Source organism: Macrosteles quadrilineatus, unplaced genomic scaffold (assembly GCF_028750875.1).
Source record: "Macrosteles quadrilineatus isolate MER2022 unplaced genomic scaffold, UCM_ALF_1.0 Scaffold_3__2_contigs__length_128488019, whole genome shotgun sequence".
NCBI lineage: Eukaryota > Metazoa > Arthropoda > Insecta > Hemiptera > Cicadellidae > Macrosteles > Macrosteles quadrilineatus.
The window spans coordinates 888,817-952,528 of NW_026542596.1; the positions used below are offsets into that span (position 1 = coordinate 888,817).

At 34.5% G+C, this 63,712-nt stretch overlaps 1 protein-coding gene across 1 annotated transcript; it reads right to left on the bottom strand.

Annotated features, from left to right (window-relative positions):
* Positions 1 to 22,594: 22,594 nt before the first annotated feature.
* Positions 22,595 to 56,794, bottom strand: LOC128988408 (basic salivary proline-rich protein 1-like). The gene is made up of 3 exons (XM_054409663.1): positions 56,789 to 56,794; positions 23,939 to 24,112; positions 22,595 to 23,875 (listed from the first exon to the last, which is right to left on the bottom strand). The coding sequence occupies exons 1-3, from the start codon at positions 56,792 to 56,794 to the stop codon at positions 22,595 to 22,597; spliced, it is 1,461 nt and encodes a 486-aa protein (XP_054265638.1).
* Between the last annotated feature and the right edge of the window lie 6,918 nt (positions 56,795 to 63,712).

The window sequence follows — 63,712 nt, forward strand, 5'->3', positions numbered from 1 at the left end:
TTACATGTTTTCCGTTGGTTTGATGCGACACAGAGACAGTTAACATGTGACGAGACAAGACTGTGTCAACAATAATTAACTACGCGTTCCAGTCGACGAGCCGGGATATGTATATGTGCTAGCACTTGATGCAAGATTGTAGCTAAATATACCCACGTAGCATATAAAAAATAGTTGTATAATACTCATTACTTAAAAATCTACTCAATAATTATCGCTATAATTAGTGTTTTTATGGTAATTTGTAAACACTCATAGCATCAATCATCAACTTAAATAACATGAATTTTGTTTGTACTCTTTTACAATTATACAAATGCAAACATCCTGTAACAGTTATCTGTAACAACATTTAACTAATTTAGTAAAACAGCCCAAACGTTAAATTTAGTTTACAATACATCATAATATAATACAAAATGTACAATCTGGGACAAAATATGGGAATTTTACTGACAATATTCCCAACATCACTTGTTTCACATCCCTGATCAACTAAACACCAATTTCAAGAGGATGATATCCTTAAAAGCCATCTTATGAATGCTTAGGTTCCTCGTAATATCGTAATATACAAAGCTCAATACTGTACAGCAGGTTTTCAAAAAGACAATTTACATTTTATTGCCATTTATATTAACCAAACAATATTTTATAACATGTATCAAATTTATGTTAGTGATCATTATAAGTGTAAAGACAAAACTTGCAAAATATTAGTGAATTATCCTTATAGGGAATAGACTATTACCGTTGTACAGTAGTTATGATCGTAAGACCGATGGTAAGACCTTGACCCGGGACCTACGTTTTCACTAACCAGCACTAACCACCTCCTCAACAGCGTCAACCGTAGATCGCCCCATCCTGAATCCATACTAGGTCTCCCGCAGCGACCACGGCTGAATTCAGTCGGGAACGGATCAACTTCTCGAGGACTTTGCCAGCCGTATCCAACATACACAGAGGTCTGTAAGAGGATGGCAGGTCTGGGTCTCCCTTCCCCTTCCCAACAAGCACAAGCCTAGCTGTTTTCCAGCACGAGGGGAATACACTGAGTTATCATAATTTTTGGCACAATATTTGTCGAACCCTCATTAAGGTCTTTTTCGCCTGGCCTGCACAACTAAAAAACTTTATATTGAATCATTAGAAAAACAAGTGAAATGAGAATGAGTTGTAGATTGTTCCGGTTTATTGGTAAGGAAAAGCTTTAACATGACGCCTCATTTATTCAAGCGGATTAAGTATTGAGCAAGTTACGGCATACTGTCATAAAGAGTGACCCCGAATGAATTGTATAGGTACATCTAGTAGAGATGTTATGGATTTGTGACTGTTGCAAATCTAACGAAGGTGTGAAAAGTTAAAGAGTGAGAACATCGGCTGATAAATGATCGTCTGACATTATCTTGCTTCGATTGATTTGGAAAGGAGCTCCAAGAAGCTAGAAGTGAACTTTTATTAACAGTTTCTGCTATCAATCTCTATTTTAAATAGATCTTCGATTCTATTGATTTGTATAAACACCATTATATTATACTGACAGGTTTTCTGTTACACAATAGTTAGTTAAAATCCAAGTACTAAAAGAATACAGGAAACAAAAGGGGCTTACATTTATAGAATCCATTGACTAGTGCTAAATCTCTGCACAGAATATTAGTTAACTAATTATCATTGGACCCCAAAGGAGAAAATGTACAACTGACTCCTTATTTAGTAGGTACTTAAATAATTTGATTGCTCCAAATAATAACTCCACAGCTAGTAATAATTTTATTAATGTCAGGAATGCTAACAATATAACGAGGCAGTGGAAAGCAATGGAGTGAGAACGTCGGCTCATAAGTGAGCCGTCTGATATTATCTTGTTTCAATTGATTTGGAAAATCGCTCTAAGAAGTTAACTTTTGTCTCAAACTCTTTCTGCTTTCGTTTCCTCTAATCATATAAATTTCCGATTCTAGTGATTGATATAAAAACGGGTTTCTATCGCACACAAATAATTAGTATTATAAAAAAACAAATTGATCCAAAACTGCACAAATAACAAGGGACTGAAACCGCAAAACTATTAAAGTAAAACAATTGTATGTTCATAGTAAATTTTGATATATTTTAAAGCCCCGTTAGAATTTAAATAAAATTAGAAATCTGGTAGTTTATTTTGCCTGCAGATTTTTCTGCATGGCAACTATTTTATTCCACCTCTTTGGTATTAATTGTAACTAACTGTAATTTATAAGCCTACTAACTATTTCATCAATTAACTTTTCTCAAAACATTATTATTCCTGTCAACGGCACATCTCAGGATTAGTTGCATATACATCATTTAACGGAACATAACGATGCTGAAAGCCTAATGTGTTTTATGTTTCTGCATTAAACAGTGAATGTATTAGCTTTATACCAGTTTCCTCTCTGTATGCAAATGCAAGGTACATCATTAGTGTTGTTGCATAAAGTGTTGTAATGTTATCTTCAATAAACAAATTTTTATAAGGTAAATACTTAATCATAAAATTTCAGCCAAATTATAAATATTTATAAGTCGATTAGAGACAAATATTTTAAAATGATTTTAAAAGCTTCGTATTTTATGATTTAATTTTTAAGTCTGCTTAACTAATTATAAAACAGTTTCCATACTTTTCGAGATTGTTATTTATTTATCATTATTACTTTTATAATTGAAGTAAATACATCAATTGTTAGGCAAATTAAAGACATACTAACTCTAATTAAAGACATACTAACGTATAATAATAAAGACATACCATCTTTTATTGAAGTTAAACCAAACTCTACATATTACCATAGTATTTGAAGTTATGATCGTTATTAACTTAATAATCACATTAACTTATTTATGCGCTTTATTTAATTAGTTTTACTAAAGAATTGAACCGGCTTAAACTTAAAATATCACCATGTGGTTTTACGTTAGTAGTTATCAGGGGTCAGAGGTACAATAATAAGAAGATATTTTCATGAAAAAAATTACTATCATGTTAACTTAAACATAATATTACTAATTAAACTAATGACTTAAAATTTATTATTAGTTTCACTCAATCAGAACACTTTTTTCCTCTGCTGTAGGGTATCATTTTCTTCTGCCATCTTGTTCTTCATGTAACTTACCCTGAAAAAATTTACTTTTGACATTACACGCTTACCTTTACCATTAAATGTAGACATGTATAATTGACACATTTAGCGCCTACTATTCATATCTAGCTATGAAAAGTATCGTTTAATCAAATGTTTCAATTCTAGATAAACCTATGGGTCAGTGATAGCTGCAGTGTATAGTTTGTCTTAAATATTCTATACAGATTTCTATGAAAAGTATTGATTAATTAAATGTTTGAATACTGTGAGCAGTTACGCATACAGTAGACTCTTGATAATTCAAAATTGGTGGGTCAAGCAAATAAATTTTAACTATCAAGAGTCTCAAATTATCAAAATGTTTGATTTGTATACAAAAGTTTTTTAAAAGTTAAATTTTTTTCTGTCCAAGTATTCCTTAAGTTGTCTGTAGGACGGCCGGTTTTGGTGTCAAAACCGGTTGCCCTAAAGACGAAACTTGGCTACTTGGACAGAATAAAAATACAGTAACTTAAACTCTTGTATAAAATTTGTGAAGTAGTCCGGAGGGCAATACAAAAATTATGTTTGATTTATCGAAATATAAATAAACCACTCAAATAACAACAAGTTCATTTTTTAAACACTGTTGTAGGCCTACATTTAAGATGCAGAACGTAACAATTTAAACAGGATATTTCGGTTACTCCACAACAAAAAAATGCTTATTTTTTAGTTAGTAAAAAATCAGTTATTTTTTTTTTGCCCCCTTGCTCTTGAATTACTTTATCAAATGCACTATATAAGACAAAGAATTCGTCAAACACTCAAATTGTCTGTAGGCTAATTTGATGTTTAAGTGCCGTACAATAGTGTATTGTAGGCATACTTTAATGTGTAATTGTATAAAATAGTAGGCTAAACACGACTGCTGCTTCCGCCTGACGAACGACTGCTGCTCCCATCTGACGAACGACTGCTGCTCCGACTTGAAGAACGACTGCTACTTCCGCCTGACGAACGACTGCTGCTCCCATCTGACGAAAGGCTGCTGATCCGACTTGAAGAACGACTGCTGCTCCGACTTGACGAAAGACTGCTGCTCCAACTTGAAGAACGACTGCTGCTCCCATCTGACGAAAGACTGCTGCTCCGACTTGAAGAACAACTGCTGCTCCGACTTGAAGAACGACTGCTGCTCCCATCTGACGAAAGACTGCTGCTCCGACTTGAAGAACAACTGCTGCTCCGACTTGAAGAACGACTGCTGCTCCCATCTGACGAAAGACTGCTGCTCCGACTTGAAGAACAACTGCTGCTCCGACTTGAAGAACGACTGCTGCTCCCACCTGACAAACGACAAACCAAACTGCACAACAATGTTGATATACTTCTTATTGTATTTTTTTCATCTACCATTGTGCTGTTTATTTGTAAATGTTTGAAAATGGTATTCTTAGTGAGAATAATTTAATAAACCATAAATGGTTAAAGTTGTATTTCGCGTGTACGCTCGATAACGATAACTAATTTCATGTGATGTTATCTTGTTCGTGTTGGTTTTTCTCATTATTTTGTCGCACATTTCCACAAGTTAAGATTGTTTGGTGCGTGCGTGCTTGGGTGTGTGTCAATAATTACACAATGTTTAGAAATGTTCGACAAAACACACATCAGTCTTTAATGAAACAGTTACATAACAGTACAAATATTTGACAAAACTGAAACTCAAATTAAGCTTTGAAAAACTTAAGTAAACCAAATAAGTATGTGTCTGTATTACAAGATGTTATAGAAATAGAAGGCTGTTGTATAAATAGAATAAGAGTTACCACGCTCAGTATATATTTACTTATTGAATAGACTATAATTATTTTCATTTCATTAGAATTGATTTAAGTCATACACATGAATACGTTTTGTACATTTGTTTAATGTTTTAGGTTGTGTGTATAAAACTACTGTCGATTCGGTGTGATTAGGATCTAGGACTTATGCTACTTAACGTTATAACACAACATAAATGTGATGTTTTTCCCGTTTTCCTGCTAAAGCTGACACTCTAGTTTGGATTAATATTTTTATACGTAAACTACAGTTTGCGTTTTTGTGCAATTTGTATATTAATTTTAAAATGTGACTTATTTATGAGTTTACTTCATATTATTCAAAGAAATTACAAAGCAATTTCCATATAGGATGGCATAATCACATTATCTAGATCCTGTCCATTGAAGTGGATGATTGAGATGCTGCAAGGAATAACGTAATAACGGATACCACTTATAGTCTTTTCACATTTATCGTGTTGTTGTAGGTAGTGCTGAAAACATAATTTAATCACGCAGTTAAATCACAGTTAAATGAGTTTTTAATTACAATACATATTGGTAAGTTCTTTAAGCTTTTCAGCAAGTAAAATTTACAAGTATTTTCAAAATGAAATAAAAAATCAATAACAAATCTATGTTAAATATCTAAGGGATTGGACAAATGACATAATTAAGTATTACAGAATATAAGTGAATATCCCAAAGTATTCCAGTCATATTAGATAAAAATTACCTCTATCTGAAAATTATTCCCTTAAAGGGACTTTGCATATGTATAGTACCAGAACCCAGTAACAACATAATAAAAACAACATTCGTACATGCTGTGCTACGGCCATCATCTTGGAAAATTGGAAAAACTCAGAATGCATACAATGTTCGAAAACCCACCTCGCAATGTGGACAGTGTGAAATACCTACGTCGCGGAGTTAGCATTTTATTCGGACATTTGCCGAAGCGAAATGCCCAGACCGCGTTGTGGGTGAACCGATTTACTCAAATGCCTTGAGTAAACGAAATAGAAAACGAGTAATACGAAATTTCTTCAGCGATTGATCAAATATAAAATACCCATATTAAGGTGTGAACAAAATTAACTGTCCCCGTCGGATTGGGCGTATTTCTATTATGTCCAAAGCCGAATTCTCGTTCTCACAGTGTCCTGTGTCCATAATGTAGACCTAAATAGAGAGCAGTTAGCATACGTTTGTGCACTCTTTGCTCAAGAAAATCTGCTATATATACAACATAGGAAAAGTATAAAACTTTCTTAAACATCAAGACACAAAAAATTTCCAGAACACGGAAAGGAAATTAATCCTAGTTTCAGTCGGAGACAACGAGATGGTCAGCATTCCTGATATTGACCGGGGATTCTTTGTACTAAACATGGAGTTCTGGAGAAATATTTCTTAAGAAACCAATTCCAGGTGACGCCGAATAAATGTATTGGCATTGAGGATGTACATGATAAGCAACGAAACTTACGCAAAGAAACAATGATGTCATTCGGGTCCAAGCAAGGTTTTATCAGGTGTGGTTGCAAGAGGATCTCTCAAGGTAAATGGTGAAAATATATAAGGTTAAACATAAAATTCAATTATTCTATATGACATTGCAACACATACTAAGCCAACAAGTAAATTACAAAAGTAACAAGAACTGTTAAATAGTTGCAGTTTTAAGGTTGCTCCATAGCAGAAAAAATATTATTGTGTGTGTATTATTATTATAGGCTTTTTTACAAAATTTCCCAACAGCTTTTTGGCGTTTGCGTAAACTATAAATACCCACTTCCCGACGAGGACAATTACTTTTGCTCATATCGCGTTGTGGGTATTTTGGCTTTGCTCAATCGCCGAAAAACGTTTTGATCTCGACATTTGAGTAAACTAGTTTACCCACAACGCGGTCTGGGCATTTCGCTTTGTCCAGTGTCCGAAAAAATGCTCACTCCGCGACGTGGGTATTTCACAATGTCCACATCGAGAAGTGGGTAAAAATGTTGGACATTGTTTAAATTCGGAGTTTGAGTTTTTAAACTAAACGTCATTAAAATGTAACACCCACTGCCACTATACAAAATATATACGATATATACGAAGATCAAATCGTATCCAAATACAAAGCCAGACGAATCTCATGTTTATACAACTACGAAACTCATATAAAATAACCATTTCTTCGGCATTCAGTTGTAGTAAAGTAGCGTTGATCAAGAGTGTTTCGCAGTCAAAAACACTTGACTAAGCGAAGAGAGCTCTTGAAGTTTGAACTCTCTGTCATATATTGTTGATGCCATCGTTTGGCTAATGTACTTTAAATTTGTTCATGGACACTACAGCATAAATATTATGGTAGTGGCCTATATTGGAAAATATTTTTATATGAAAATATACTTTACATGAATCCAAATGCGTCTCATAGAATCGTTAAACTAAGTAATAATTTTCTTTCCGTCGTTTTTAGGAATGGTCGTTACATTTGGTTAGGGTGAAGAATGTTAAAGCAAGTAAAAGACTACAAAAGTGGGTCAATAAACGAATGAGTAAATCATGTTATTTCTCGGACACATGCAAAAACAGACATGGTGGAAGTCAGCCGTTTTAAAAGAAATATATAAGTTTTGCCGTAGCAGGTCAATCTCTCATCAATTAGTCGCGGCAAAGTTGGTCATGCAGTTTTGCTGATTGATAAGGATTAAAAATATACACGACGACAGTAAGAAGTCTGTCAAAAAAATTTCATGAATGTTTCGTAAATGTTGGCCTCACGATTTATGACCCATGGTTTTAAATTTAGAAATAAATTTAAAAACGACAGAATACGTTTTATTAAAACACATGAATCCATCATAATGTATAATAAGAAAGGTTAATGAACCTTACAACTGCCATTAACTGCATGACCAGATAATACAGATGTTTACGTAGGCAATCACCACTAAATCTTGCTTTGTGTGCTTTCGTTACATCTTAGCCAAGGATTTTTAGGATCATTTAGAATCAGTCTGCGATTGACCTGAAAAAAAAATTCCCGTCGGATTTCTATAAGCTGGGTTTTCTTGGCGCGGAAGCGGAGAGCGGAGAGAGGAACGCGGAGAGCGGAAAAGAGATTAACATGGTGTTCCGCTCCGCTTCTAGGAAAACAGAAACATTAAATTACCTAAGACAAGTTAGTGGAGTCCGCACTCCGCGTTCCTCTCTCCCCTCTCCACTTCCGCGCCTAGGAAAACCCAGCTTTATCTAGCATTGATTGCCACGAGTAAGAACAAGAAATATCAAGGACTTGCTAATTGAACCATTCTTGATAGGGAGAGTACAGGCATAGACAAAAACAGTAAATGGACGTTAAATTTAATTTGATGCTAGGTAAATGGAAATTTAGTATGCATGTTTTCTAGGACGGCAGTATCTTTTTTTGGAGGGGGGGGGGGTTAAAATTTGAAAAAGGATATTTTAGGAAGTTTTCTTTGTGGTTTTTGGCCAAGACCTATAGTCATGCAAAATTTCAGATCTCCGGCTATTCTATAAGTCCTCGCCACCCTAACTTGAGGCAGTGCGGCCTTGGGCTGCCTCAAGTTAGGGTGGCGAGAACTGAATTGCGTTATAATGTTTATACCTGATCAGTAAGTTTTATTATTTTTTAATGGACTCTGTTAGTTGAGATTAGGATTAGGATAACCCGTTACAATCACAATCGATGCAGATTGAAAGTAAGTAGTCATGTGTAAAAAAAACAATAGAAAATTTGAAAAAAGTTACGATTGAATGAGCTATACAGTATGCATGTTTCCTTAGCTACGAGATGCTACTATCAAAACTGTCTCAGTTAACTGAGTGGTTACAGACTTATCCTGAATCATTGGTTGGTGATCCTATCTCTGGGCTCAGACACCATTTGTCGTTGGGGTATAAAATTAAGCTACATTAAAAAATATTTAATGAAAAAATATTTTCAAATTAGAATAATTAAGGATTGGTTTACATAATTAATTATATATTGAATTCTAGCCTCCTTATCGCATTTAAATAATATAAATTGGTGTAAGATTGGCCTACTGCGTCAATGCGCTCAATTTGTTGAATGTTGCGGTATGGCAACCTTTTACCTTTTTCGACGCACATAGGAGCCATCTTCAGGCCAGTTAAGATGTCTTCTCGCTTCTTCTGAAGGTAATCAATTGGTAATAATTAATAAATAATATCCCCACCACAGCAAACCTGCTGACTAAACGAATTTCCATTTACATGGCTGGATTTCTACAAGAATATTCCTTTAAAATTTTCCGATTTATTTCTTATTTAAATAACAATAATTTTAGTGATTACTTAGGTTTGCTGCTACAGGGAAGGTATTGAGGGGTTTTTGTTATTAAAATGTCGGTAGCTTAGTATGGGAGAAACAAAATTACCAAATTAGATTAAAATATATCTATAATCAAGCAAACTACAAAAGTTATTTACTATTGCTAATTTTAAATTAAATGTTTTTGAATTAACCCTTCCACATCCAAATTATTATACCCTGTTTAAGCTCTACAAAATGGTTTAGAATGAAATTGTGAAATTTTGTGTTTTTAGGGTTAAAAAAGAGAAAACCCAATTCTTACCCCATAAAACCCCCCATAAACCCCCGTTCCCAGAGTCCGATTATGCTGGTTCGCAAACTTGTTCGAATAAACCTACGTTTACATGTTTGTACCAAACTTTATCGCAAAAATGGTACATAAATTCCTCCCGTCGTGGCCCGTACCGTTTCAGTATTACCTTTAGTTTTTAATCCTAAATGTTCGTCCGTGTACGTGTGCTATCGTTTTTTTTACCGATTGATGACCTTCAGTTGAAGTGAGAAGCTATGTCTTCTCTATTAACTGACGAACATGGCTCTTGTGTAAGGCGAAATCGGTTGCTATACCGAAACAAATTGATTGCAAGGATACAGGTATTTTACACCAATCTATAGTAATTAGTTATACTTGCGACAGTATAATGTGGTTTAAAGATACACATCCAGACGGGCACTTCCTTTAGTGCAGCCGGATGCCCATGAACTGACAATGGCTGGGAATGATTTACATGTAGCCAACCATTGTAAGGACCTTAATTGTAGCGCTACTTAATTGTGTTATGAACTCAACTCTTTACATTATGTCAATGTGTAGCTTATTATAAACTGTTAACTTTAACTTGAAAACTCATTACCGGTAATTTGGGTGTTATTTTAAAAATGTAAATTTTTCATAATTCCTAAACTGTCTTACTCAAGAAAACCTCCTACGACATTATACAATATGTAAACCTAAAGTAAATAGTAAAACCTTTAATAATTACTGTCTTATGAATGGTTAAATGTGTATAAGGAGTAACTAGTACCCTCAAGCTATACATGAGCCCAGATTTTCATGAATAATATAAAAATAGATTTTTTTAAATCTCAGTAAATACTTTAGATAAGGAGTGTAAGTTTGTATAGTTTGATTCTATTTTAACTTAGGGACAAATATAGAACAGCATAAAGGATTAAGCCCAAACCTGACTCCATTGCAGGAAATTTGATAATATGTCCAGCACACTCGAAGAAGAGATAACTCAATCCTACATCTAGAAATAAACCAGGTGTCACTACAAGAATGAGCTGGATAACATATTTCTCGTGTTAGAAGAAATTAGTTATTTTCTTCTTCTTACAAGCAGAACTCAATTACTGTATATCAAGTTAATATTATTTAAGAAAGTTTTTACGCTTTCTTTCTACCACTCCAATGCCTTTAACATGTTCAGTTTATTAGTTTTTTTTTCGATCAAATGGTATAACTTGATTTGACTTATGATTAGGGTTGTACGAGCTAAGTAAAATCATTATATTACTTCATATATGGTAAAATGTAGTTTTCATGTATGACGTAATGTAACGCTTATAAACCGTTATGTCCAAGAATCAGCAGGATTATTGATTGCCTGTTATGGAACCTGATTTGATGATATAACAAATCAAATCAAATCAAAATATATTTATTCATATAAGACAAGTACATGTTAGTACATCTGAATAGTGTCAACTTAGCTATTTAAATTAACATTTCTTAATTATTCATATACTCTTCTATTGAATACAATACTTTGCAAACGATGTTAGTTTTCAGTTTCAGTTCAAATTTGGAAATGTTTATTTGACACTTTAATTCTTTTGGTAGTTTTCTGAAATAACTTGCTCCTTTTTAAGACGGTTTTAGCGTGGATTCACTGCACATCTTTGCCATTCTTCTCAGTGCGTACCTGCCAGAATTTATTTTAGCTAAAATGCCTACTTGCTCATTCCGATCCAAGTTACTGTTTTTTCTTAGACCAAGAAATTGTGTACTTGTGACAAGTTCTATAGAGTCAGTATTCAACAAAATCAAGGGTTCTCTTTTTATCCTTGATTGGGCTGTTTTGAGGGAAATTTAGTTAGTTTTCTCAATATTTAAGTGGAGGTTGTTATTTAAAAATAGTAATCATATTTCCTATTTCAGTGAATGATAGGCTAAAGTTTCTACTTGTTCTAAGTTATTTACCGATACTTTAAGATTTGAATCATCAGCATATAGGAAGAGGTTTGTGTTATCTGAGTTTTAAAATGATTTAGAAATATCTTTCAACCAACATATAAACAAGAGTGGTCCCAGGACAGATCCCTGAGGCACACCAAATTTTACTGGTTTCAATTCTGATTTATGATTTATAATTCTATTGTTTTTGGCCAAGTGAGTAATCTGAACAATCTGATATCTATTATTTAGGTATGAACCAATCCAAATCAAGGGATCCAAGCCAAGTAATTTTAATTTGGCAAGAAGAAGTTTATGATACACAGTGTCAAAAGCCTTTGACAAGTCCATAAAGATGCCAACGGATGGTTCACCAGCATCTATTGAGTTTATCACTGACTCTATTAAAGAAACACTAGCAGTTGTCACTGATTTTCCGCTACAAAACCCATGTTGGGAGCTATCCACGAGATGGTGTTCTTTAAGAAAATGTGTTAGTTGAATGTAAACTGCCTTTTCATAATTGTTAGAATTTTTTTAATTGCTTTTATAAATTGCAAGCCTAGTAGTAGTCTCTATTTTATTCTTGGTTTGTCAACTAGTTTTCTAGACTGATAAAGTGAACCAAAGAACCATTACCAATTACTACGGGTATATATAAAATCAAAATGTTATCCACATTTGTATCTTATTACTCAAATACTATCAGCCTTTCAGATGAAAGACTTCAATCAATTACTAAAATTTTTGTAGCGTTGAAGGACTACTCTAAATACAACATTTTATTGAGTCTAAAATAATTGTAATATTTATATTACGTGTATAATTTGCAATTCGTATACATATTAATTACCGTTTTCCTTTACTACTCTTTTAACTGCGTTCTTAGTTAACTTTTTATTACGTATATAAATTTGCTTTATGATACCGAAATACTACATTGCCGTGTTCTGAAGTCATAAAACGATGATTGTTGTTATCTCGAGGGGACAATCTCGCTGAAACGACCAATGACCACGGCATGTTGCAACATGTATTAATCATTACACATGCGTAATTGTCAACTTTATATCGCAATGAGTTTTAAGTGTAAAATATTACTTTACTCTACATTCGTTGTTAGAAGGGTTTTATACAAAAATGTACTTTCCAGTCTTGCTATACATATTGCCATATGACGGATATGACGGATATTATGGATAATTATTTGAATATTTTTTTTGAATTTCATCACGAAATCAATGGTTTCCTTTGGTGTATATTATGTATTTAAATATAAATATAGTATGGATTGCTTTCAAATTTGCATTTTGCTTTTAGTTTATAATTGTTTCCCAGCAAGGTTCCCCTACAAAGATAGAAATCGCATATTCTTTTCTCAAAAATCCTTTCGGACTCCTCCCCAATGGCTCTGGAGTTTCCCATGTTAACCTATTATGAGTATTAATATTAAAAGGAGTTAAGGTAACACAGTAGTCCCTATCCCGTCCATGTTAATTTCGCCATTTTTAGGTACACTTAACTTCTTTAAAAAGTATCCTAGCAACCTGATATTTGTATACATTGTATTACACACCTTTCTCAACGATAATAGGAACCACTTTTGTTCTAAAGTCAAAAATAATTTTTTTATGATTTTTTTTTAAACATAAATATTTTATCGCGATTTTTTATAAAAATAATAATTAAAACTCGGGTTGTATCAATAATTTTGTAATTTCACTTCCTATTATCATTTGTTAATATACACAGAAGGTCTGTAAAAAATTTCATTAAAATCGGTTCATAAATGTGTCAAAAAAATGTACCGGAAGAAGAAAAAAGTAAATTTTCGGTAAATCGCATAAAAAGCCTTAGTCGCTGTCATGCGATCACTGAAACAGCTGTGCAAGATGTATAATAAATGACAAAAAGTCTATCAAATAAATTTTATTATATAACATATTTGGTATCTATGGATTCAGAATAAAATTTTAAACTAGAATTAATTATAATTTTTTTTTGCATATAAAGCCTTAGTCGCTGTCATGCGATCACTGAAACAGCTGTGCAAGATTTATAATAAATGACAAAAATCTATCAAATAAATTTTATTATATAACATATTTGGTATCTATGGATTCAGGATAAAATTTAAAACTAGAATTAATTATAAAAAACAAATATTTTATTTTTTTATTTTTGACTACTGTGTTACTTTAAAGCATGTTGTCAGCTGTTTCAACTACACAAGTTGGCTCTATGATTTTAAATAGCATGAAAAAGTTATAAGGTTTACAACAGTGTGAAGAACTATTATTTTTTGCATTTATGGCTACAGCTAATTCTAACCAACTAGCAACAAAAAGTTGTAATGATCGCTTTACTTTTTTCTATGGTTTAGGTGCAGTGCAGAACATTATGGCTATGGTAGATGTGCTATACTATAGCGTACCGTATGAATTAAAAGAGCCAAATATTCTTAAATCGCATCCTCTCCCATAACTAAAATAATTATTTTTTATTTATATTCCAACCCCGTACGAAGGACGGGTGCTCTGCTAGTACCCATTAATACTTGCCTGAATAAGTTCATATAGTGGCGAACGATGTAAGAAGCTATAACCGGAAGTCCATTTCCGTGAGTAGACGGATATAACGTCGATCTGCTGCTGACATGACCGGCTGATTGAATCTCAATCGTATGCAATACTTTGATCCAAAACTGTTAGATAAATGTGTTTTCAAACCACTTTCAAAATATTTTAGATGGATGATTAGTGTTTGCTTATTTAAACAGCATTGAGCTTGGTTAGGAAAGTTTGAAAACAGAAAATAAATAAATAAAGAGCTTAATTTGGATTTTTGAAAAACATGTTGAACTCTATGTTTACAAATTGTTTAACAGATTAAAATAATGTTTTTTTGTTTACCAAGTTTTACATTATTAAGATTATGTTATGAGCAGTGTCAATCACTAAATTTGATTGTTCATTAAAACGCAATGGCTCAACAGTTTAAAATGTTATTGGTTTACATCTACAATTATTCATATCGGCTAAGATAACGCAGTGCACAGAATTATTGTTAGGCATTGCAAACAAAACTTTTAAGAATTTTTAAGAACATGACTGTACTAAAATCTACTGATAAACACCCTTTTTAAATATTTTTAACACGTTCCCAACACAGACATACAACGAAAGGTTTGACGCAAATCACAAGAGTTGTAAAATGCATATAAATCACAATTATAGTGTTTCGACGTTTATAGTTTGAGTTAGCCAACATTAACATTGTTGTGTTGAGTGTTCCCTTGTCATATGTAGTAAGCTTCTATGGACTATCGAAATGATTTAGATTAAAAGACTTGGAATTTACTTTATCGATTTATTTAGTTAATTCAAAACATTTCACAATATTTTTACAACTGTTCGTAATATTTAGAGAATTCTTCTTAACATTCTATGGTTGAATTTACTGAATCAATAATCAATGTATCAGTGTACAAAATTAATGGGGTTTTTTTCAGTCATCACACTAGACATGTTTAGAGAATTTTATGATTGAAGGTTATGAAGATAATCATAGCAAATTGAGTTTTAGAAATTGTTTAGATTATTTTTTTTTTTACATTAGATCATTAAAGCCATATCATTATATAACATTTAAGTTAGACAACAAGTACCGTACTTCTCTGTACAAGTACTTACACGTTTGATTGATGCATTAATTGGGGTTTGTTGGAAATCACACTTGCAAGTGATTCCCAACTAAGATTTACGTGTAATCAAATATGCCACTAAACAATGGTCTCAATGCGTAATTTAGAAAGCAACCTTGTGATTTAAGTTAAAATATAACACTCCGTGATATACATTTGCTGGTATATACTGTAGTAGGGTGAATTGAAAATTCAATATACAGTATTATTCTAGATATTATTAGTTATTTATGTTGTATTATTATATGTATATTTGTTTTACTCGCCAGTTTACACCGTTCAATTGTTAGTTTGTATATTTGATTGTCAGGGTTTATCCATATAACATGTAAATACTATTTTGATCACATAGTGAGCAAAGAAGGTATGCGTATGTATATGATAACAAGATTGTTATCTGTATTTCCACTGAATAACCTAGTTCTGTGGCAAATCTCTTGTTAGAGAACCGTATACTCTGATTGGGCCTTGTTGAGGTAAATCTCTACTAACGTGATAAACGCTTAATTTCATATTGTAAACGTATTTTTTCCTGTTTGCTCATTAAAAAGTTTGGTTTGAACAAACATTCCAATTTGAGATTAGCTTTGGTAATGGCACCTTCAAATTACTTACATTCTTGGGAAATGTTTTATATGAGCTAAATTAATTATTTAGAACTTTTTAAAGATTAAATAATTAGGCTATAGTTTCTTAAATAATTTCTTTAAATAATTAATTATCGATAAGGCACAACAATATGTCCAAAGTTTATAACAGCTGTTGTTAGTGTTGCTAATGATTTATTGTGAGTAAAGATGGAAGGATTTGTAATTTAATTTGAGAAGATTTACCTACACATTTTTTATGTGAAAATTTGTTTTTTTTTTAGTTTTTCTCATGTCAGCCTACACAAGATTGAAATTAATCAAAACCACATTTTTTCCACTACTTACCAGATTTTAAAACCATAAACGTTTCTAAAGGTCATAAAATTTTACGTTTGTTTCTAAAAGCGTTAGCCGATTAGTAACTAATTCATACAAAAGATGTAAAGATCAAAATGTTTATATTTCGTGCCCTCTTCCCGTTGCAAAGCACGGATACAACGGCTAGTATTTTATAAAAGATTATTTTTGGTCAAATAGGTGTATTATGACATATGATTCATTTATCACTAACATTTATCCAAAGAGAGCAAACGTCAGGAATGGTTTGATATTCTCCGGTTGAAGGTGAATTATATAAACAGAATGTTGCCAAAAGTGGCAGAACTCATCATTGAATAAACCTAACTACCAAAGGAGGTGCTCAGCAACCTCCACTCTGCTGAGTCGACAACGGATTATTGGGTTCTTCAACGGCAAACTTGTCTAACTTCATCTCCACCTTCCTGATTTTCGGGACATCAATTTATTAAATGAAGTCTGACTTTTTTAATTATTCATAAATGAATAGAATATAATGGATATTTAACACGGAATTTAAAATGTTTACTAAATATTTTATTCTCATTTTATTCATTTATATTAGACTCATTTTATTCTTTGCCTAGTCATTCTATAGAATGCTTATTGGCACTATAGGTCTATACCTATAACGTATTTATACTATTATAAATAAGTTATTACTATTATTAGTTTATTACTATTACAACTTATTTATACTATTATAAATAAGTTGTTGTTGTATGACTTCTTTTCTACTTTTGTTTCCTTGTTTGGTAATCTCAAACAAATTAACCTAAAAGTAATCATATACTAACTATTAAATCATTCTAAGGGACAGTTTTTAGTCCTAATATTCCTCTTTAGCCAATCTAATCCAAAGTAAACTAACTCTAACTAACCTAACCTAACCATATTCTAAATATTGTAATCTAAAAAACCATGCCTATCTTGACTCCAAATGCTTAGTCTAATAGTAAGCAATACTATCGTCATTGCCCCATCATATACTCCAGCTGAAAGCTTCAGACAATGTATAGAATGCCTGCATTGTATACTTTGCCGGTTCAACACATATACTGTTCTAAGGCCCCGGCCACACGAGGCGGTTTAACCGCGCGAAGTTAAGCCGCGCGAAGTTAAGGGCTTCGACAACACATTGAATCAAATGAGAGTGGCCACACGAGGCGAAGTTTAGCCGCATGTGCGGTTGAGCCGCAACATGTCGTCCCCCGACCGCGCGAAGTTAAGCCGCGTTGGAGGGGATGACACACGTAGTCTTATGAGAGTGGCCACACGATACGGTTCGACCGCGCGGCAGCCGCGCTTATTGGAGATATTCTTCGGACATTTCCAGTGGTTTTTGAGTTTGTTTTGTGTATTTTTTACCGGTTGTGTGGTGTTCAAACAATGTTTGATACATATGAACTCCGAACTATGGTTTCGCATGTGCTCGTAAAAGGTTTGGAACACAAAAAATAGTTTTTCCGTTATGAAGGGATGGACCCAAAGATTTATGTTAACGTTCCAGATCACCACACGCTTTTAATGCACAAACTAATATAAGTGTTTCGCCCATGACCAAAAAGAGTGAACTGAACTATGTTTTATAATAGTGCACTGATACTGGGAAAACCCAACAGGAAGCGGTTCATCCGCCCCGTGTGGCCAGGCACTTCGCGCGGCTTAACTTCGCGCGAAGATAAGCCGCGCGGCTTAAATTCGCCTCGTGTGGCCGGGGCCTAACAGTTTAGAGATTAACTTCAAAGACTTTAACAGCTAAAGTTTTATCTGGGGCTAGAAGTGATTTGAAGCAGACATTAAAGAAAGTTTGGAGAACCTCAAGATCAAGGTTTAGTAAGAACATAAGTTTACTTTGTGAGGGCCATAAATTCTGAGAGTGTGGTACTTAATCATAAAACCGCTGGACTTTACTATTTATTGTATCTCACTTTAGGCACACAGTGTTATCCAATATGCAATACTATTTTAGACAGTGTAAAACATTCCTAAATATACATAAGATACCTATTACTATCTACAGTATTGTATTGTTGTTATCTATATGTTTGAAACAACAAATATAAGTGTAAGTACAAGTATATTTTTAAAACAACATTTAATAATTGCCTAACATATACACTATGAAACAATGTCTTCTTGTAAAATGTGCGAAAGTTAATGAGAAAAACCAACATGAACAAGATATCATATTTTCTATTATCGAGCCTAACACGCAAAAGGAGTCTTAGCTCTTTATGATTCACGAACTGCTGTGAGTTAAAGTATAATTTAATATAAATTTAAAGATCTAATAATATAAGCTATACCCCTATTATAATTTTATTGTTAATGAAACCCTTGAAACTGTTGGCCCAGCAAACGAATCGTCTGAATATTTTGGACACCTAACCCTCCAGACAAACTTATATGAATGAATGAATGGATAAATGAATGAAAACGTCTTTATTGAGGAAGCGTTATTCAAAGTACAATTATTTTTAATGCAAGTTTTTCAATACAAATTAGACATAAGTTTATGTTTGATGAACTGGCTAATTACTGCACTAATAGTTGTTTTTTCTATTTGGTAAATGAAGAACAGTAAAAAAATTATAAGGAATAAAAAATAAAAATTTAATTTTCCTTGGATACATAAGGAATACATTTTATATCAAGAATTTTTTTATTTTATCAAAACTTGTAGCACATAAATCTAGTATTTCAAATCTAAACCCTTAATAGATGTTACATAATATACCATATTTGTACATCTAAAACAGATTAAAAGTTTTTAACGTGTTTTCTGCCTTTATTTCAATGCTGTATTTTTAAATTCCAACAGGAATATATTAGCATATAATGCATATAATATATTTGTTGATGACCATTGCACAATGTACAATGTACAAAATAAATTATACTTTTTCTCAAATTTGAGCAATTGTGAAGTATTACAGGCGATTTTTTTTACGAATATAACAGTTATAATTTCCGATGACTTTAAAAGAGTCGACTCAAGGGTTATGAAAATACTCCCGATGTTCATAACAGATCGATATAATCAACATATTTCTTGAAATATCTTATTATTTTTCAAAAGCTGATCTTGTTTTTTAGTGTTTTCTACAGATGTTTCCCACTCACAGCCGCATTAGGTTTTTTTTTTTTTTTTTTTTTTTAGGGAGAGGAGGGAAAATGCTTTTACGCACACAGGTAGCCAGCCTGTAGTGTGAGACTCCTGAAATTATCAGACTACTCACTAAAAACCCCCTCTACTCTGTTGGACACAGACCTGGAATTGTTTGTCACATTACTTCAAGTCAGGCCAACATGTGACCTAAGCCCTCAGGGCTCGCACCGTTTCTGGCATTTTGATTCTTTATGACCTACACCGCATCCCGGTCAAGGTCGATCTTCTTGGCGCGGAGGATACCCTGGATATAATGTGACACACAGGTCCAATTGTCCTCACCCTCCGTCATAATCGGTATGACCGTGTCCACCGACAGCAGTCCTATTAACTGTTGAGCCTCCAGGCGGGGCCTTTCCCAGCGCTGGCAGTGGAAAAATGTATGTTCCACGTCATCGAGAATGCCTGGGCAGTATATGCAGTCGGGAGACACGGCTTTGCCCATCCTGAACAGGTACGACCGGAAAAAGCCGTGTCCCGTCAGAAATTGGGTGAGGTAAAAGTCCACCTCTCCGATCCGATCCGATCCGATCCGATCCGATTGTTGACTGTGGGGAGTTCCCCACTACTTGAAGAGCTTCGACGTCTTTTGATGTCATGGCTCATGGACTAGTTGGGCCATCTGCCCTGGTAGCTCAGCTACCTGTCAGTGGTTGATTTGTTTTGGTGTCTCAGTCGATCATCTGGGGGCGAAGTCGAGGAGTGGGCTGCTGGAGGAGATCCCTGATGTGGTCCCATGGCGTCACATCTGCTGTCTGTTGGAGTCTCGCTGTCTGGGTGTCGACAAACTGCCTGATAGTCGGGATTTGGGCTGAGGTCCGGATGACGATGTTCCGAACGAACCAAGGAGAGTTGGTGGCGCGCCGGAGGCTCCTGCTTTGGATTGTAAGTAGTTTCCTGCGGGATGTTCTGCAGGTAAGATGATACCAGGCCGGTGCCGCGTAGGTTATCACCGGTCTGAGTAGGGCCGTGAATAGTCTGATTTTCGTCCGGACGGGCAGTCGCTTGGCGTTGAACAGCGGGCCGAGACTTCCAATGCCTTTGGAGGCGAGCTGGCAGACTCTCTCTACGTGGGGCGTCATCGTCAGTCTCTTGTCCAGTAGAACTCCCAAGTACTTTACTGTCTTCTTCCATGGTACTGGTCGGCCATCGATGGAAAGATGGTGTCCATCTGCCTGCTTTCTGGTCCTTGTGAAGCTGATGGCCTCGCACTTGTCAGCGTTTACCTTGATCCTCCACTTTTCCAGCCAGGGTTGAAGAAGATCCAGCTGCCGTTGAACGTAGACACGCGACATCCTCAGGTTGGCGGAGGTGGCGGTGAACAGCGCGTCGTCTGCGTAGAGTGACAGCTGGACTCTGGGAGCAAGTGGGACGTCGTTAGTGTACCACAGGTACAGAATCGGGCCCAACACTGATCCCTGTGGCACACCGGACGAGATGGGCCTGATGGATGAGGAGGTCTGGTCGACTCGGACGCTGAAGCTGCGTTGGTGGAGGTAGCTTCTCATCAGCTTCCAGGTGCAGCCAGGCAGTGGGGAAGAGGCCAGCTTGTAAAGAAGTCCCTCGTGCCACACTCGGTCGAAGGCCTTACTAACATCAATCAGGACAGACGTGGCGTGGAATTTCTTCTCCAGAGCTCCGGCGATAGTGTTGACTACTCGACGAAGTTGAAGAGTGGTTGAGTGACCTCTTCTGAAGCCGTATTGCTCTGTCCTGATTGAGTTGAAGAATTCCTCTGGAAACCTGGCCAGGATAATTCTCTCGAGCATCTTGGAGAGCACAGGCAGTAGGGAGATGGGCCTGTGATTCTCCGGGAAGAGGGGGTCTTTTCCAGGCTTGGGGATCAGTATCACCGTAGCTTCCTTCCAGGTGGACGGGAAATGCGAGAGGCGCAGGCAGGAGTTCATGACTGCGGTGATGAAGACGATGACCCAAGCTGGCAAGTTCTTCATCGCTGGTGTCCCAAGGGAGTCCGGGCCAGGTGCCTTGCGAGGACGGAGGGCCTTGATAAGACCGTTGACCTCCTGTGTGGTCACGGGGGCGACTTCTTCTTCATCGTCAGGGTCGTACGTGTCAAGGAAGTCTTCAACTGCTTCACAGTGGTCGTCATCGTAGACATCAGCATGGGGAGAGAACTGGTCCTCCATGGTGTCTGCGAAAGCTTCCGCCTTGTCCTGAGGTGAGTATACTAGTCCTCGTTGGCCGTGCAGAGGGCGGATCGACTTCTTCTCTCCACGAAGAGACCTAGCGACTCGCCAGACACCATCGTTGTCTTCTGCGCAGGCTTCCACGTAGTCCTCCCATGTGGAAGATCGGTGCTCTGCGAGGAGGTGGGAGCAGCGTCTGGCTTGGCGGTTGAAGTCTGCCTTGGCCCTTGGACACCGGGAGCGTTGGTACTCTCTGCGGAGTCTGCGGCGGAGCAGGATCTCTTCCCTCAGTTGGATTGGCAGTGGCTGTAGTCGAGGCGCAGTGGATGGGGAGGACGAGGAGGCCGTTAAAGCTTCACGTAGAAGGGAGGTCAGGTCCTGAACTTGGTTGTCCAGCTGTTCTGGAGACTCGGCCGGAGGTGGTGGTGGGTGAGGCCGGTCTGCTAGGTAACTGCCATACTTGATCCAGTTGACCTTCTGGGTGTTTCTGCGTGGTAGTCTGGGCTCCCCATCATCAGGAAGGTCAAAGACCACTGGGACGTGATCTGACGACAGGTCTGGAACTGTGAAGACCTCAATGTGTCTGTCGAAAGTGCAGGACAGTCCAATGTCAAGGATGTCTGGATAGTCTCCTCGATGGGGGTAATGAGTTGGTTCTTCTGGAGCTAAGAGCTGGATATGGCGATGAGCTTCTATGTAGGCTTTGAGACGTCGTCCAGGGGTGTTTGTGAGGCGGCATCCCCAGTCCTGGTGCTTCGAGTTCAGGTCTCCAACTAGCAGGGCTGGCGAGTTTGGTCTCAGCAGTGCGTCAAGATGTACTTGTTGGAGGGACCTTCCAGGCTGGTTGTATGCAGAGGAGATGGCAAGTTCTGCTCCATCATACTGGACTGCGATCGTTGTTACCTCCAGTCCAGGAGGAAGGTTCACCGGGATTTCACGATGAGGAAGTCTTCGATGGACAAATATGGCAGTTCCACCACTGGGACGTCCCTGGACCAGCCTGTCTGTGCGGTAGCCCTGGTAGTTGGGAAGATTGAAGGCCATGCCCTGACGGAGGTGGGTTTCCTGGATATGGGCGATGTCTGCATTTAGCTCCTGTAGAAGTTGTGACAGTTCCAGCTTCTTGTTTACCACCCCATCGGCGTTCCATGAGACGATTCTTAGTCTACCCATGATGTTTGCTGAGCGCCTCCACCAGGCGTGCAACAAGGGCCATCATGCTTTGCAGCGCTGTCAGTAGTTCGGTTAGTTCAGTCGCTTGAGGGGCACTGGACTGTTGGGCGGGGACGCTGGCCTGCTGGGCTGGGCCGCTGGTCTGCTGGGCAGGGCCGCTGGCCTGCTGGGCAGGGCCGCTGGTCTGCTGGGCAGGGCCGCTGGGCTGCTGGGCAGGGCCGCTGGTCTGCTGGGCAGGGCCGCTGGGCTGCTGGGCAGGGCCGCTGGTCTGCTGGGCAGGGCCGCTGGCCTGCTGGGCTGGGGCACTGGTCTGCTGGGCAGGGCCGCTGGCCTGCTGGGCAGGGCCGCTGGTCTGCTGGGCAGGGCCGCTGGGCTGCTGGGCCGGGCCGCTGGTCTGCTGGGCAGGGCCGCTGGGCTGCTGGGCCGGGCCGCTGGGCTGCTGGGCAGGGCCGCTGGGCTGCTGGGCCGGGCCGCTTTGCTGCTGGGCAGGGCCGCTGGTCTGCTGGGCAGGGCCGCTGGGCTGCTGGGCAGGGCCGCTGGGCTGCTGGGCCGGGCCGCTGGGCTGCTGGGCCGGGCCGCTGGTCTGCTGGGCAGGGCCGCTGGGCTGCTGGGCCGGGCCGCTGGTCTGCTGGGCAGGGCCGCTGGGCTGCTGGGCCGGGCCGCTGGGCTGCTGGGCAGGGCCACTGGGCTGCTGGGCCGGGCGGCTGGGCTGCTGGGCAGGGCCGCTGGGCTGCAGGGCAGGGCTGCTTGTCTGTTGTAGTTGAGGCACGTTGATTCTCGGTCGAGGGGTGCGCCTCACCCTGGGGTTTGCAGTGACAGAGGCAGGAGCCACATCAGGGCTTGACGTTGTTTGGGTTGGTTCAGGCATGGTGTTTTGGGCTGGAGACTCGTTGGAGATTCTGGAGTCCTGAGATGAGTTACGTCTTCCACGGTTCTCATGGTTCCTTGGTCCCCGCCGACGGCGTCGTCTCTGCTGCTGGAAGCCTTCATCATCCACGAGGGGCGGTTGGATGTGTTGCGGCTCCGACTCCGAGTCAGTTTTTCTGGGGGCGGCTACTGATGCATAGGAGCGGTTTTGCTCCTTGAAGGCGGGGCATCCCCTGTAGTTGGCTGTGTGTTGTCCACCACAGTTGGTGCAAGTTGCAGCTTCCGTGTGCTGTTTGAGGCAGAGAGAGCCGGGATGGGATCCTCCACAGCGAACGCAGCGATGGTCTCTGTAGCAGTGGCTGGATCCATGACCAAAGCCCTGGCAGCGATGGCATTGGATGGGGCCCTTGGGACGGTTGTATTGCCTGACTTAAATTTTGCAACAGAAGGCACTGGAGATGTTGTAGACTTCTGCAGGTGGTCTTGATCCATCTTGTCTGCGCAGAGTTAGCAGCCAGAGGTTGGTACGGCGGCCTCCTCGGGTTTTGAGGGGTCGTGATTCCACAGTGGAGAAGCCCATCTCATGGAACTCTTCCGAGACCTCAGTCCCGCTGAGAGTGGAAGGTAGCCCCTTGACGACTACCTTCAGAAGTCTTTCGGTCTTTAGAGCAAAAGTGTGGAACCAAGGTTGGACTTGCTGTATCAGTCGCCTGGTCCAGAGTCCCCGTGTCTCCTGTTCCCAGCCCTCCTGCCACAGCTGGTAGGTGCGGGTGCGTTCCTCTGTTCGTGCCTCGTCCTCCCCGCGGCGCCGGTAAATTGCCTTTCTCTCCGCCGCCAAAAGTTTGACGGGGATGACTCCAGCAATCACCAGGACGGCGGGCTCGGACACTGTTCGGTAGGCAGATGCCGGCTACCCTCAGTGCTGCCTGACGCTGCACTCGGGCGAGCCGCATCCTGTATGCCTACTTATTTAGTGCGTCTGCCCACACCTCCGCACCGTACAAGAGTACGGACTGGACCGAAGACATTAACAGCCTTCTACGACTGGACCGAGGCCCTCCGACATTGGCCATCAACCGGCTAAGAGAAGAAACCACCCTAGTGGCCTTGTCCGCTGTTCGGAAGATCTGATCCCGCCAGCTAAGCTTGCTGTCTACCATGACCCCAAGATACTTGGCAGAACGAACAGTTTGAACCTCGACGGCTCCCACCCTCAACGGCACGATGGTGTCAATCCGTTTTTTTGTCAAAATCACGATCTCGGTTTTGCTCAGAGCAAGTGAGAGACCGTGGTCTGCCATCCATGCGTTTATGGTACGCATAACTCGGTTTAGCTTTAGCTGAGCCAGCTCAACGCTACGTGCAGCTATCAAAGCTGCAACGTCGTCTGCGTACCCAACCAAGACCGTTTCCTCAGGCATTTCAGACCTCAGAAGGCTGTCATAAGCGACGTTCCAGAGGTCTGGGCCGAGTATGGAACCTTGGGCAGCACCAGAAGTGACACTCATCGTCCGCGGGCCCTCCGCAGTGTCATACGTTAGGAGGCGAAACTGGAGATAATCCTCTATGATGCGCATGAGGTATGCCGGCACGTGGAAGGTGTTCTCCAGAGCGTCCAGCATATCGCACCACCTCGCCGAATTAAATGCATTTCGCACATCGAGCGTTACGAGCAGCACAACCCTGCGAGAGTAGTGGTTGAAATCCTCAGCTCTCATCACTGCTTGCTTCACCTCCTCAATCGCATCAATCGTTGATCGCCCCGTCCTGAATCCATACTGACGAGGGGAGAGGTCCCCCGCAGCGACAACGGCTGAATTCAGCCGGGAACGGATCAATTTCTCGAGGACTTTGCCAGCCGTATCCAACATACACAGAGGTCTGTAAGAGGATGGCAGATCTGGGTCTCCCTTGCCCTTCCCAACAAGCACAAGCCTAGCTGTCTTCCAGCACAAGGGGAAAACCCCTTCGACCAGGCAGGCGTTGTACATGCTCAAAAGGATCAAGGGGTTGGTAGTCAAAACCTTCTTGAGGACTTCACCGGGTACCCCATCAGGACCAGGAGCCTTGTTGTTCTTCAGGGATATGACGGCCGCCACCAGCTCTTCAGGGCTGAAAACTGGAACGTCGTCCACCCTTCCGAAATCCCGCAGTGGTCGCAACGCGTGAGCCGGGAAAAGGGACTCGACTATCCTCTCCATAGTGACCCTGTCCATAGATCATATTCCCAGACTGAGCCGCATTAGGTTGTCCATAATAACGATGATAAAAAAACGATATAAATAAAAAACATTATTTCGATTTCTTCTATTTGGTGGTGTTCTATGACTTTCATGAGTTTCAATAGTTTGCAAATCGGCTCTTTCAATAATTGCTCAAGAAATGCAGCACAGTGTTAATTCAGTTTCCTTTTTAGTATATCAAGTTGTCCAGGCTTTCTCGCTATTTCCATTGTAATATTCATGCCAAACCAAATTCAAATAGTAAATATTTCATTTTTACCAAGTCTGTAAACGTTTGTAGCACGTGTAAATTTTGTACATGTTTGTCATTAAATTACAACTTAAATGTTACCAGCAATTAAATTATCTAGCTGATCATAATGCAAACAAACATTCTTCATAAGGAAAACATGGAAACTTAAAAAGCCACTGGGGCGGACGGAGCCTAAAGGACTTTTTTCAAAAATGATAGGCCAGTTTGCAAATCTACACACCTGGACAAACATTTTGGTATGTAATATGTGGGGTTAAATCTTAAAACAAAAAAGTCTTATTGTTAGCAAATTTTTCCTTGCACTAGGATACAAAGATATATTTTCAGTTACGAATTGCGTGATTTAGTTCTTTAAAGGGGATAAATTGAACCTCTTGCAAGTTGTAAGTAGCAGAGTCAAGCTTTAATAGTTTCACTACCTTTACAGATATAGGTAATTTGTAATAGGAACAGCTTATGAGGACATACATTTAGTTCACAAATAACATACCTCGTAGCTGATCAGTGGGTTTACCTACTGGCTACCCTGGTAGCTTGCAGGGTTATCGTAAATAACAATTATTAGTAATTAGTGGAATACCATCACGTCAACACAAACTCGGACAATTGAGTCAATATTTGAAATCTTTAAACGGCTGTTTTTGACTTGGTTATTCGTTTGGGGTTAGGTTTGTGGTCAACCTATACTTTCAGTTAAGATTTATTTTCCCCTAGTTCCGTAAGGAGGCAGCTTATGACTTAATAAATTATCCTTAAACGAGCACGTAATAACGTGCAAAAGAGCAAAATATCAAATAAAAATATTAATGCGTTGAGAGTTTAGAACATTCCTTACAAAAAACTTAAAAGTCTCTATTTGCGTTAAAATACGTACACATGAATATTTTTCACCTTCGAACTTTTAATAATAAAAATGTTACGGCAGGTATTCCTCGCTCAGCATCATTATTATCGGGCGCCTAACGAAGGTCGGTTCAATTTTCAACAATTTGCAACAAATTCAATTCAACCCTCGCTACCGCTAATCTCACTGACCCAACACTTTTTATGATGAATAATATTTTCAGTTGACATGATTCCTATAAAATTTTCCGGAACAAAAGTAATCGTTAATTGTGTCTTGATTTATTTTTGTAGGTAAATGATCAGGAGCATTAAAACCACTACACATGATTAATGGGGCTTTATTATAGAATGATAGAATGCATTTATTTGATTTAAATTGTGATAAACAACTAGCTAATTATTTGCCATGTGTACTGTACCTTTTGATTGCGTTATAACTAATTATTGTAATTGTTTGCTTTGTTTATAACCTAGTTAAATCAAGTTACTCGTACTAAATAAAACACGTAGTTTTAGGCCAATAAGTAAAAGTAAGTATCTACAAAATCAGTAGTGAAATTCAAATATTCGCCCCCTGATTTTTCCCTTATGATTGGAGATGTAGGATTATGATGTAGAAACCCCGAGGAGGCAACTCGCCCTCGGGACTTGTCACTGCAGATATGGTTGTGTAGGTGATGTTTCAAGAAGTCGCCACCCAATCCATCTAGTGATTTGCTCAAGTTGAGGAATGCCTTGATTATCTCTCAGTGTCTCGCTCTTTTCAACAATAGTCTAATATTCTGATGTCAATGAGCGCCAAGCGGTTCCAAAAGATAAGATTTCGACTCTCCCGTGAAGTAGTAAAGTTGTGTAGAACTAGGTATTTACGCCTATTACTTGCCAAGAAGCCTAACACAAGTAGTTTAATTAATTTTAAGTTTAAATAACGTCATAATGACATCTAGGGTGGGGATCAACTATCAGGAAAACCACTGATATTACAGCAATAACCTGTAACGTTATTAAATTGCATCACTGGCCCAAATCTAATACTTAGAGCTAACATCTGATTTGGATGGTTTTGCAGTTCTGTACATATATTAATAGGCAAGTAGGTTGCATTAAAACCATTTTCTCAGTGTGGCTATTTAATTTTTCACTTAACTGTGTCACATGCTACACAAGTGTTTATTGTCCTTTATTGTATACAATGGTTGAACTTATTGAGACTAATCCGTGAAAATTGCTATAATTTATTATTACACCTTAAGACAGGATTAGTGTGACATTACTTAAAAAAGAACGAAAAGAAGCACACCTTTTTTATAACATTTGTACTAATTACTGTCTGGTTACCACAGTATTACTAATGTCTTCATTCTTTTGACATAAGGAAAAGTATCCGTTTGAAACATTTTCAGTTTTTACTCCTAAAAAATAATGTTTGTCTTTTAAAATAAATTTCTAAATTAATTTTCCTTTATCAATAATCTAATAATTAACCTCATTTGTATTGAACTCTTCAGTAAGTTTTTGATTATTAATTTGTCATTGAACTGATTTTGTTTCAAAACTGACAACAAACGTAATTTTAAGCTTTGAAACAACAATTGCTCAAATATCAAACCTAAAAAAAATCAAAACTTGTTCCTTAAACAAAATTTCAATTTCAACAAAAAAGTGGGGTTGTTATTCTATTTTAATACTAAGCAAAAGGCTCATATCAACATTTGTCCTGAAATAATACTTTAGAGAAAACATTACTTTAACTGGTTTAAAGTAAAGTACAATTGACACAGTATTATTAAACCTTTAACATTAATCTGTTAAATTAGGCTAAACCTTTCAGTTTACGTTAGCTTACACACTCTATGAACCTAAGGTCATCCAAGACTCAATCACCCTTTATGCCAAGAGCAGATCCAAGCAATATCCGGTTCCGTGTGAAAATTATATTGAAATACTAAACTCGGTATGGCAGTGTTATGTTAAAATAAAAATTGTCAGTTTTCTTTTTGTAATTTTGCCATTTTCAGAAATATAATAGTCTATCTATTTACATAATTCATTAGGAAGGAGTTATTTTGTGAACAGAACTTCTCCTAGAGTTTTAACCGATTTTGACATTTTTGTATCATTTTAAAGAGCTCACTCTAAAGTTGTGCTGGACGGAACTCAATGCATGGTAAGGGCTCTGCCCCAGTGGCCCTCAAAGTTACTGTGGAAATAATGATAGACTAGACGGTTTGAATCAGCTGTTCAATTATTTGTTTTTTAACTACAAGGGTTGAACATTACCAGCTGTATGTTTACTTTTCTGCATTTTTACATAGACAACTTTATGTGGCTGCAAGTTAGGAATATAAGATGTTTGTGATAGTGTTTTTATTTCAAATTCACTCCTGTACCCTGTAATACTTAGTAATTGCTTGATTCCAAGCAACAGGTACACTAGTGAATATAATTATTACATAATACAAAAAATCTTTTTAAATAGCGAATTTAATTATATGAGGTATAGCTTACTTTGTAATGATAACTTTCCATGAACTGCAGTTGAAGTATACATTTAGCACTTTGCGTGTATGAGGATGTAATCGTATTATCGATGTGTCAGATGAAGCGGATGATTGGAATGCTGGAAGGAATATCATGATTAAAATAACATGCTCTGCGATTCTAATTGTGTCGACATTATACTTATTTACACTTTTTATTTTTATTATATTACTAGCCGCTATACCCGTGCCTTGTAACGGGGTCAAGATGCAAAAGAAACAATTTTGGTTCCTTTAAAGTAATGGGTAGCAGTTAATTTTAAAGTATTGCTTTTGATTTAATTGAAGCTGCTGTGTAACCAATCACAACAAAATAAACCGCTATGTATAAAACAATATGCCATGATCAAGTTAATTAAAAATATGAATACATTTATTACCAACACAAAATCACGTAGCACACACAGATCATACAAGACTTGAGATATAACAATAGACTGTAGACTGTCCCAAGCAAAATGTTCACTTCTGCTTGTCACAGTATCAAAAGTTAATGATTGATTTTAAGGTATAACCAAACAACATAGAGAGTATTTTATCCTGTAAACAAAAAGCCTCCACAATACTCCTAAGCCTAACAATATTTTTATTTTATTACTGTTTCCACAAAAATATATATGGAAAACAATTCTCATAAAACTTGGTATGGATCATAAGCATAAACAAAGTATGAAACTGAACGAATCCTACATTAATAACATCAACATATGGTTTGCCTGTTCCATTTCAGTAATGTTAAATAATGTTTACATTTAGGTGAGTGACATATTTTATTTATTTTTATGATCCATACCGTTTATGCTCAAATATGCATGCAGTATTGAATATGTTTGAATTAGCTTTGTGGAAATGATCTGTGTTGTCAAAATTCATTTGACAGTTCTGTTTGTTTACATTTAAATTATATATTTTTATTATATATTTTTTTAGGCTACTAGACTAAACTTTTGGGGAACTGTTTATTTGTTACTATAAGTTTATTTAATTGTCACAACTGTTATTATTTTTTTATAAATCTAGGCAGTACATATTTAAAAAATACATGCTTGAAACTTCCTACCAACAAAAGCCAGTAAATGTCAACCTTACGCCAATATAAGTTGTTTAATGGGATTCCGATTTGTTTTTATGTAAGCATGTTTTTTTAGAATATCCAAATTTGAACCCTACTACGGCACTAAGCGAATTGTAAACTTCGCAAGGTCTTTCATTTGTATGTCTTGTTTCGAGCTGATTTCTTCAGATTATTAAGCACTTATAATGCTTTCTAGTATGAAAAGGACGAAATACACGTTTGATATCTAACTCTGTTGATGTCAATTACTTAAAGGTTCAATTAATCATTTGAGTTATGTTTACAACTGTTAAATGGGGCGTATTTTGTATTTAACAAATTAAAACCTAAACGCAATACCTTCAAATCAACTAAATATTAGGTATAACAATGGACACAATACGTCTGGTGCACAAGATGTAACGCACATGGACGTATTGTTATAAAAACCTGCTTCATATAGTTTACACTGGTTATACAGTTACGTGTGATTTTTACAATTGGTTATAGCTTTTTAACAATATTTGACGTTTTTAGCTGGGCATTCAATATCAATGAATTATTCGACTTCTAATCTAACTAAATCAATATTTTGGCGATTTTTCCCCATTGTGTAGAATGTATTACCGTAGATCGCACGGCACGTTAAGACTTAGACACAGGACCAATTTACTTTTTATTTTGGTGTTCCCAGAGGCAGTTAATACTATTTGTAAATATTTTTATATAAAGTGAACACGATAAATCGAGATGTTAAGGTACTTTTTTCATGAAATTCTGCATGAATGTGTTCTAAGGTAATTTTAATGGTATTTGGCTCGTCTCATTGTAGTAATTCGGTTAGGTAGACAATTATTAAAGAATAAAAACATACATAAATATATCTTGAACGAAATTATACGGTTGAGATTACGAAGCTATTTGCACCGAGGCTTACCAAGGTTACCAGTAGTTATTGCAGCAGCCCTGACTGCATCCCTTAACAAGAGTTTAGTGTCTCCCCTACATTGGTTTAATCAGGCTATCAACCAATTCAGTAAATTGTATTCCATCATGATATATAATAGTTGTAATAGACAAATATGAAGAAAGATTAGCACATGATTTTTTTCAAGTGGAAGCCACAAGTATTGGATTAATGTTAGCTAGACTTGTGATTTCTTCAATAAAATGTGAGCTTCTAAAAAAACCGAACAATATCTAAAATCAATCTTGCATAGATACATAAAAGTTGTAAATTGAACCTCTTGCAAGTTGTAAGTAGCAGAGTCAAGCTTTAATAGTTTCACTACCTTTACAGATATAATTTGTAATAGGAACAACATATGAGGATATACATTTAGTTCACAAATACCATACCTCGTAGCTGATCAGTGGGTTTACCTACTGGCTGCCCTGGTAGCTTGCAGGGTTATAGTAAATAACAATAATTAGTAATTATTAGTGGAATATCATCACTTCAACCCAAACTCGGACAATTAATTGAATAAATATTTAAAATCTTTAAACGGCTGTTTTTGACTTGGTTATTCGTTTGGGTTTAGGTTTGTGGCCAACCTATACTTTCAATGGTACATTCAATGGTACTGTTAAAGGGAACATTCATTATTATCGATGATTATTTCTCGATATACCGATATTAACAAATTGAAACATATCAGCTGGAGCTGACAAATACGATAAATATTGTTCAGTACAGTATCAACAAACGATAATGAAATGAAAAACGATAATGAAATGAAACTGTTATAAAAAAATTACCTAACATAACTAACCCAACTTGCTGTGTAACATTTAAAAATTCCGTTTTTAAGTTGCCTTTTCTGTTATCAAACCCTAACGGAATTTTTAAATGGTACAGCAAGTTTGGTTGGTTATGTTAGGTTAGCTTAGAACAGTTTCATTTCTTATAATAGACTATTTTAGCCTAAACAAGATCAGTTGTCAATTTGTTTGTAATGGATCGGAAAAAAAATATCGATATATCGAGAAAAATCATCGATAATAATGAATGTTCCCTTTAACAGGAAAGTACCCTTTCAATTAAGATTTTTTTTTTCTCCTAGTCCCCGAAGGAGGCAGCCTATCACTTAATAATGCGGTAAGTTGTGTAGTCTTATTTTATTTGTTTTTCATGGAAACGTTTTTGCAGATATCGTCCGTCCATATGAGCATGGGTACCTTTCTCCACTCTGCATATACTGCTTTAACTATTTATATACTTCGAATTATTTTAGGAAGATAATTTAAATGTTGTATCCTAGTTCTAACGCCTTAGGCTTTAGGTAAAAAGCTATTAGTTACATAACGAATTTATCCCACAGTCCAAAGTTCTTTGATAAGTGGCAGTCAAAGTTTAGCCTCCTCATTCATGCATTATTGATGGCGTCTTTTGCCTAAATGATTTCTATCGCATTTTCCCTATTTGTCAAATAGTTGGAAAATGTTACAAAGAGTAAATAAGGTAAATAATTTAATTAATAATGGAAATGACTGTCACAAGTCATTAAAAAGGAAAGAATACTTGCAAACCCAATATCCTCTATTTCTGAAGTGTCTATTACAATTGGACATAAAAAAAACTTTATCTAATAATACATATTAGGTAGGGAAATGTTATCAGAATGTTAAATGTAACAATGTACCTTTCGTTTGCATATAGAGAGGAAATGGGTATAAAGATTATACATTTACTGTTTAATGCAGGCACATAAAACATATCCAGGCTTTTAGCTATGTTATATATACTAATGTGTATAAAAACAAGTACATTCCTATAAAACTGTATTATATTGGGATTTGTAGTTCTATATCAAATCTTTCGGTTAATGTCCATTTTAAAATTAAATTTACATTTGAACCCTACTTAAAATATCACATGTTAGTTAAGACCTACGTCCTACAGTATTACATCGTACACTGTAAGCGCAGGCCTACTCTTTAAATTCTCAGTTTTGCTAATGCAATGGATATCAGTCATGCAGGATATATTGATGGTAATAAAAGGTTACAGTAAATCGAAATTAGATATTACAATTAGATATTATATAAAATACCCTGCTCTGTCCCAGTAATCTTAAAATATGATAATTTGCCGTCGTGCCACTTACACTTTACTTATTACAAATTAAATCTTTAGTTTTAACATTTTGTATTTAACTCAAATAGTTTTACTAATAACAAACATAAACAATATAGCAAGTGTCACATGTTTCAAATATAGCAAGCATTAAAAGAGTAGGTAAGTATATGCTTTCTTTGGGGTTCAGTGTGTTTTGTGTATTTGCCTTTGGTCTAACGGATTGTTTATTTTGGATATCAAATATTGACGTTGTGTTAATACTTTAATACCTAATACTTTAATACTTTTCAATGAAATGGCGACCATACAAAGTAGGTATTTTAAACCAAGTATGAATGGAGATGTTTACGTAGGATGAGTGGCGCGATCTTTTAGTCTTGTTAGTGACTGAAGCTGACATATTCCTTAGACACAGCTGTTAATAAATAGACCATACAGCTAATGGCAACTAAGGGACCAAGAGTTTTTAATGGAATCCGAACCACATTTTTACCTTGGTATCAACGAATTGATCTAATTATCAGGATAGAAATGCGGATAGTCGTAGTACTCACTAGTGCGGACGTTAATCCCCACCAGGGAGTATCGTATCCACAGTGCATGCCTATAAATATCCACAATTCTTGAAATTAAAAATATTTTTTTCGTTATAAAATTCAATAAGTTTAACGCTTTAAGATATTTGTTTTGTAAAAATAAACAAAATATTTGTATTTTACTAAGTAAAAACAAACATACAGGAAGTAAGACTAATTTCCATATCTATAAAAGGCAAGATATTACATTCTTCTGTCTGATTAGTGTGTCCAACAAGGAACCAAAGTGCATTTTCTTTTCTTCAAAAGCGCTCACGACAAAACATAAAATAAATGGGTTCTTAACTATTGCAATCACTCAACAAGTAATACTTAGAAAGAAATGTAAGACGAAATTACTTACGTAATCCTGTCACAGCTCAATAAAATAATTTTAACTCAGGACATGTTTTAACCCCAAAACATGTCCTAAATTGACATATTTTATTGAGCTGTGACAGGATTACGTTAGTAATTTATTTTAGTCTTGCATTATGTCCAGCAGTTCAGGGGCTACACACATGGATTTTATTCAGTATAATTGATGTAGGTTGTCTCCTTGTTTTATCAAACTGTTCGAAGGTTTCAATGCTGTTAACAACCGTGTTATATGTTACAAAGGAAACGCTCAGCGCTACAATGTTCGTGTTAGCAAACTGAACCTACAATCGTGGAAACAAACTGGTGTAAACGCATTGATACACTAGTTTGGTTAACTTTCTTTTTTGCCCTTGCATTACAAATTCTTTTGTGGTATTTAGTTGTTGATTTATTGCTGATATATTTAAATGGGTTATATTAGAATGAACAATACCTACAGGTTTTAGAAAACTTGTACATAAGGACTTTTTATAAATTTAATTTATATGTAGTCCAAGCTAATACAACAATGGGTTCAACAAGAATAATGTCATGGCTAAATAAAAAAATATATTAGGCCTAACCTAGACCATGTGTTGATAATTTAACAGCTGATTGTTGTAGTGTTATTTCATTGTTTTTCTTTGTTTGGATGTTGTTTTTCACAATTTGCATTTGTGGTTAATAATCCAGTAAATAGAGGTCTGTTAACTTACAAACTGTCCGGTGTTTCTACATTTTTCATATGTTGTCTAGGATGGTAAGTAGGTGTTTCAACGCACAATCCCCCCCCCCCCCTACGTGCCCTCCACCATATAGGGAAAATCGAAGAAAATCGGCAGTTTCTTGAGATTTTCGCCTATAATTCCGTTTTGATCCGTTTTAGTGAAAAGGCAGACAGTTAAATTTTCTATGATATACGTTAGAATTTTGTGTCTACCACTGCTAAGAACATTTTAAACACCTACTTACCATCCTAGACAGTATAAAAAAAATTAAGAACTACCGGACCGTTTGTAAGTTAACCCCCCATTTTTGTTTCTTTTTACTGGACTATTAAAGTGTGTTCCTTATGTTATGTGTGTGTTTCTAAGGTTATGTGCTCAATCTATACCGTTAATATTAGTGAATAAAGTGGTGCGTGGATTTCATAACTTTTATTTTCCTAGAGATCGTTGTATTTAACCACAACGGGCTCTGTGGCTAGTACAGTAATACAAACAAATAATCACACATGATTTTAATAAGGTAATAAATTGAAATAATAAAAAAATAATAAGTACAGCTGAGGTATTTTTAACTTTATGTACAAGGAAAGTTCACTTTAGAGAGGAATTACGACCTTAAAGGGCAATTTATGAAATAATGGATAGTTTATCGCTCGTTTTCGTCATTTCGAAGGTTTCTCGTCATGACGAACATTTTAAGTATATGGTTTATGGGGGTGTTTATATATGGATTGCAAAAATATAATAGTGCTGCAACCTGTTGGTAAGCCTTATAATTTTTTAATGCTATTGATATTATAGTTCAGCCGGTGATACAATTTAGTCATAGCGATTAACATTTTGAAATAATAGAAACAAAATCCACTATATCATCATTCTAAAGATGAGAATGGTGTTATCCGAACCATTGCTAATGTGACAGCTTGTTCATTTACCAAGTGTATTGAGTTACAGTTTCTACAAATGTTTGGATCAACATTGTCTAGTTTTTCTTATTATAAATGTAAAAATTATATCTTTGTTAGGTTAGGTTAGGTTAGGTTAGGTCTGATACCAACTAATATGGATAACGCAAATTTTATTCACTTGCTTAAATTATTTCTAAAAGTTTATATTTACGTAAGTAATAAAATGAAAATGTATGCAATTGCAATACGAAAGTTGTCAATGCAGTATTTAAAAACAGATAAAATACTATATTTTCTACGAGGGCTAAAAATTAAGTTTGGCCGTTTCGAGATAATTTTTTAAGTTCGAAATGAAGTCGAGAACTTAAAACGATCGAGAGCTGGAAAACCCTTCCAGCCTGTGGTACGAAGGATTTTGGTTTCTCTTTGCCAAATTTGGTTTCTCTTTGCCGAGTTCGTTTGGTTTTTCTACCCGACCGATATTCATGACTAAAGGTCTCAAATTGAAGGTATGCACGCACAAATTTGCCATCAAGCATCGGCATGTATTTATCTATAATCCCAATTAGGTTATACGTAAACGAAATTTGCTCTCATGTATTTCTTATGGGAGTTGAATTTGGTTTATCTTTGCTGAGTTCGTTTTGCTCTTCTATCCGACCGATTAACATGATTGAGGTCTCAAATTGAAGGCATGCACGCACAGATTTCACATCAATCATTGGCATATATCTATAGGCATATACCTACCACATTACTCGACCAAAAAAACACAATTTGATTCATTTCGAATTCTTACTTAATTTTAAGATGTATTTCACCAGTTAATTATATAATCCTACATATTTTTAGGTCTAAGAACCTTCAGTGAAATACCGGCTTTCATTTAAGCTATTAGGTATTCAAATTGGACGAGTTTCAAGCAAAATAGGTGAAAAACCAACATAAAATTATTTTTCATATGTGTTTTACTATAGCTTCAGTAGGCCTATTGTTAATGTTTTTTATATGTTTCAGAATCAAAATAATCAGTAAATTATTTGCTTCAATTTGAGCTATTGATCGTTTAAATCCGTCAAGCTCAAGATACTGTATGACTCAATCAAAAATCATAAATTTGATTATTTCTCGGATATTATATTTATTTTAACGCTGCGGAGCAGCATGGGTACTCTAGTTCTTACTAATATTATTACATATTGCTGTCAAGATGTTTTATAATGTTCAAAATTGTATCAAATATGTAATCAAGTATTGACAAACACTATTGTTGTTTAGTCTCCCCAAAGTATGTTAAGAAAGCAAGAGCAATCATAGATGTGATAACAATCTTGTTATCTGAATTTCCTGTGAATAACCTCGTTCTTTGTTGAGTCACTTGTTAAAGAAAAGTCTCTTTTGCATACAAACATGTTTATGTATCTTCATTTGCGGCATGTATTTTACAATAAATATTTAAAATACGTTTTGTGTGTGTGATATTTCATCATTGTTGAAAACAAAAATCTATAAAATGTCTATGAATGTTTAATTTGTTTTAAAAGTTGTATCATTGAACTCCGTACAATACAAAAGATTCCTTGTATACAATGAATCAAACTTTAATTTTCATTAACTGTAGTAACTAAATATTTTTTTTAAATACATATTCCATACTCTGATAATCACACATAGATTTTATATTGATAGGGCATTATTTCTATTTAATTGTGGTAAAAGTAATAATGATATAAAATGTGTTTTGTTGTGTATTTTTGTTAGGCAGTCACTTATAAGAAAAGAAACAGAAGACTGATTTAAGGTTGGAACAACATAACACATATTGTACGAGTTTGATTCAGACCCATGTAAACAAATTAGCTTATTTCAACAAATACCATTGGAATCAAAGTTCCGGCTTCATAAAACAAAACTTTTTAAAACTGGATAATTGTTTTAAGCGTTTGATCAGATCATAGCACGAACCTCTACCTCTAAAGCTAGTTGTTAGTAGTTGCAGTTCATTCGCTTCTTACCGAAAGCGGTTGAACTCATTATTGAGTAAACTTAGCCACTAAAGGAGCCTTTCAATGATTTTGACTCTGCTGACTCGACTAAGGATAAATGGGTTCTTCAACGGAAAATATCTCCAATTACTTCTCTGATCTCGCTCCTTTTACAACTTGATTTTGTAATAAAAAAACTCCTTGCGGCAAATCGAATTATCATATTAAAAGTGAAAAACATAATACAAATATTTGGTTGTATTAGTTTTACGTTCACTGGTATCCTCGCCAAAAAGAAAGACATTTAAATATTTCCAAGCTATTATTGTTGTGGCTGAGATGTCTTAGAAGAGGAAATGCAAATACGTATAACGTTTGGTCATATAACATCATACATGCCTATATTTTCTTCCATTTAAAAGTTATACGCATTTTGTAGTTGTGGCATAGGCGTATATTTCAGTGTGATGGTATATTTATATTTCGAAAAGTGCATAAAATGAAAAATAAAACAAAAATGATTTAAGATTGTATACAGTAAAAGAGTGAAAATGGTTTGAACTATTATGGCTACGGTAGATGTGTATACTATATAATACTGTAAATTTAAAAAAGCAAATTTTATCAAACTGTGTCCTCCCTTATTGCAAACGCAAAGCTCGAGTATAACTGCAATTAGCATTTATACTTATATTCCAACCCCGTACGAAGGACGAATACTCTGCTAATACCTGATATCTTCCACAAGAATTGTTTTCACAGTTAATCACCAATAATGCTTGGTCCTTGCAAAGTAGTTATAAGATATTTTAAAATCCAAACGCTGTTTTTACTTTCTCTCCCTTTACCATAGTATATGGATAAAGTATTGTTTTGTCAAAATTTTCGAGTTTGAGTTTAGAGTGGATTAGTAGATATATCAGTTTTGGGGCCCCCAGAACACAAAAAAGTGGTTTTCGATGTGATGTCTGCCTGTGTGTATGTGTTACCCATGATAAGGTTTGTCGACAAGCAAATGGGAGAAAGCATGTGTCAGATCACTGATACAGTTTATTTTATATTGTTTTATTTTTATGTCATTATGTCAAGTTCTATCAGGTTTCTTTATTCGCCTTAAACTTCAGCTTAAAATAATTTTGTAATGGGTAATAATGTGTAGGCCCTAAACTAAATCTAAATATGTACTTTACTTAAATTAGAATTATTCACCCTCACTGTACTCAGAGACATTACGAAATGTAACTTATTTCTATATCCAAGACATACACTGCATATTGAGTAAAAATGTGATCACGGTCGTAAGTAATAGAACCGTTTAAATAAATGACAGTGGAATTTCGATATTTAAAACTAATTACTCCGATGGTTGTTGGGTTGTAAACTCATTGTGCATAAAACTTCATTGGGGTTTTCATAGTATCATACACGCATTGGATGTTATGCTTCTGATTGACAGTATTTTTAGTAACTATAAGGCAACGAAACGCATTTTGTTTATAACAGCTACTAATTACATAGATTATAATAAGAAATGTCCTCTAAAAATTATGTTAGTTTTTGCACATACAGTTATTGTACGTCCATCATGTTACTACAAAATTTTTCTGAGTACTAACCTTGATTAAGCATTTATTTAATGAAAATTTATATCAATAGTAATGAAACCCTTGTACCACAAAGATACAAAAACATACTAACAGTTTATTGAATTCACATAGCTGTAGTTTAACCCAAACATTTGTAAGAAATGACATTAGTAGCCTTCTTGTGGAAAGTTATTCAGCTTGCAATAAATATGCTTGAGCTTAATATGCAGCCATTCTCCTTTATGACTCGTCAGCTTAGTTTTTTCGTTTTTGTTTGTAAGCCTCTTACGTTTTTACATTCATTTGATGTTTTCTATTAGTTAAATGACGTAATTTGAGACTATAACCGTTTACGTCGAGGAGACATACCTGTATTACGTTTGAATTATTTCTTTTGCAGGAATTACACACTGTGCTCTTTACTGATAGTGTTTTAGGTTTTGCTTCTAAATTATTTTGTTGTTCCAAAGTAGGCTTTAATAGAAGTATAATAAGATAAAAAAACACCCCACTCAAGATCTAGTGAGGTTATCTTTTGACACTTTATACGAACCATATCATACAGATATTTAATTTTTCATTACTCTCCTTTTTTGCGGGAATCGATATATAAACATAGATGATTAAGAAACATGATAGATCAATATCCGTTTGATTTTAAAATTAAATTTTCCGAAACGCCTATTGGGTTTTTAGTTGGAGGAAGATCCATAAATGTTAATTGTAAAGAGACTAAGGTTTTATCTGAGGTTTAAAGTACTTTGAAACAGACATTTCTGAAAGTTTGGATAGCCTTTAGTTCAAGGGTTAGTGAAGGCTTAGATTTTCGTTGAGAGGGTCATAAACTGTGTAAGTACTAGCAAAACGTGGACGATTGCCATTATTTATAGTAGCTTTTTTATTGCACGATATTTTATTTTTTCTAATTAATTATTACATCAGAAAGATAAAACGTTGCCCTACAATTTAGACTTTTATGATTTTGATATACACTTATTAATGATATTTCTTTATTAAATAATTGTATTATTAATTTAACATTCCGTAATAGTGTTTATTTTTGTTGAAAATATTTATATTATTCAATAAACAACAAATAATATTATATATTGGCCTCTTTGAACTTTTAAATTTAGTTATACATTTCATTAATAAACAAAAAGATAACAAAAATTAAATTGACAAATTCTGAAATTTATAGATTTTTATATATTTGTGCTTTCATTAATATTCCTCTAAAATAAAGGTAACCTATTTATCCCAACAACAAGTCTTAAATTAACAGAAAAAACCTAACAATCTATTCTTCAAAAAATTCATATAAATATCTAGGCTTCAAATATTGCAAGGAACCTAAGCATCCCTTGGAGGGCCTTAAAGGGTTTCATCTCTCTAAAATTGGTCTTCAAGTGATCGAGGATCTCCCACTAGTGCTTCTCCAGGTAATATCAGTTTTATTAAAACTACAGATTGTTCTTTTATCAATAATAGTCATACAGATTATACTGCTTGTTGACATCTATTATTTTTTTATAATTTACAGTGTTTATTTTTATTTACGAACCATATAAACATATAGAATGTTATGTTACAAACTATGAGATTGTGGAATTGTGAAATTAACCAAGAACAACTTCAACATGTAATTAACTAGAACAGCTTTACCCGATAACAGTATTTGGGTTAGGGCACATTTAGGGTAGTTATCAATTTTTAAAGTATGGTTATAACCGTGTGTACAACATATCAAGCTATAAAGATATGTTTCATACACATTTCATATACATTTCATTTCGGTGATGATGTATCAATATTGTTTGTAAACTTTGGGACCGGGATCAATAAATGCTACAGGTGCATACATTGGATTTTATATGCAAATATATAGGTTTGCAACCACTCTTTGGTTTAGTTATTAAGGAACATAATTCTTGATAAGAATTTTTTTATTATTTGATCATTTCTTTAGTTTTTAAACAAAAATACGAATCCTAAACTATGTATCAAAGTTCTAACAAAGTATGGTTTGATTAAAAAATGTATAAAAAATAAACTACCCCCATCAAACAGTGAAAATATTACATATACAAAACATAGTTGTTCATTATCATTACATTTATCATTATTTTTGATCTTTTTCCTATCATTTCATTACTATTTATGTTAGTTGTTTACACTGTATCTACTTACTAAATTTATATTCAAAAATGTATACTAAAATAGTAAAAATGTTTGACTTTCAACTTTATTCTTAATTTAGATGTGTTAGTACTGTCAGAGGGTTTTAGTTAGGATTTGAAAACCCAACCACTGTTTATATTTTTTTTATCTAAATTATTGTATTTTAAGTTTTCACCTTTACCGTTGTTAGCTATACAGGGTGAATAAAAAGTGGCGTGCCGAATGCGACCCGTCAATATCCTACCGTGCCACTAGTGACCGAAGAATTTGGACTGGGAGGTGAGTAATGAATTACCACTGATTAAACATTTATTCTGAACAAAAACTAAACTGAATTTCACTCTAAAACATTAATGCGAATCGTTGTCACATTAAATAGTAAACAAAATACATAACAAACATAAGGTAACAAAGCAAAATTATAATCATAGTAGTTATAATCGTATTATTCTTTTTTGGGTTCACATTAAATGCTATAAAATTTGTATAACATGTATTATTTAAATATGCATTATTTGTACCTGTAGTGTGTGTTATTAGCAATTCATTGAAGCAAAATTCATAAATGCAAACCCCCTTCAAGTGACACCTCATTTTGAAGTGTTTACAAAAAATCTAAGAATGGTGAAAACCAGAGTTCAATATCTCTTCTCCATCCAAAATGGTAGCCCGTCAAATGTTTTGAAGTCTACACAAAAAAGATAAGAAAAAATAAATGTAATGATAATACTGGCTACCATTTGAATAGAAACTCTGGTTTTCACAATTCTTTAGGTTTTTGTAAACACTCGAAATAATGTGTCACTTAAAGGAGGTTTACATATAAAATTTTAAGTTGGCTCCAACACCCAACCTTTTAGGGGAAAACTTTCAATTTTATAAAATTAAACTTCCTGCTAATATTGCACGACCACCAAAAGGACATCTCTGTACGATAACTTAGAAAAATATTAGATGGGGGTTCTTTACTTTTTACTCATCCTGTATAAGCAGCAAAAATATTTTTTTACATCACGTATTTACTGGGTAAAGTACTCGTTAAACTTTTTTTATTGAAACAGGAAATAATATTGAGAATTTTAGGAATTTCTCAATTGAAAATTAAATCCTTGAAATTGAAATATAAATCTGTAGGTTATCACTGTCAAAGTGTATGCATAATGTTTTTCAAACAATCTCTTTTCACAACGTATTTCCTATTAATAAAACGAGCTACAAATCAATTATGAGAAATAACATTTGCGGACAGTGTGAACTATTTTTGTAAGGCTGCTTACATTTTTTGGCAAATCCTAAAAACCTAAGATTTATGCACAAACAATCTGTGCAAGATTTTTTGCCACAATACGTCATGGCTCGTATACTACAAGACCTAGTTAAGTTCATTGTTGTCACAGTCTTGTCTCGTCGTGGGTTAATTGTTGAGTCCGTGTTAAATTGCGTTACCCTAGAACATTTCCACTACATGTGTGCTATACTGTAATACGCTTTCATATTGCTATACATATTATCATTGACTATTATTTATACATGCACATGAACACTTTTCAAAGGACATAACTGTCTTTTTAATGATGTTATACCTGTGTTACACAACAAAGTCAAATTGTATTGCCTGTCCTTTCTACACATTTCACATGTTTCACGTTGTACAACTCATGGTATACGATAATGTTCTATCCATATGCTTTTCACTATAATTCAACTGTAGTTTGAAAGATAACACCGACATTGCCACAGTTTAGTGAAGGCCAAGCGTTTGAGATAACTCTTGGCAGACGTGATCTGAATAATACAACGAATATGGTCTGAGAAGGGTTATAACGTAGCTCTTGGCTACTGAATGGCTTTTGGACATTGAAAGATCATCTAGTATTCGAAAAAAATACCACAGTAAGGAACTAAGCCTGTGTAGCCACAACTCAAGGCCTTTTCTCAAATCTTTACAACTAATTGTTCTCTAAATATCTTTCGTTTCCTATAAAATTTAATGGACTAAAATATAATATTGTTCTAGGTTCGTTAACAACCATTTTGTGATAAGGACCAAGGATCATAGGAAACGTTACACTTCTACTTTGATTTTGAAAACTGGGTTAATAAAGAAAGTTTGAAATACCACTTTTAATTATTCTTAAAAAAGAAATTGCATGAGATAGCTGCGTATACTCCTGGTTATGTTATTGTACCAGTTCAATTATTGCTGTCCAAGAATTTTAGGGATACAAATGTGATTTGACTTAACAAATTTGACCTAAGTGAAAATTTTGCACAGTTGTTTAGTAAGCCAAATTGAAAAAAATGTCCCCATAAATCCAACACATAATTGTTGTTAATACAAAAGTTAAAGAACGCCTTATAGTACACCTTTTTTTATTACGAGGTTTGCCCTATATTTAATGGTTATTGAAATGAATCAAAGTTAGTATTAAATTTGAAATTCCCATGTAATTCTTATGAAGGAAAAGTAAATAGTTGCAATTTGCTGATTTATGGATATCTTTTGAACAATCTTGGTAATTTTTCATTTTATACTAAGTTATTAATATTTTACATGAAATCACACTTTATTACTCTCCCCATAGCAAGTACTCGTTAACAATTTTATTGTTAGGATCTACACGATTTTAAAATTATAATGGGGCAGTTTTATGTTTAAAATGTACAAACTAAAAAAAATTTTTTTAATATTTTAAGACTCCGTAACATTCGGTTCTCATGACCCAATCTTGCTCATTCGGAAACTCATTCAAGTGTTTCCAGCCCTACACGTTTATTTTTCATTAATTTTTTATATTTACAATGTTTGTTGATGCAGGAAAAACTATGCGTTAGGTGTTTGAAAGAATGAATTAAAACATGTTCAGCCAAAACAACAAAATAGACTTACAACCAAAATAGCCTATTCTTAGTATTTAGTAATTATATACACTTAGTTGAAATATAAAATTGCCATATTAAACCCTCTGTAGAATAGTACAAGAGGTTCTATTGTGTTCTAGATCTAAATGGTTTAAAAGCTCTGACGAACACTTAAACTAATTTAGCATTGTTAGTCTATATTCTAGGTGCAACAATTAAAAAGTTTGATTTTTTAATAACCTCTTCTCTAGCCAAGATTTGAAAGGCAATATAAACACTGTCGTATAAGTAAAACTGTTATAGTGCATAACAATAAATTTTATGGGAGAAACACCTTATTTTTTACAACATTTGTAGGCAAATCTATATTATTACTCAAGCTTAGCTAGTATCATTTCGAGACATTTAAAAAAAATTCTTAATTTTAGCATCATGTTTTTAATTCTTTAATTTATACGTGAATAACATACTGACATTAAACAATATTCCTCTAACAATGCATGAATTGTACTGAAGACCTACAGATTAACTTATATTTTTTCTTGGTTCCCATAAGATTCTTTAAAATCGTTAACAAACAAAATGAAACCAAAACAGAAAATAACAAACCAACACACTTTAAGATCTGTTCAAAGTCGATTTGGTGGTTCGGTCCCAATAGAAGTACTTCTTGAGTCATTATAAATAAAACTACTATTTTAAACAGGTTAGTTATACGGTAATCTTGTTTACAGCCATCATAAATTTTCAAAAAAGTACAGTAAAGTTGAGTTAAATCCCGTTGAAAACAAAGCCTCCTTACACTAAATCCGAATCAAATAAAAAAAAACGAAAAAATAATTAAGTTAAATTGAAAGCCAATTGTAAAATTAGTTGGGCAACGAAACTGTGCAATGTAGGGCAACTAGTTGGTCTGAATTCGCCCCATGGTTCTCATACCTTAGAAAATGAAGTTAACAATACAATTAATTGTAGAGAATGGTTTTTGTTTATACAGCTATAGGTTTTAGGATGTCGGTGATTTAAAAATGTAAAAACTACGGTTTTAGAACTCTTTGACCTTATAGAACCTAAAAGCTCCAACGAATTATTTAATACCGAAAAATAGGCTAAAACAGCTCTGCCCCCATTATCGTGGTTTAGTCAGATATTTAGATTTAAAGGCACGCTTCATAGTAAATAGGATCTTTTACTCGTATTCCTACAAAGATAGCGAAAGCTGTTATGTACGAGTAATTATTTTATTATTAAAAACATCTTAATCACCTAATCGGTTAATTACGCAGTCTTAATCGGTTAATTATGGTAGATTCTGTGGCATTGGTTTCGTCGTAAATTTATTGCAAACCGACTTTTTATAAAATGTTACAGATTCTTTATTTTATAAAAAGCGTATTCTTTATTTATATTAACAACTAGGTTTTTGTTAAATAACGTGAAATAGCTACGTCAAAATGGCCGACCATCAAAGTATATTACTGCAGAGAGCGACATGCAACGACGACGGCCAGTGCTGTAATGATAACTTGAAGAAAACTCAATGGAATGCTTTGTTTGCCATTTTCTTTATACAAACCCACTGCTCATGATAACATTTTTACTGTATGAGTAATAAATTAAGTTTAGAACTTGTTTACATACAATACAAATAGAATACCGGAACCAATTTTCATGACGCTGTATTTTTTTATTCATTGTTCAAAAATATTCTTGATAACTGCAAAATCATGCGACCACATACGAACCCAAGAACGTAAGAGGCATGTAGCATGTGTTGCGAAGGTATGGAGGCGTATCTAGTTCCCAAACACATGGAATATTTGAGGTCCATAAAGTTGCCCCCCCCCTCCCCACCACCGATTCAAGCACTAACGTAAAAAATTGTACCAATCGTTAGTGCTGGTTAGTGCTGAAATCCTAATTGTTAGTGCTCTTTTGGTCCAAGTGTTATCATAAAAAAACTGTGGGCGAGGCCAACTTTATATAAAGTTAGACCCCCCAGTACAAAAATTGAGCATTAACGTCAAAAATGATACCAATCGTTAGTGCTGAAATCCCAAACGTTAGTGCTCTTTTGGTTCAAGTGTTATAATAAAAAACTGTGGGGTGGGTCAACTTACGAGAAAGATAGCCCGCCCCCCCCCCCCCCCCAGTACAAGAATTTGACCAGTAACGCCAAAAATCGTTAGTGCAGTCCGTGTAGTACCAATCGTTAGTGCTACGTTAGTGCTGGTTAGTGCTGAAATCCCCAAATGTTAGTGCTCTTTTGGTTCAAGTGTTATTATAAAAATCTGTGGGTGGGGCCAGCTTTATATAAATTTAGCCCCCCCCCAGTACAAAAATTAGCACTAACGTCAAAAATGGTACTAATCGTTAGTCCTACGTTAGTGCTGGTTAGTGCTGATTCACCATAGTTAGTGCTCTTTTGGTTCAAGTGTTATTATAAAAAGCTGTGGTGTGGGTCAACTTACGAGAAAGCTAGCCCCCTCCAGTACAAAAACTTGACCACTAAAGTCAAAAATAGTACCAATCGTTAGTGCTACGTTAGTGCTGGTTAGTTTAAAAGAACCATTGATTATCTTAAAGGATTTTATATTATTGTTTACTGTATAAGCCATTTTTGACGTTATTCCTCAATATTTTGTACTAGAGGGGGGGGGGCTGACTTTATATAAAGTTTTCGTCACCCACAGTTTTGTACGATAACACTTGAGCCAAAAGAGCACTAACGTAGCACTAACGATTGGTATAATGTTTGACGTTAGTGCTCATTTTTTTGTACTGGGGGGGGGGGCTAACCTTAAATACAGTTGGCCCCACCCACAGTTTTTTATAATAACACTTGAACCAAAAGAGCACTAACGTTGGGGATTTCAGCACTAACCAGCACTAACGTAGCACTAACGTAGCACTAACGATTGATACTACACGGACTGCTAAATGTGTGAATGGTTAAGCCAAGAGGTGTATTGTATTTCAAACCTCTTGAAGAAAGTTCTTTCGTTTTACAGGTTATTACAAAGTTGGTTAATTAAAGGTGGTAGGACTATTCGATTATGTTAAAAAGCAATGTTTATAATAATATCAATTAATGTATTAATTTTGGCTTTTGTTGGTTTTTTATTTATAATCACATAAACAGAAATATTGAAGTTTGGGTTTGAATTGACCACCGTAAAACTAACAACGCCACAGATTTTAGCTCGCTCACAATTCATTGAAAAGGAGCGCTGAAGCGCTCAAACCTTGTTCTCATGCCAAATTTGATTTTACAGTGGGAAAGTTTTGTCTTGGAAAAACATTATGTTTCTTTAAAATATTTTACTATAAAGTTTTTATCCAGCAAGATTGTTTACATAATTATTTCAATACGATTGAAATCCAAAATTTAAAAAACTAAATAATTTTTCTACTTACCTATTCATCCACAATATAACTTGTATGGAATGTTTTTACTTTCAACAATTTTTACATTTATAACATATGAATAATTAATTGTTATAAATAAGCAGTGCATAACATTAATGAAGGAAGTGTATTTAGCAAATACCTGGGCCAGTATGTGTAGTCTATCAGTGGATCAGTGTATTTGTTTGTGTGATAAAAGTAGGTGACTAAGAAAGAATAAAAACACATAATCACTCCCTTAACACAAAATGGAACTGCGAAAATAATTTGAGGCATGACACTTTTACTCTTATATAACAACTTTGGTATTATTCATTAGCATGAATATGTTTTTTGATGAGTTGTGTTCTTCAGTTTTGGCCACTTAGGCCACTATATTGCATATAGTGCTTCGGTCATAACTGATCTTAAAAATGTTTAAACCCGAAACTGAATATAACGTTTAATTTTATTCAAAGAATTTGGAAACATTGATCAGCTGTCTTTTTTGGAATGATAAAATAATATTACAAATTTAAAACAGTTTGATACTTTATTGACGTAGGACATGCATTTTATAATATAGCTATTCAGCTAGTAGACACATCTGTGAACATTATGAAGAGAAAAATTCTCGTTTACATCAATCATAAGGTTTATTACAGGACAAGAGACTATGATCTAAAGCTGCTGTATATTATGTACGAGCAACACGCAAGTTCTTTTGACGGTTAGTCAATACTCGAGAAACGGTTTAACGTGCGTCATGTATTACAAAATTGGGTTGTAACTAAAATAGTCAGCAAAGAAAATTTAAAAAAAATTAGTTTTAATAATCTAAATACAAGCAAAACGTGATTTCCAATAGCATCATAGTTTAGATATATTTTAATATACTTGATGAATATTTTAAAACTGTGCTTTTAAAACCCATTCATTACTATTGTAAAATCAAGAGGTACAAAGATTTTTCCCACTTCATATAAATTGTAACGCAAGCGCCACAGCTTCATGGCGTTACGCGCGAGCATGCCGTTCAACCGGCGTTTTTTTCTTGGATCAATATTTTTCTAAACTCAGCCGGCTCACCTGTTTTCTCGCCCCTGTCTTCTATCGGCTATTAACACAATAGCGTCGGTAATTCCAACTTCGTAGAGAATGAATTATCAAAAGCTAAGTTTAAATTTTTACCTTTTAGTAAACTATTAATATGTTAGGCTAGCAGTAAATTTCGAGGGGGGAAGCCGACCGGCTTCGCTACTACGCTGGAAAATGTAGTAAGTAATTATCAAGTTTGATTCCGCCTAACGGCCCATGACTACCGAAATGTGGCACAGCTACCTGTAGCTATAGATTTGAACCAGCTACAAGTAATATTTAAATTACTCTATTTATACGTATAACTCCTGCTATACGTATAACTAATTCGAACTCTAATGATTTTCCGTACATGTTTAATGTTTCATGTTAATGAGAGAGAGACAAATTGGTCACACAAGTAGCTGATGTTAAAGCCCGGGAAGTTTACAGGACCTGTGGCTCAAATCGATACAACTCCTTCTCCAGCCTTTACAGTCCTGAGCAATTCATGTTCTAAACTTGAATTCTAAGAATTCGTGTACAAAGAATAGTATTCCTTTGTACAAAGAAGGTATTCCTTTGACCAAAAAAGTTATTCCGTTGTACAAAGAAGGTATTCCTTGTTTACAAACATCCATCACCTGTTAATTATACATTCAGGGCAGAAACTGTTAAAATTTGGTTTGTGTTAAAACATGGTGTACATTACGGTTATTTCAAAACAATTGTGAACACTTCTTTCTTTTTCGCACATTGAACCGTAAGTAAAACAGAAATTAAAATTGTAACCTTAAAACTATCTAGAAAAAGTAAAAAAATAACTAAATGTATGTTTTTAGCTATATTTTTTTCTTAGTGATCTTCAATTTACTAAACCAAACTTCGGTTTGGTTTTTATTCTATACTTTTATATGAGCAAGGTTTGCTTGTACGTATGCTTGTATACTTGGTTGCCTGCTTGCACAAAGATCTCGAAAACTGCTTTCCTTCAAATGTTGTAAATAATTTATCCCTGGCCTAAAAACGTGTTTAATGCAATTGAAAATACCAACAAAAATCTAACTACGTAAAAAATGTAATTGAAAGTCAAAAGTCTCTGGACTTATGAGTTACCGAGTAACAATGTTGGTTGAACAAAATCTTGTAACTTGTGTTTATAATAAGCCATCCATAGTATAAAGCAAATTACAAAATACAATACAAAGGGGAAAACATCAATTGTTACTATTGAGCAAAGACTACACTGAAGATTACACGATATAGGGGTACAATGGAAATATACTATACCGAGCCATGGCTCGCTCCCCAGGTACATAATTTATAATATCTTAAGAAGCATATTATTCTACATTCAAATTATCTTTATCAATTCTTTCCATTTCAGGCTTACAGTGTGTTGTATGATATTAAGAAAAGTAAAGTTTGAAAAAATCAAACTAATTTACAAACATAAGTAAATAAAAATCTCCCAATGTTATTACATTTTTCAGTGCAGGGGAAGGTTTATATTGTGTGCAATATAAACTATCAAGTTTTACACATGAGTTAGAAAGTACATAAATTTACCTCAAGATCAAACCACAAACCTCTTAAACTCTCCTTAACGATACTCAAGGGACCATTGCACTGTATCAATCGACAATTTTAACCTTTTCCACCTTACATTGCTATTAGATTTCATCTATAGCTACTCTAGATCTTTTTTATGCGTATTATATGAAATTTTAAACCATACAATATATTTTACAAGGAGACCTGTGCGCAGATTGCGTATTTTAATTGGGTTAAACATTTTGTTCTGAGGCTAAACGAATCCAATGCAATACCATTTTAATAAGGAAATATTATCTTTTATTTAACACAGTCAATAGGTGAATAAAACTGCTAACTTACATTACATTTAAAATGTTGATTTTACTTATACACAGTAAAGAGTGGGGAGCGAGTTGGTCTAGTGGTTGGATTGCGGGACTCTGGTTCCAGGGGTCCTGGGTTCAAATCCTGCTAAATCACCAATGTATTTTATCTAAGTGATAAGGCCGTGACCCCTAGGTCTAGCCTTAAGTAATGTGAAAAACAATACCGGGCTCGTGCCTAGCGTCCTAGGACAAAAAAGTAAAGAGTCACTTGCCAACCTCAATCAAGTTACGATCAAATTTAGTAAACTGTTTCGTCTCTAGTTCACTATCTGGCTGCTTAAACATTTAACAGGAGCATCGCCTTCAACAATGCTTCAATATACAGTACTAATTTTGTTTAGCCCAACAAAATGGTTTTGAAAGAAATTACAACATTTTATGTTTTCAAGGTGAAAATGAGAAAACCCCATAAAACCCCCCATAGGTTTACACGTTTGCTAGGATCATTTTTGCTCGAGTTATTGCGCTAACGGACACACACACCTATATGATATCTATAAATATATGAATTTGAACGGAGGGTGTTTTTGGACTCTGGGGGCCTCAAAATAAAAAAGTAAATGGACCGTGAGACCTACGGTAGCTTATTCGCTAAAATGATCACACCAGTACAAGATTCGATTAAAAAATAACATTAGATTTCCTTTTATTCGCTGCAAAATGTATTTTTTTTTTTCTACCTCTATATAACAAGTGTATAAGTTCTTGCTGCGTCTATATGCTAGAAACTTTAAATACACGATTCTCCAATACTTTAGCTTGAATATTTCTTAAAAATATTTAGCATATTGCAGTATTCTTTTGATTTTTTCTGCGTAACAGGAAACAGACTAATAAAATTGCAGGCTATCTAGCAAGATATATTTATACCATTTTTAATTTTAATTAACAAAGTTTCTTTTCGTGTTATTTTTATGATGATTTTCTGTTGTTGACCTTGTTCTTGCTTGCATATTAGGGTAAAAACTTTAACATAACTAGACCAAGCAAGAACTCTTGTGATCTTTGTACAATCACTATCAACTACAATATACTACTTTAAATCACATTACTCTATTACCTCTCGGTCCGCCTATGGCGATGTTTCCTCCTCGCCTGGTATTTTAGCATTTCTACAGACGTTTTTACTAAATGCCTACTAGCGAAGAATGCAAGGGAGTTTTATGGTATCAAACAAATGATGGCATAATTAATTATTTATTGTTCTTTACACTTAAAATTAATCAACAAGTTTGGCAGTTTAAAGCATCTGAAGTTGGTTTCGGTTAGACCAAACAGAATATACTACTTTTTTGTAAATACTACTGTTGCCAAAATACTATGAATTTACAAAAATACAATTAAAGTATGTAATTTTCTCAGGCGATAAGGTAATGATTAAAAATAGTTTAAAATCTGCACCAAATGAGGATTCTTTTTAAATTCAAATTTCCTTTAACACTTTTACAATCTTCCTTATAAGCTATGTTAAAATATTCTTTCAGATTGCAAATGGTTTTTAATACAAATGAAAATGTTTAATTAATTTGCACATTTATTTTGCTTAGCTTTCGATGGTTGACGCAATTTTTATGATAAACTATTTTTGCGTCATAGATTTAGAATAAAACTATAAAAAGTGTAATCTTTAAATGTATCTTTGAATATAGCCAGGATAGTTTGCAGATAGATAGTGACAATATAGCATGCATATCTATGCAGGCTCCGAGCGGTGCTATCAACTTCCAAGTAATACATAATTCAAGACTGGCAGATTGTAGTCCTACCTTACCTCAGCAAGGAGGACTTATTTTGTGATTTTTTCAAACCATCGATGGTGGAAATAACTAGTCAGAACATTGTCGGCCTTAGTCAATAACTAGTCAGAACATTGTCGGCCTTAGTCAATAACTAGTCAGAACATTGTCGGCCTTAGTCAATAACAAGACTACAAAATTGCACTACTCTTCCTACACTCATCTCTATTCATATTTTTTCTTAAAATACCTACCTTCCTATGGTCGCCATTTCAAGTAAAAGTATTAAGTATATTGAATAAACAGTTTTAGAACAAAAATATACGTTTAATCAAATCTTAGGTCTGCTACTAAACAAACTAACGAACTGCACCATTTACATTTGGCACAGAAACCTGTTCCAAACTGGAACTGAATTCACTGTTTGCAGGTAACGGTCTGGCTAGATGAAGTAACCAACGAAAGTGTCTGGCTTTTGAGAAAACTTCTTTTGATAGCTCCCCAAGTAACATAAATCAATTTCCAACTATAAATCAATTTGAAAAATTCATATTTTTTTAATATTTTAATATGCCAATGATTAAGCCCAAAACCGGGTTTAAGGTTAAATTAAGCAAAGAATGGCCTCATATACGTTTTTCTTTGGTAGCAACCCTATAGTCTATAACAATTTCTAGTTTATTTATGTACCTGTCATTTAAACAGGTCCATAAAAAACAAAATGAACCCGGCGTATGAGTGTTTCTCAAGAATGTTAGCTCGGTTTCTATTTATGTTTTCCATTGCAAGTATTTTACCACATGGCAGTAAACCTAGTTAAAAGATAAGCTGTTCAGGTGGAATCACGCACGTGGTTGTGCCAGGAACCGAAACTGATTAAAATCATTATTTTAAGGATAATGTCATCCTACAATGTTATTACAACCTTTGATTAAGGAGGTTGGCAGTTCCTGCTTAAAAAGAAATGACTGGTTTACAATAAAAATGATAATTCAGAACTTATTTGCGCGTTATAGTATATTGTTATTGTTCTGCTAGTATTTATAGAAAAATATATTAAACTTGTTACTTAGTTAACATTATTATATCTTGTTCTTGTTACACTTTTTGTCTCCGGGTTTTCACTAATTGTGTACCATACCATACCAGATAGTTAACAAACGGAAATCTTGAACTGCCCTGTAAAAGTTAAGTTGTTGAGTCTTGACTCAACAGCAAAACTACGTTCCTCTTTCCCTATCGAATCTGTTTTTATCAAGATGGTGAAAACACTCGTAGTGAGTAAATGGAGAACTAATCTAGAGCCAGGGAAAATCAGCTGATCCAATTTTCCCTCGCCCTAAATTAGAGCTTGGCAATCGACTACTTTCATTAATATCATGGCGTTATTTTATTTAATGTTTGATATTTATTGCATTAACTACAAAAATGTTACAAACATACTGTTTACTCCATCCATAGGTTTGTTTGCATGTTAATAATTATAAAATGAACGTAGTTTGGTATTTTTGCAGGACAAAGGATTGCCGGGCAACTGTTGGCAGCAATGATGAATATTAATCTAATCCATTGTATCTGTTGGCAATACTGGTTAGCGTGACCAGCTGGCCCCGGTGTATTGTTATAAATGATTTATAGTTTAAGTGTAGGCTAATCAAAATGAACCGTAATTATTATTGGTTTTTTAGCGATTGAATCAGTACACGTTATAGTATTCTTGTTATTATGTATGTTTATCGAAACGCACTCAAAGTTATTATTTTTGCAGCGTATAGAGGGGAAAACTGCTATTTAATTATATAAAATATGGAAAATCTTTTAAGTTTGAACACAGATGTAATGAAATAAAAATATGTGTAAACTAAATCTTTCAAACCCAATTTATAAAACTATCAGTTATCGTATTTATGCAGACCTTAAAGAAAGGGTTCACCTCGGCATACAAATCCGGGACTCTGGCATCCAGGATTATGCAAATGGTGTTTTTGTCCTGTTACAGAAGCTGATTTTAAATAGGTGGTTCCAACAAATAAGAGTTTCTCCAACAGGCTTAGTGTAACCTAGGTTGTGCATGTAAGGGGTTTTAAATATTAATTACAATAGGTATTTTACTAATAATAGACACCAAAAATATGATTATCTGACGTTTATATTTGTGTAGAGTCAGTATTCTTGGCCAAGTCTTAATATTTACTTGTAATAAGGTTACCTACATAGACATAAACAGAATTTTTAATACTTTATAATGTTTCTCACTCAAACCTTAATTAAATTTATTTTATTTTTATAGTTTTATACCCTTTAGCTATTCCACAGGACAAGCAATATCTTACGGATCTAAAGAAGTTATAGAACACCACAACAATTTAGCCATGACACAATGCATTTTTAATCGACGGTACTGTTGCAAAAATATATATAAGAAAAAGATTAAATGTTTAAGTGACACTAGATGATCGTTAAAAACGTTCTGCTTTCAAACACAACGTGGAACGAAAGGTAAATGAATAGCCTGGTTTAACTTACGATACGGTACGGTTTGCATTTGCGTATAGATAGAGCGAACTACACGAAACAATAGCTACGCCATTTTTGGAATATCTTTGATTCATTTTAGTAAATTCCCCATACAGGAAATAAGCTAATTACCGTAGTACTCATGGTAAGACATAACAATAAATATCTCTACACAGACTTACTACTACAGTACCAGACCAATTGAAAAGATAAATCCGCAGTCTTGTTGATCATGTGAATGTGATTCATTGCATATGGAAAACTTCATTTGAAAGGAAAGCTAGATGTGTAGTGATGTTTTATTACAGCCCACAATATAAGACGGGTTTATGTCAGTATATGTAGGCTACTAATATATTTATATGAGTTTGCATGTTACGAAAAAATTAGGTTATATAATGACGATTCAATTACAGCCACTTTTTAAATGAAGTTAAAAGACAACTTAAAATTCAACGTATTAATGACTTAATTAAGACTCCTTTTGACGATGAAATATCTTTATTTATTTATTTATTTATTCTTTCAACGGTAACACCATTTTTACATTCGAATATACATTAAATACGATTAAACCACTTTATAAACGTAGCATAATTAGGTAATAAATATGAGCAATAATAAGAATATATCTTGTTAGTATTGAGTTCTAAACTTGAATTGAATTAGTAGTTTAAACTCAATGTAAGATTATGAGATAATCGTGCTTTCAGCCGACATGGGGTTTACCCTTTTTGACATTGGCCTTTATTTAATTTAAACATACCAAAGAGTAAAATAAGGTGTACTATTTCCGCAGTCATTTCATACGTTTTTAAAGGTTTAGTTTAATTCTGATACAAAATTCAGGGCATATTTTGGATCCAAAAGCAGTTTACGTGATCCTCTTCCACGTGGAACTCTGTACATATTTTAAGTCTTGTAACGGACTATACGTTGGAGATTTAACTTTCATACATTAATAATATGGATTTGCCTTGTTAATATATAACGACCTTTTTATTATCTTGGAAACCCATTGGTATACCTTTAAGCAGTAAAAAATCTAGATGAAATAACATATTACTATACCTCTACTATTTTATATTTTTTCAGTAATACTTTTAGGGTTGTTGTTGAGCAATGTATCAATAAAAGATAAAGTTGTGAAACGTTTCAGATGAAAATAACAATTCACATTAAGGGTTTACTTATAGATCAAAGACATTATATCCACCATTAGAGATCAAAGATGTTAAGTTAAACCTTAAGTTATGGATACTTCCTAAGCAAGGCAAGGATTTAAAGTTAAAGCGTGTGTTCTTGGTCAGCCCTTTCATAGTAAAGATCAAAGAAAAACACTAATCCGCAGTTCGTGATTTTCAACGCTACCAACCAAACATCAAGTAATATATTATTCAACAATGTTAGAGTCGCACCAGTTCCTGTGTAATCGCATGTGTGCGAATAATAGTGTAAACATGTTACAGACACTTACAATCATTGTGATTAAGACAATACAAAAAAAATACTAGTCATAATTAATTTAACTAAAAATATGTTATCGGAAGGACTCAAAAAGCATGGACTTAAAATGGATAGAACGGATTGTTGACTCTCTGATTGCCGATGAAACGCCATTATAAGGAAATTAGCTCGAAATTTTCAAAAAATTGATTTGGTTTACGAGTTTTAATTACACTACCTACTAATATCTTACTATTTTTTGATAGCTACTAAACGAAAGGTAGTTAACTTAATGTTGATGTCTATCTATTTTAATTTGAGCCGAATATTATTACTGTTACTTGCCTACAATCAGTTGAATAATATTTTTTTTTTATTTGGACAAAAGTAATTGACCAAGTGTCTTTTTAATTTCTCACTTTTTTGTCAGTTTTTTTTCTTCAAACAGTCAAGAAAAAACTTGACTTTGAACTTGAACTGGTTTTTTAGATCTTACATTTAAAATGAATGCAATTAAGGTAGGAAAACGTGGAATCCTTTGAATCTAATACATAGCATAAACATACAGTTGAGTTATACATTTAAAATATATACATACAACAGGGTTCTAATTCATAACTATACAATTTTCTGACTCTGAAACATAAAAGAGCCTAAGTAAGTAAAGTAAGTTTTACATTTGTCATAGTAACTAGTGCAATACATGAACCATTAAAATGCATACGTTTTAAACACGTAAAGCTGATGTTGGTAAATGAAAATATTTCTCGCTTTATTTATCCTGGATTTAACTGATGAAATAATGAACGCACTTTAAACCATCGAACTGAAATGCACCTGTCGATGTTTGTTTGGTAAATCAAGGCATTTCCTACTAATTAATTAGCATATACCGTTGATTCGATTTAAACACCCACAACCCGTGACCTTTAGGGATAATTTTATCAAACACATGAATTATTTTTTCTGGGTCTAACATGGATAAATAATATTTCTTATAGTATAGCTGTAATTTTCTTTATAAAATTTGTATCATGTTTAATACAATAACCTTAAACACTTGTAGAATAAATTACATATATAATTAAATGTACAAAATTATACTTATATATAAAATATTGCAAATTGGTTTATTTCATCCTATACTATTGACGTGTGGTCAAAAACACTTTTTACCTTCCCCGTAGCAGCAAACCTAAGCACTCGTTAAATCTAATGTTATTTAAATTGGGAGTAAATATGTCTTGGAAATATTTTAGTCAAAATGTAATCAGACAAGTTTAAATTAGCTTAGTCTGCAGGTTTGCTGCGGCGGGGGTATTTTCATTGTCGCACAATCTAAATGTATACAGAAAACTGGCTAGCTTGTTGTGCTGTGTGTGTTTGGCATAGCGTGTGTTTGAAATTGCTCAAAATATGTATAACATTCTTGGTTATCTAATGAAAATAGTTAGAGATAACTTGAAACCTTCTACCTAATGGTTTAATAAAAATTCTTCAGAGATAACCAAACACTTTCCACCAGAAGAACCACGGGAAAGATATGATGAGGAATACAGACAATTTATGAACTGGTACAAATAAAATAAGTGAAAAAGTATTCATTAATACTATAATGATTTTAAAATAATCTTAAAATATTGGTGACGTGACCAATTGGATATTACGTCAATTTCTCTTGCCTGCATTCCTGTATACCACAACGTCGCGTTCAATGTGTCACCGGTGCAACTAACGTATTTCTTAAACAAATACTGTGTTTTAGATTTGTAAATTATTACCTTTTTAATTTACATTATTCTTACTAGAAAACGGCGCATAAATTACATCATTACAATCAAACTACATTATTCCTTTCAATGTTTTATTTTTTAGTAATAACACATGCTTATTACGCTTAATAAACATACTTTATGCTGGTTCGTGCTAAGCATTGATGGCGTATTTCGGTCAAAGTTCTTTTTTTTTTAGATATTATGTTAATTGAGGAAAATTTTCTATACCCTGAACTAATATTTCCCCAGACATGTTATTTATTTATAGGGTATCGTTCCATCAGTATTTACTCTATGTCTGGACTGTGCAATAAAATTGTCAGTATTATGCAATCAGGGCATCAGGTTCAATTAGTATTCAATAAGAAAACGCTATCAATATACTGTGAATTCCTGAAAAACTATGAAAAGATACTAGTTCTCACTCTGTTATATAAGTAGTGTGTACACATTGGCAACTGATTGTTACTTAAGTGCATCAGTCGCAACAGAGTCAATCAACAATGGCGTTGCAAGCTGCAATCTATATGCAACACGATTGGACCTACCAATCTGTATTCATACGTTATGGAAATCTATACATAGTTAACGTATTCTGACGGTTCTAACAATGCCCGGTCTATTGAGCTTTATTACAAGTTAAAATATATACAGGGTGATTGATACTCAGTGTGACTAATCTTTTTTGTGTAAGTACAAAGTAAATGAAGTCTGATGATGCATATAAGAGGTTCCAAGTCTAAAAATTAGCTTCCCAAAGAACTATTTTATGTTCTTAAAAAATAGCTATGTTTTTTAAATTTAATACAGCAATTTCTCAATTACCTGTAAATGGATTTGGGTAGATAATGTCATTTTCGTGTTCTACATTAAATTTCTAATATGAAAAATAGAAAATGACAGAGTATCAGTAGTAAAAACTCCATTGCAAATAGATTCAAAGATAGAAATTAAGGTATTTGATAAAAATTTAAAAAAAATTGGTCTATTGAATTTTTCTACACCCTGTATACAAGAAGGTGGCCGAATATGTTAAAAACTGCACCATTTTATAAGCTTTCCAACCTTATGCTACAACATCTAATCACCCTGTATATGTCACATGTATACATATGTATATATGTAATATACACATATATACAATATACAATATATACAATACAATATTTTACAATATATACAATATACACATAGAATACACATATACATATACACATATACATATATACATGTATATATGTATATGTGTTCTAGCATACTTTGATATCTTTAAAAGTATAAGGAAATCTTTATAGATCAACTATTATGTAGAACTAGCTGACCCGGCGAACTTCGTATCGCCTAAGTTATAGGTTTCCCCTAAGACAGACCGATGGAAAGAAAGTACCGTTACGTTTAATTTTCAAGATGATCTCGTTCGCATCGCTCAATCACGTCCTGGTTGAAGTTCGTTCGCTACGCTCACTCACCTTTGGGTTGGAGCTTGTTCGCTACGCTCACTCACCTTTAGGTTGGAGCTCGTTCGCTGCGCTCACTTGCCTTCAGGTTAGCTCGTTCGCTACGCTCACTCGCCTCTCTCGTTCGCATCGCTCAATCACGTCCTGGTTGAAGTTCGTTCGCTACGCTCACTCACCTTTGGGTTGGAGCTCGTTCGCTACGCTCACTCACCTTTAGGTTGGAGCTCGTTCGCTGCGCTCACTTGCCTTCAGGTTAGCTCGTCCGCTACGCTCACTCGCCTCCAGGTTGAAGTTCGTTCGCTACGCTCACTCACCTTTTGGTTGCAAATTAGCTGTTGTCATAAATGTAAAAGCAATAATAGTGCTGCACCCTGTTGGTAATCCTTGTAACTTTAATGCTATTGAACATCATAGAACAGAACCAACTTGTTTAATTGAAACAGCTGTTAAGATTCATTAATTCCATTTCTCATAAGGTTAACATGGTAAACTCCAGAGCCACTGGGGCGGAGCCCTTTTAAGAATTTCGAAACGGGAAATAGTTTACGTCCGATTCGCATACCTACAGAATTTACACACCAAATTTCATAACGATCGGTGAAGTCGTTCCGGAGGAGTTTGCAGACAAACACTGTGACACGAGAATTTTATATATTAGAAGATTGTTAAGTAGAACTAGTTGATTGACATTTTATCGTAGCGGTGTGTGAATGCAGTACAGAATGTTGCGGTGTTTTAAATCTGCTGTAACCATTATTCATTACAGAAGATATTCTCATTTAAGTAAAATAAACATCTGATGAGTAATGTGTACTGATCGTTTTACTCCTTTTTCTGGTAGCTCGCTTTCACTTATTTACTGTATAAAATATCTCCACATGTCTCGTGCATAATTTTAGGGGCATTCAAAAACGAATTCTTTTAGTTTTTTTACCATAAATAAGCATTGAGGTTTAACATAGTATTTACCAAACACTTTCTTATAAACTCAGTTACAAAAGTGAGTATCTTTAACGGACAAGGAAACAAAAAAACAGTTTGACAGTCGAAACACCTTTCGCAATATCCGTTTGATCTGAAAGCTTCTACTGTATTTACCTTGTTGTGGTGAGCTCTTTGATAACATCACTTTTGCAGGTTGTAACCATCGTTCCAGTTGCTCTTAAGCGTAACAGTTTGTAAGTTGCTCTTACTCTTTGAGCAAATAATTAGCCCAATTTCAGCACTATAACGTATTTCTTCAGTATGCTCTCCTTCACAATTTCGAAATTACCTTTACATAATTTTAACTACTACTATAATTTTTACTGTAATTTGAATATTATTTGAGATTTTGTGTACTCCTCCAAGCCTTTCAACTGACTAGTACATCAAGCCTTGGATTTAGTTGAAAATACTTTGGCTTACTTTGTAGATTTTTAATAGTTTAAAACTCATATACTTAACATAACCTCAAAATATTTAACGTCATAAAATAACTATTGAGTACGGTAGTCAAAGAAAATGTGCGTTACCAAATATTGTACTATTTTCGAAATTTTTTATTCCAAAATAATATCTTTCCTGGCTTTTTTTTTGTGATCTCCCAAGTGTCATAGCTGTTTTATAATACCGTATTGATATTTTAATATTTTTAATGCTATCGACATTACAAATCCAACTTTTTAACCCTCTTCTATCAAACAGCATACTTATATTAAACTATGACATTTTTTAACCGGTAATTAATGTGTTACCGAATAGTTTAGTTTATAAACCATGTTAGACAAAACCTTGATATAAACATGATAACTCCTACTGACAGGTTGCAAGGTTAATTTGCATGATTTGAGACGATATAGTGTTCGTCGTCAGATTGGGTAGGGAAGCAATTCAGTTACCAAAGTTGATGTGTTACCATGCACGATTGATACGATAACCAATCGTGAAATAAATAAAATAAAAAAAATAAAAAAAATACATAAAATATAAAGAGAAGTGAATTCAATAAGCAAAACAATATTTTTCCAAAGTTAAAACATCAATAAAGTATCATGACTAGTGGAAAAATAATGAAAACTAATTTAAATTCTTTTTGTACAAAAACTTAATTTACATAATTTAATAGCTAAATTACCATAATTTTCAAATCAAAGGTCTCAAATCAAATTTCATGTTATTTTAGAAATTGTGTCCATCTAATGTATACACAAAAATGTTTAGTTTATATTGCCATAAACTACTCCATTTAATAACCATAACTCCATAACTGCCCTAACATAATTTTAATGAAATTATTTTTATTATTTTATTTTATTTTAATATTTTATTATTTTTATGGAGTGTTAAAAAAGTGGGACTCTATTTTTTTTTTTTTTTTTTTTTACTGGTCCATCCCACATGGACAATAGTGGTTATCAAAGTAACAATTAACATTGAAAATATAATAATCACCACATTTCGTTGTGTTTATGGATGTCAATTGAAAGGTTAGTTTTCCGAGTGCTATCCAAAATAACGGAAAAATCTTATATTCTCAAAAATTGCCCGAATGATTTTGATAACAATTTAGTTTGTTGTAGCCCTTTCAATCCTGAACAAAATGGTACAAATCCCATTTCTGTAAAATTACGGTTCAAAAGTTATTGTAAATTATGTTATTTTCCCATAAAAACCCATAAATAACGAAAAATTGGATTTTATAAAAAACAGTTTTGATTTAACATAGTATTTTATGGTCCTTAACATTTTGAACTTTTTTCATATTTTTGAAATTTTTATTTTTAATGGGGATTTTCCCATAAAACCCCATAAAATAACGGAAAATCGGATTATCTCGAAAACGGCCCGAACGATTTTGATAAAAATTTAGTATGTTATAGTCCTTCAAATTCTGAACAATTACGTGAAAATTACGATTCAAAAGTTATTGTATTTTATGTTATTTTCCCATAAAAAAACATAAAATAACAAAAAAATCTGATATTTGGAGAAAAGCTGGTTTTGATCTAAATTAATATGTTATAGTCCTTATAATTATAAAAAATAGTGCAACACCCCATTGTAACAATTCTGGATCAAAAGTTATTGCAACTTTTGTGATTTTTAACTATAAAATGTCATATTTACTCTCATCGCTTACCCATGATAAAAGTTGACAAGCTTATGGGAAAAAGTATGTGTAAGAATGCTGATACCGTTTGTATTTAGGATAAATCCATAGGAAGGAATAAATTATACATGGTGTCTTGCAACCATATGAACAAACTTTGTTTCGTTATTCAGCATGTCAAAAGAAACAAAAAATGTAATTTTTTATAACATATGTCCTATCTTATTCCGTTTTCGGTCTATCAGTCTGAATGTGATTTTTACAAAAACCTCTTAACTTCTTGAGCTACAGCGTAGAAATTCTGTAACTGTAAAAATGTTTACCTTATCGACCGCTATGCTTGTGCAAAATATGAATTAAAACTCTTGAACCGGCTTTTAAAAATATTTTATGCCGAATTCCACGAAAACCGCAAATATTACAAAATATTTGCAAGGTATGTAGATTTTAGTAAATTTTATGCAGATTACAACGATATCTTATAGTATAGGCTAAGCTTAGTTTGGGCAAAGAATAACTGGGAAATTAATATTTTCCTCGCTTTATCTACTGTTGTTTTTCTTAATTTAAACAGTGTTAAATTAATAAAAACGAATTTACAACATTGTTTAGAGGGAGAAAACTGAAGGTAT

Excerpts from the sequence above, each read along its gene's own strand:
- LOC128988408 (XM_054409663.1), bottom strand. Across the intron at positions 23,876-23,938 it reads GATCAAGACCACCTGCAGAA|GGCCCCATCCAATGCCATCG; the intron begins GTCTACAACATC and ends AACCGTCCCAAG.